This window comes from Lissotriton helveticus, chromosome 11 (assembly GCF_964261635.1).
Source record: "Lissotriton helveticus chromosome 11, aLisHel1.1, whole genome shotgun sequence".
Lineage (NCBI taxonomy): Eukaryota > Metazoa > Chordata > Amphibia > Caudata > Salamandridae > Lissotriton > Lissotriton helveticus.
The window spans coordinates 1,165,130,150-1,165,202,238 of NC_136072.1; positions in this window are offsets into that span (position 1 = coordinate 1,165,130,150).

The window sequence follows — 72,089 nt, forward strand, 5'->3', positions numbered from 1 at the left end:
ATATTGGCTTGGTGGCCCCTGGCGTTTTGTGGCCCTGTGCAGGTGCACATCTTGCACATGCCTCAGGCCGCCCCTGAATAAATCATTCTTCCACAGGGAATGTGGTCTCCGGGGCATCCTAAAGGATCGGGGAGCGGGCTGCACACCCCCTCTCAATTAAAGTTAGATTGGCAACCCCCCCAAGCCCTGGACTTATTTTCTGTACAATTTATCTGCATGGATCAGATGTACCGAAATATAAATATGTTTTTGACCCCTTAGGGGTCCCTCTAGGATCCCCCCCCCAATGTCTAAGCGATCATGGTACCCTTTCCCCTTTTTATGTGTTTTTCAACTTTTATCATGACTGGAAACGGAGCCCCGAGTCCTAAAATGGCTCTGGCAATCAGATATTATCTTGTGATCTGTCCTCGGAGCCTCCGCTTTGTGAGATATACATACACTTTGAATCTTAAGCTCTCAAAAACTACTGGACGGATTTACACTAAATCACAAAAGCGCACTTTTTGGGCCAAGTTCTAAGCAATCTGCCAAATTTGGTGAAATTCCATCAAGCTGTTTTGGCCGTTGCTATGTCTAATTTTCCCACAGAAAATTTCATAGTGGAATACATGTTTTGAACCCCCCTCCCCCTTTTCCTCGAATCCACTTAATGGATCACCCCAAATCTGTCCATGAATGAACAGAGGTGGATGAGACTTTTTGGGGGGAAAGTTTCGTGAAGATTCATCAAACGGGGCAAAAGTTATTAGCACGCAAAAAAATGCAATTTTTCACTGGTTTATGTATGTATGTATGTATCTATCTATTTATCTATCTATCTATCTATCTATCTGTCTGTCTGTCTGTCTGTCTGTCTGTCTGTCTGTCTGTCTATCTGTCTGTCTGTCTGTCTGTCTGTCTCTCTCTCTCTCTCTCTATATATATATATATATATATATATATATTGTGCTCCATTTGACAGAGCACTGTAATCAAAGTGCACTTTCTGTGCTACCTTGAGTCTGGCAGCCACTATTTCAGGGCCTGGTTCACAAAGGTAAGGTTACACTTTTGTGTAAGTTTACGATTATTTAGTGTTCACAAAGGGATTTACTAGATTTTTACGAGCGTGGAGTCTCTGCCCATAAAAAATAGGACTTTTCTATCTTTTTATGTGCTGAGAGTCCACACTCATAAAGATACTACTAGTAAATCCCTTTGTGAATACTAAACAATCATAAACTTACACAAAAGTGTAAGTTTACATTTGTGAATCAGGCTCTGTGTTTCCTGTTTCAATATTATTATTTTTTTAAACGTGCTCTCTGTTTGCCACTCAGGAAGTAAGCGACCCAAACTTGTTCTCTTTGTTGGTGACTGTGGTCTGGACGCCGTCCTACTTCATCGACAACAACATATTTTATGCCTGAGGCCCACCACCCTCTCTCTAATTTCATGACTGTACCTTCCCTATATATTCTGCTGCTCTTTTTCTCTTTCATTTTTTTAGTGTGCAGTGATAAGTGGCCTTTGCAATGGCAAGGCATTAGTTTTACTTTTTTCATTTCCCTGATTGTCAATTTTTTGTCACATATTTTGTATTTATGTTCTTCCTTTTTCAACTATTCCATGTTCATTATAATTTATTAAAAACACACTAAAGAATAAAAAAACACCTCCACTTACAAAATGGCCAGACCATTTGGGTTTGCCACTGCTTTTCTTTTTAGATCTGATCGTCCACACTATGGAACTTCCACACCTATAGAAACTTCTATTTCCATTAAGAAATTAAGGAACAGCCTAGTTAAACAGTATTCGGCTTGGCGAAGTACATTGTTTTTGTATAAAAGTTTCTGTAAGAGAGAAGTAGAACAGTGTGAATTTTAACTTATGTTTAATGCTCCATAGAGTTATGTATAAATCACTGCTGTTTTAGTTTATTATGAGTCATCACAAAAAATTCAAGTGGAATGAAGGAGTTCTCAAACCCCACAACTTCCATTAACAGCATCAACCCCTCCCAAGAACTGTTGACACCCTGGCTGACTTCTTCCACAAAAAGATCTCTGCATCTACGAAAACTTCAAACCACAACCCACTGCCGCATCGGCCTGCTCACACCCACAAACACAATCCCCGGCCACCTGATCACCTACTGTGACCCTCTCACAACTCAAGTCACAATCTTCATCAATAACTTCATGCACTCGGGTTCACCCACGGACCCTTGTCACCACGTCTTTAACCTAAGGAGCAAGTTGATTGGCCACCATTCAGGAATGTCTAGAACATCACCATTGCTTTGACCTTCTGTACTAAGGATTGTAAACAAGCTTAAGTAAGACTACTCCTGAAAAAACTTTCCAATAACCCACCAGAAGCAGAAAACTACTGGCTCATCTCCCTGCTCCCCTTCCCAGAGAAGATTCTCTAGAAGGCAATCAACCTGCAACTTGCTGGACACATAGAATGCAGCAACCTCCTGGACCACTCTCAGTCCAGATTCTGAACCAACCACAGCACCAAGACAGCCCTGATTGCAGCCACCAACGACATCAGGGCCCTCCTGGATTGCAGCCCTCATCCTCTTGGACCTGTCAGCTGCCTTCGACACCGTCTCCCGTCACATCTTGATCAACAGACTTCAACTCATCAGAATCCAGGGAGACACCCTCAAATGGATTGTCTCATACCTCACCAGAAGAATCGGAAGAAGCCAGAGAATAATGTCCCCCACATACACTTTGGAACCCAAGAAGGTAATCTGCGGTATCCCGCAAGGATATTCCCTAAGCCCCACCCTCTCCACACATAGATGAGCCCCTTGCCCAGCACCGTCAGATCACATGGACTCAACATAATTTCCTTTGCTGACAACAAACACCTAGCTCATCATCTTGCTGTCCAAAGACCCCTCCACCACCACAGTAAACTTACAGAGATGTATAGCAAACATCGGTGACTGCATGAAGGACAACTGTTTAATGCTCAGTACAGACAAGATGGTAGTCCTCTTTCTTTAGGAACAACACCTGTCCATGAATGACGGATGGTGGCCTGCAGAACTTTGCCCATCCCCTGCCCTGACAGACATGTCCTCAATCTCTGCATCATCCTGGTCAGCAAGCTTTCTGTGAAGAAACAGGTAAATGCAGTCTCATCTGCCTGGTTCCACAGCCTACGCATGCTCCGCAAGATCTACGAGTGGCTCCCAGCAACACCAGAAGGACCATCACGCAGGCCCTCGTCACCAGCAGGCTAGACTATGGGAATGCGCTCTACGTAGGAATCACTGCACGCCTCCTGAAGAGATTACTGACAATACAAAAATCAGCAGCCAGACTCATCTTTGATGTCCCCTGGTGACCCCACACCACACCCAATCTCAAGAAGCTAAACTGGCTCCCGATCCAGAAGAGATGCTAGTTCAAGAAGTTGACCCACGCATACAAAACCATGCACAATGAAGGAGCAGCTTACATCAATAAATGCTTTTCCTCCCATCAACCAACCAGAGACTTATGATCCACCTCCCTCTTCCACGCAGACACCCCCTGATCCACCAAAGCAACAGCAGAGGATGCTTCTTCTCACACCTGGCAGCCAAAGGGTGGAGTGACCTCCATCCACACAAATGCAGATTAACACAACCACAAACATCAACACAGGACCACCAGATCGCTGCAGCAAATCAGGAAAGGACTCGACCTGGCTGTTCGAATAAACAGATCACCACAAAGCAAGCAGTAACTCCATCACCTTTGGTACCCTCACGGGTGATTTGCCACACTCTACAGATCATTGATTGATTGAGCAACTATGGTTAACACAAAAAGGAATAATTAGTTCTACTCTGTTTGAATTACATTTAAATACTTTGATATTCATTTCAAGCTGCATACAACTGGGCAGATCTACAAGAAGGTGCCGCAACGTGGCACCGCAAGCCCTTTGGCTGCGCTACGCTGCGGCACTTCCGTAGCACAGGAATGCCACATATTTACAATGATATGTCGCATTCCTGTGCTCTGCCCTGCGCTGGCGCACAAACAGCTGCCATCGTCTGCGTAGGCACCCTTGCTCTATGGTGCAAGGATGCCTGCGTCTTGGGGAGATTGTTTTTGTGCAGGAAGGGGCGGGCACCTTCCTGCACAAAAACAATCACTACAGGCATTTTCCTCTTTCAATGCGTGCTGTAGAATGCAGCACGCATTGAAAGAGGAAAAAATGAGGAGTAATGAAAACATTTCTCCTTGTTGCTCTTGTTACGCCACCCCGAGAGCGGTGTAGCATTCTTATGCTTATCCAGATTTACGATTCTTCATAAATCTGAAAGTGTGTCAGGTTCCATGGGTGTTGGGTTGGAACACCCACAGCAACACCCATGGAACACCCCTTTCATGCAGAGTGTTGCGTGTAAAGGGGCCGTATTTACAAGGACAGGAAAAGTCACAAAAGGTGGCTTTTCGTGTTCTTGTAAATATGGGGCAGTGAAATGCACCGCCGGTGTGTCACGAAAAGTGGCGCACTGGTGGCGCAAGGGGGTGGTAAATCTGCCCCAACATTTCTCATCCAGTTCATCAGTTGTGAACATTAATACTGTCAACAACTGAAAAATGGCCAGTTAGACTTTGCGAGGTACATGCCAATTTGGTGATTTATTTTCACTTTCACGTCCCTAGGTAAGGGTGGGCCTTAGCGCGTCCATACCGCCAGGGTATAGAACACTTATAGTCCTGAAGAATTGCCGGGTAAAATTACACCGTTTCTATGGCAAGAAACATGTCGACTGCTACATAGGAATCTACCACTCAACTTAATGTGGACTGCTTCCTTACACATAACATTTTAAATACTGTCTTTAGTGATCATAGAATAAAAATTACTTGTTGATACACTACTGACTATTTTAATACCCTCACCACTCATTAGTTTATCTTTGCACAACACGTCCTGAACTCATTATCCCGCTCCGCAGTAGATCTGGCGTTGAAGCACACCAAAGAGACACATGTCAGAATGTCATCATTAGGTGGTGAGTGAGGGCTTTCTTTAACGTCCCAGTGAGGTCCTTCCTGTACCTTAAGTTTGTTGCTCCCTACTGTGGTCAAGCCTACTCCTTAAGACACTCTTGTTTTGTTTATTGATGAATAACCGGGGAATAAGAGTGTCATACGACTCTCCCTACCTCTCTTCTTGTTGAAGTGTACCCGAAAAGATGTCATGGCAAGTGTTAGCTCACTGAGCCATCCCTTTCAGGGCCTTCTTTTCGCTGTTAAACGACTGTCCACGGTGTAAAGAGCCTGCCACCAAAGATGTCATGACAAGTGTTAGCTCACTGAGCCATCCCCTTGGGGACCTTCTTTTCACCCTTAAAGGATTTCCCACAATGCCCTTAGATCACCTGTTGAGTATGACGCTGTAAACCTTTCATAGACGCCCAGAGACCCACCGTGGTGTTTGCTGGACTCATCTTTTAAACATAACAGCAATTTGTGCGCACGTGAGGGTCTCACAGGGGGCACGCAGCTTGTGCAGCGCCTCGAAGCCCCAGCTGCTATGCGCTTAACAAAATGACACACAACTAAGAATTGAAAGCTGCTTTCTGCTGGCTTCAGATCTTTCGTTTTCATGCCTTTGTCTTACTCAGACCCAGGGCCCAGAAGGGGGCGCTGCAGGTGCGCTGATCCACCGCTGTTTTGTGGATGTTTCTGCCTCTAGATGTCGAAGCTGCTGGGGGAGGGGCGTTGCTGCTTTAGCTTCTTGGCGCCTGCTGCAGTGCAGCTGTTTGCTCTGCTGGCTCCTGACTACCACTGCCTGCATTTCCTGCACTGTACCCATCAATCATTGGTATAGCGCAGCACTGTCATCCCTAGGGGTTTCTGGGCGCTGTACCAAACCAATGACTGTCAGCTCTTCCCAGTGCCAGGGAAAGTGGCCAGGAGCTGCAGAGAAAGACGTGTGCCCTCTGCCAGCCTCCATGACAGCAGCGGCACTGCCAGCATCCATTTTTAAAAGGCTTCATGAACAAGCACTGCCAAAGCCAACAGGGCTGGGGATTCACAGCGGCTGGACAGACACACAGAGCATCCAGGCACACGTTAACATGGATGACAGACACTCTGAGGTTCCGTAATCATTTTTGCTCGTGTTTGTAACATTGTCGTAAATACATAATTTTGGTATCAGTGAACCGCAAATGGCCCATTTAGTATATCCTGGTATTTTCGCTATGCTACGAGCAAGAGCACTCCTGTTACCAACACATTTGTGATTTACCCATGGCATCCATCTTAGATCACGGAAGCCATTTTGTATTCCTTGCCCTCACATAGTCAATGGACACACACTGACCTCTTTTTCATTAAGGACACGTAGGCTTTAACCGGCAATTCACCTTGCTAGTGACACGTGCACCTTAGGCCAGCAACGCTGTGGCAGCATGGCTCGGCAAGAACTGCCTCCCCAGCCTGAGGCCAGTCCTGCTATACTGGTTCTTGTGTTCGTTGGCCTGATCATGATTAAGCGGCCGAAGCTGGTAACCGTGCCCATTTACGACCCACAAACATTTCTTATCCTGTCTTTCTATCTCCCACACCTGGCTCTACTCCTTTCCTTCTGGGCCTTTATTAGGGGGAGGTAACGAAATTTACGATGAGGCGGTCCGGGTCTTGAATGAAGAATTGACATGGGATTATGATGGACTAGTGGGAACCCCTCATTCGTAATGTTTTGACATCAGATACTGTTGACGATTCCTGTGCAACGCCAAATATTTATTGTTTAAGACACGAATGTTTAGAACTGTGGTAACATGTAAAGAATTTGCCTGAAGCCCAATATTTAGTATATAAGGAGCAATCCTCTTTGTACAAATCGAACAGGCTCCTAGATACTGCCCATGTGTAGTTTCTGTGACTTCTGTGTCCCTGCAGTAATAAACCTTTGGTCTTTGACGCCACCATCGAGAAGCCCGTGTTTCTGTTTGCTTGTGTACCAAGACAGGTTGAACTCCGGGGTCTTCGGGTGTTGTCCCTGACACCTCTGGACAAAGAAAAAAAGTCCAGAACTCCATTTGGCGCCCAACGTGGGGCCACGTCATTCGGTACCGGTCCAAAAGCCTGAAGAATTCGAGGAGCTTCGTGTGAAGATTTCAGAGGGAGGCGCCCCACTTCATCGATCCCGGCATATCGCAAAAGTGGCCCCGACGTCCTCTTCCACGAGGGTTCCCGTTCAGACGGCTGCAGTGCTCCGTTGCCTTGACCGTCGCCCTGTCTTGGACCCGAGGTACAGTCCTCAGTACGGCGAAACGTGACGGGTTTCTCCTTGGTGACGTCTTCAGTGCCTCAGTTAAGTATTCAGTGGTTGCTAGTTAAATATTTTGTGAGGATTGCTCCCGTTTGGATAATCCTTTTAGTTCTCAGTTCAGTTCAGTTCTGTAAGATTATCACTGGTTATTCTGGTTACGATAATCATTCTGTTCAGTCCAGGTATCGATACATTTGTCAGTTCTGGTAGGCCTAAGTTCTCGGTTCAAGTGCGCATTTTTTTTTTTGTGTTTTGTTTGTCTTGTGTTCCGGATTATAAAATGGTAAGTCGGAAAAATTGTATGTTGTCTTGTTTTAGTTGCAACAGTGATTCCCGGTTGGAGGACTCGTGTTTGGTTCCTCCGATTGGAACTCCCCTTTATGATCTATATTGCAAATTTGGTGTGGGCCCTATCTCTTATAATGAGGTATGGATCCGCTACACAGAGAAAGACGGTGTCCTTAGTTGGCCACTACATGGTAGTTTCGAACCTGAAGTTCTCGATAATCTAGAAAGAAGGTTGTTTAAGAAGAAAGTCCGGCCGGCAATGTTTGATTCTTTCCGTTATTGGCGAAAAGAATCTAAACAGAGAGAAATTAAAAAGCTGAAGAAAGAACAGAAAGAGCAAGAGTTGACTTTAGAACAGTCTGCTAGGCAGCTGCGACTCAACGAGTCTGAGAAAGCGATGGAGGTGGCCGATAGAGAGCGTAATTTAGCGATAGACAAGTGCTATCCTGCTTTGCCATCGAGTACGGCTAAGATAGTAGAGGACCCTGAAAAGGATCCCCTGTTGTCTTACTTGTTACGATCACCCCCACCGTATGCACAAGGTGCTACGGCTCCACCTATACCGAATGTTCAATTACCGGTTGCTGGACAACCTGGTGTCCCTGTTCTCGCTCCCCTGAATCAAGTTCCTGTACCTCCTGTGGTCAATATTAATGTTCCTTCGACAACCCCTCTTCTAGGGTTGCCGACTTCTTTACCTATGCCTGTGTCGCTCACACCTGCTACTTCACAAACTAATTTTCAAGCTACTCCTACTGTTCCTGACCTATCTGTTCCAACTGCTACTCTATTCACTGCCTCTGCTAATATTATGACTCCGCTTTCTGTTCGTCGAAGAATCACTGATTCTGTCTCTAATATTCTATCTCCCTTCTATAAAACTCTGATTAAGACTCCTACCTCTGACTCTGTGCAGAGACGTAGTCAGCTTCCCAGTACTGAGGAAAGAGGAATACTAGATTCCACTGCGCTTAGATGGGTTTCGAAAGTTGGAAGATATAATGTACAAGATGTATTAGATACATTTATGCAATGGAACGAACCGACACAACGATATGTGTTCGATGAAATGTGTTTCCTTCTACGAGAGGAATTGGAAGAAGATGACCCTGAATCAAATCTAGGAGAATTAATTAATGTTCAGAAAGAGTTTGCTACAGGTATGATAGTTGGACAAAATATAAAAGAAGCGATGGAACTGGTTCTAAGTTATAGATCCGACTCATCCCTTCTTTCACCGAGAGAGTTAGAGAAACGTAGCACGAAACGAAATCGTCAATATCCAATGAGAGAGGTTCCACCAATTTGGCGTGAAGCTGTGCAAGCTAATGCACCGCTTGGTATTGCAGCCGCTCCGGCCCAGTTCCAGAGAGTCTGGATACATATTCCATGGAAGCGAGCTGAAGTATTAGCAGTAAAACAGGCTTTGCCAGATCCGCGTAAAAATCCTGCAGGGTACTACAAAGAGTTGGCTCAAACAGTTGACGCTTGTGTATTGAATCTTGCTGACATAGATCTGCTATTTGGTAATGTGGTACCGCAACCAATTTGGGCTAAAATTCGTAAAGAGAATCATCCAGTTGCCCTAGGTGGTGACTGGGCAGCTATAATTGCAGCGGATGGTCAACAAGTAGGTGGTTCCAAACCTGAACCTTTAATTGCTAATTTGCCTGGTAGAATAATCGATTTAATGAAAACCTTAATGCCTGCATTACGCGTTAACTGGGATAAATTGTCCGCGTGCAAACAAAAGAAAGACGAAAGTGTCTCCGACTTTTTCACAAGATTCGAAGAGACTTTCGTGGATCATAGTGGTCAGGATATGAGCACAGAAGGAGGCCAGAGATTATTTGTCGATAAATTTGTGCACAATCTGTTGCCAGAACTTAGTAGTAAATTAAAGAATTCTGAAAGTGCGTGGGCTGTCTCTACGACTGCGCAAATACTTGCGACTGCTCAGTACTACGAAAATAGGGATAAAGAAGAGAAGGAAAAATTAGATAAAAAGACGAAAGATTTAAAAACTAAAGTACTTTTACAGCAAGCTTATCCGCCTCGCACGAATCAAACTAATATGCAGCAAGGGTCATATCAAAGAACAGATTATAATTTTCAAAGGCCACAATACCAATGGAATCAATGTGCTTATTGCAAAAAAGAAGGTCATTACAAGAGTGATTGTCCAGTTCGGGCGCAAAATAATGATGCGGCAGCTCAGAGAGGTCGTGGTAGTTCTATGCAAAACTCTAGAGGTCGAGGACGAGGTGCTATGCCTCCACAGACAAGTGATCGCCCCTCTAATTATTTCGATCAGCGAAATGGACAATCTGCCCAACAGAATAGGTCTCCACAGTATCATGTCGAAGACTATTATGAAACTAGTGAGGAAATTCAGCAAAGTGAATACTAGGACAGCCATGGACAAAGAGAGGGAGTAGTATCAGTACCAGTAGATCAGAGTGGACCTTATGTCGCAGTAGCAACATCAGGTATAGTCGAACCGTTTCTGTTGGATACTGGTGCAGCAAAAAGTTCTATCATACATGCTAAACTCCCTGGCGCACCTTTGTCTGGCTCAACAAACGTTTCAGTAGGTTTTTCGGGCGCCCCTGTTCACAACCCTGTTTCTGGTCCTTTGTCTATTTCTGTTGGACCCCGTCAATTGAAAGCACCCCTGATTTTGACGACAGGTTGTAACGAAAATCTGCTTGGTTTAGACTTGTTAAAACGCCTGTACGCGACATTGTACTGTTCTCCAGCAGGAGTACAGCTTACGTTGGGTAAAAGAATAATCTCTCCGATGTACTTATCGATGGATGCGCTCCCACCAGAGCTGCGTTCACTCCCTGATACTCTTTGGGCGACTGGTCCTAATGATGTAGGTCTATTGGAAATTCCACCCTATGTAGTAACTTTGAAAGCAAATGTCAAACTTCCACGAATTCCACAATACATAATCTCTAGTGAAGGTGAGCGTGCGCTCCTACTAATAGTACAAGACCTGATCAAGAAAGATGTTGTAGAAGAAACCAGAGGTAATGTCTGTAATAGTCCGGTACTGCCTATTTTGAAACGAACTGACCCTACAAAGCCTCCAGTATATAGGTTCGTAATTGATCTTAGAGAGGTTAATAAAATTGTGATCCCACAGTTTCCAGTAGTACCAGACATTACTGCATTGCTAACATTGATTCCTGCTACAGCAGCATGGTTTTCGGTTGTCGACTTGAAAAATGCCTTTTTCAGCATTCCGATAGCCGAGGAAAGCAGAGATATTTTCGGTTTTTCTCTGGGAGGACGAAGTTTTAGATTTAAACGCGCTCCACAAGGTTATTGTGAAAGCCCATCCATTTACAGTCAAGCATTAAAAAGTCAGTTAGATTCCTTCGTACTTCCTCGTGGTTCTGCTCTAGTACAGTATGTCGATGATCTTCTAGTGGCTGCCGATGACAAGGAAACTTGCAAAACAGCTACGATTTCTTTATTGCATCACTTGTCGGATTTGAATCACAAGGTGTCACCTTCAAAAATGCAATACTGCTGCCAAGAAGTGACCTACCTAGGTCATCTCTTGTCAAAGGAGGGAAGGAAGCTGACCCCAGAGAGAATAAAAGCAATTACACAGATGAACGTTCCTAGCACACAGAGAGAAGTACGTGCCTTTTTAGGTATTACCTCATATTGTAGGCAATGGATCCCAAATTTTTCTCTTTTAGCAAAACCATTGGTAGCCTTGACTGGGAAAGGTGTTCCAAGTCCGGTACCATGGTCTGCTGAATGTCAGCAGAGTTTTTCTGAGTTACGAAATGCACTGTGTTCAGCACCTGTATTGGGTACACCCGACTACAGTAAGCCATTTACGCTCTATGTCCACGAGAGAGAAGGTTGTGCATTGAGTGTTTTGACGCAGAAATTTGGTGATAAACAACGCCCTTGTGCGTATTTTTCATCAACATTAGATCCAGTAGCTAGAGCATTGCCTAGTTGCTTGAGAGCTACAGCCGCAGCTGCAGCTTCCATTCGACAATCTGCTGGTTTAGTAATGAACAACATGCTAGTAGTCATGGTTCCTCATGCCGTGGATACACTCATGAACCGAACCAAGACACAACACCTTACCAGTGCTAGATTATCAGGCTATGAACTGACACTATTAGCTAGTCATATTCAGATCAAAAGATGCAATGTATTGAATCCAGCAACATTGTTGCCGACTAGTCAAGAGTCGAGTGATTCCGAACCACACGACTGTTGTTTCAGAACTGAGGAAGAAACAAAAGGACGAATCGACCTAAAAGACACTCCATTGTCAGAACCAGATGGCACGTTGTATGTTGACGGGTCTTGCTTCAAATTGGAGAATGGTGATGTGACTGCTGCTTATGCAGTAACGACTTTGAGTACGATTGTGGAGACTGCAAGAGTGAGTCAGAATTCTGCCCAGGCTGCAGAATTGATCGCGCTAACAAGAGCGTGCGTTTTAGCTAAGGGAAAGAGAGTGAATGTGTTCACAGATAGTCAGTACGCGTTCGGCGTGGCCCATAGTTTTGGCCGTTTGTGGAAAGAGAGAGGTTTCATTACGTCCCATGGGACTAAGATTCAACATGGTCAGCTAGTTAATGACTTGTTGGAATCTCTAACCTTACCGACTGAAGTTGCGATTGTGAAATGCAGTGCTCATAAAGCAATCACGGATGATGTTGGTCGTGGGAATGCTTTTGCTGATGAGATTGCAAAACAGACAGCTAGAAATATGATGAGTAGAATGTATGTTGCAACGTCTGCAAGATGGATTTCTGAGTCTGGAATGTGTGAAGACACAGTGGAAAGCGTGAAAGAAATTCAGAAAGAGGCGACTGAGGAGGAAAAACGTGCATGGAGAGAGAGCACGGGTAAATTGGACTCGAGTGGGTGTTGGATTGACTTGTCGGAACAACAGCGTTGGATGTTGCCTGATGCGTATGTGCTTGCAGTAGTAACGATGGCGCATGGATCAGCGCACATCAGTTCAAAAGGGATTTGTAAGATGTTGGCTCCGGTCTGGAAGAATGACGGGATTAGTAAGTGTGCAGAGAGAGTGGTGAGAAATTGTATGGTATGCTTGATGCATAATCCTGGCAAGGGAATCCCCACACCTGCAGGTCACTTCGCTCCTCCTTCCTGCCCTTTTGAAGTGATCCAGCTAGACTTCATTCACATGGACCGTTGTAATAACCTGAAATACGTCCTAGTGGTAGTTTGTGCTTTTTCCAGATGGATCGAAGCATACCCACTCAAGGACAATACTGCCTTATCCACTGCCAAAATTCTTCTTAAAGAATACTTCCCCAGATACGGAATGCCACGGATTGTATGGTCAGATAACGGAAGTGAGTTCGTAGGGAAAGTTATGCAGAGTGTGTGTGCCGGCCTAGGGATTAGGCAAAAATTCCATAGTGCAAATCATCCCCAGTCCGCGGGTTTAGTCGAGGGTTACAATGGCACCCTTAAACTGAAACTCGCTAAGATACAAGCATCCACGGGTTTGTCCTGGCCAGACGCATTGCCTTTGGCTTTGCTATCAACAAGAGCAACTGTACATTCTAGAGTAGGGCTTAGTCCCTACGAAATAGTTTTCGGTCGTCCTGCAAATGTTTGGGGGGTACCTAGACCGAAAGAATTTAAGCAGCTGGAATACCCAATGTTAATTGATTACCTTTTCGACTTGACTGCTAAATTAAGTCTTATTCACCAACAGGTTTTCGATGCATTGCCAAAGCCATCAGAGAGTCCAGGCCATCAGCTGAAACCGGGTGATCAGGTGGTCATCCGAAATTTTGCAAGAACGAAAAATCTTCAGCCCAGATTTATTGGCCCGTTCCAAGTCCTGCTAGCAACGAGAACTGCTATTCGTGTGGCCGGAAGAAGAAATTGGATCCATACAACACACGCTAAACGTGTGCCTCTGCCACTTCCTTACGACAACTGGGTAAAGAAAGGAATCGGTGCCTCTGAAACGGAACAAGTCCCCAGGTTCATACCTTTCAGCGATGCAGAACTGATCACGGATTCACCAAAGTCTGACTCTCCTCCTGAAACTGCTCTTTTGAACCCTAAACATTTGTCATCCACACCCAATGAACATTTGCCATCTGTACCAAAAGAACATTTGCCATCTGCGAACGTGAACATTGCAACGTCAGCTGAAAATACATTGTTTCCAGATCAGACAGCTCCTGCAAAACTGAGATACAACTTACGTTCTCGCAATATGGACAAATAAAGCAGGAAACTGCCTATTTTCATATTTGAATTTGCTATACATTGCCTCCAGCCAGGAAGTTTGCTAATACTTTGTATTGTTTCTTTTTGTTTTAAAAAATTGCCTTGCCGTCTGGGTAGCCGTAGGGTCGTGGCTGTGTGCCTAGTTGAATCTGCGGGGGTCCGACACAAGGTCGACCTTTCTGTTAGTTCTGGGAACTCCCAGGGCTGATAGAGGCATTTTCATCTACGTACACATCATCAGTGGTCGCGAACGGTCGTAGAAGATGGAGCTTCCTGAGCTACAACGAGAAAATGTAATTTATGTTCGCAGAAATAGACTGTACAGAATACTTCACAGCAAATGCTTTCTAATACAATGTGCAGTTACATTTTTAATTGTTTTAATAACGTTGGTGGGTGGAATCATCTTTTGCATACATTTGATTTTTATGCCAGTAACTACAGTGCCTCCCCTTAATCCTGTTACTTCTACAGTTTCTTCTATGCATTCTTTTCACTCATTTCCTGAACACGAACAAGCTCGACGCTCAGAATTTATGAACAATACATTTGTACAGCTCTTGCATCAACACCAACTGATAGTTAATACTACAGACTGCTGGGTGTGTGGGTTGATACCTCACACTATGGATAAAGGCATTCCCTATCTAGTCTTGCCTTTTAGCTATAATGGATCATTTCAGGCCTTTCAGACCATTTTTTCATACGCCCTTGAGACCTATCCTCCGCGTCCACCACGGTCCACTAAATACAACTCAGCCAACAAAGCTTTAGTCCAGGGAATTATTGATATGATTAAAGACGTCAATAATACTCCATCTTATCCTAAAGATGAATTGCTGGTGTATTTGACTTGGAACTCTACAGAGTACCGCCTTAGTTTGGGAGAAAGCAAGCGTAAAAGCTCCACTTCAGTTTGGGTCGTGCCTCACCGAGGTCAGGTCTGTTTGCAAGGAAATGGGAGAAATCCGAGAGCTCAGCTAGGGAGCAGCGAGTGCGTTGAGACTTACGTATTTCCGTCTGACTCCTCCCCTGCCTTTCTGACTGCTAGGGGTACCTACTTCATTTGTCAGGACAGAGCATATACATGGCTGCCTGCTGACTTTTCAGGTTCATGTTATATTGCTCGATTGTTACCTCCGACATACACTGCTCCTTCAGATTATCACAAATCCAGAGTAGCAAGAGGTGTCTTCAGCAAGGAAGATACCGCTGGTCAAGAAGCTGGAGACTTTTTCAAAGGTTTCCTTCCGTTTTGGGGGCCTATGGCCAATAGTAGAAATCTACGCCAACTAACACGGGTAGTTGAATCTACTATTACAGAAACTGCTGGTGCCCTTAGTAACTTAACAGCTGAGCTTCAGGCGGATCGTCTCATGACGTTGCAGAACCGTATGGTTCTAGATGTAATACTTGCAGATCGAGGTGGGGTATGCAGAGTGATCCAATCGAGCTGCTGTGTCTTTATTCCTAATAACGCTCCAACAGTCTATGAAGCAATCTCTAAGTTACATAAGATTTCCGACTCTATACACATAGATAAGGGAAACTGGTCCTTCATGGAGTGGTTTTGGACTCTGGTATCAGCGTGGGGATGGAAGGTTCTAATGGTTATTGGTGTCATCCTAGTATTTCTGTTCTCGTGCTGTCTTATTATCCAGTGTGGTCCCGCTCTGTGTAGTCTCTGTGCTGCAACCTGTTTCAGAAAACCACCTGCATTTGGAGAAAGGGCACGAGGCAGGATGATGACACAACGACATGTCGCTGACCTAATGAGCATAGAAATGGACTCTGACTCTGATATAGACTGAGTAATTGCCTAAGTAAGGGCAAAAGGAGGGTCTGAGGTTCCGTAATCATTTTTGCTCGTGTTTGTAACATTGTCGTAAATACATAATTTTGGTATCAGTGAACCGCAAATGGCCCATTTAGTATATCCTGGTATTTTCGCTATGCTACGAGCAAGAGCACTCCTGTTACCAACACATTTGTGATTTACCCATGGCATCCATCTTAGATCACGGAAGCCATTTTGTATTCCTTGCCCTCACATAGTCAATGGACACACACTGACCTCTTTTTCATTAAGGACACGTAGGCTTTAACCGGCAATTCACCTTGCTAGTGACACGTGCACCTTAGGCCAGCAACGCTGTGGCAGCATGGCTCGGCAAGAACTGCCTCCCCAGCCTGAGGCCAGTCCTGCTATACTGGTTCTTGTGTTCGTTGGCCTGATCATGATTAAGCGGCCGAAGCTGGTAACCGTGCCCATTTACGACCCACAAACATTTCTTATCCTGTCTTTCTATCTCCCACACCTGGCTCTACTCCTTTCCTTCTGGGCCTTTATTAGGGGGAGGTAACGAAATTTACGATGAGGCGGTCCGGGTCTTGAATGAAGAATTGACATGGGATTATGATGGACTAGTGGGAACCCCTCATTCGTAATGTTTTGACATCAGATACTGTTGACGATTCCTGTGCAACGCCAAATATTTATTGTTTAAGACACGAATGTTTAGAACTGTGGTAACATGTAAAGAATTTGCCTGAAGCCCAATATTTAGTATATAAGGAGCAATCCTCTTTGTACAAATCGAACAGGCTCCTAGATACTGCCCATGTGTAGTTTCTGTGACTTCTGTGTCCCTGCAGTAATAAACCTTTGGTCTTTGACGCCACCATCGAGAAGCCCGTGTTTCTGTTTGCTTGTGTACCAAGACAGGTTGAACTCCGGGGTCTTCGGGTGTTGTCCCTGACACCTCTGGACAAAGAAAAAAAGTCCAGAACTCCAACATGAAAGATGCAACCGCGCCATCCATACACATGCAGAGCAACACTTCCACAGACATCCACATACCATGCACCCATTAGAGGTGGAGGAGCCAAGCAACTAAAAGGGAGAAGAACTGAGCCAGAGCCGAGCCAGAGCAGAGCTAGAACCGAGGCAGAACTGAGCCGGAGCCAAGCTAGAACTGAGCCAGAGCCGAGCCAGAGCCGAGCCAGACCCAAGCCAGAGCCGAGCCAGAGCCGAGCCAGAGCCGAGCTAGAACCGAGGCAGAGTCGAGCCAGACCCAAGCCAGAGCCGAGCCAGAGCCGAGCTAGAACCGAGGCAGAGTCGAGCCAGACCCAAGCCAGAGCTGAGCCAGAGCCGAGCTAGAACCGAGGCAGAGCCGAGCCAGAGCCGAGCTAAAACCGAGGCAGAGCCGAGCCAGAGCCGAGCTAGAACCGAGGCAGAGCCGAGCCAGAGCCCAGCTTAAACTGAGCCAGAGCCGTGCCACACCCAAGCCAGAGCCGAGCTTGAGCCGAGCCTGAGCCGAGCCAGACCCGAGCCAGAGCCGAGCTAGAACCGAGGCAGAGCTGAGCCAGAGCCGAGCTAGAACAGAGGCAGAGCCGAGCCAGAGCCAAGCTAGAACCGAGGCAGAGCCGAGCCAGAGCCAAGCTAGAACTGAGCCAGAGCCGAGCCAGACCCAAGCCAGAGCCGAGCCAGAGCCGAGCTAGAACCAAGGCAGAGTCGAGCCAGACCCAAGCCAGAGCCGTGCCAGAGCCGAGCTAGAACCGAGGCAGAGTCGAGCCAGACCCAAGCCAGAGCCAAGCCAGAGCCGAGCTAGAACCGAGGCAGAGTCGAGCCAGACCCAAGCCAGAGCCGAGCCAGAGCCGAGCTAGAACCGAGGCAGAGTCGAGCCAGACCCAAGCCAGAGCCGAGCCAGAGCCGAGCTAGAACCGAGGCAGAGTCGAGCCAGACCCAAGCCAGAGCCGAGCCAGAGCCGAGCTAGAACCGAGGCAGAGCCGAGCCAGAGCCGAGCTAAAACCAAGGCAGAGCCGAGCCAGAGCCGAGCTAGAACCGAGGCAGAGCCGAGCCAGAGCCCAGCTTAAACTGAGCCAGAGCCGTGCCACACCCAAGCCAGAGCCGAGCCTGAGCCGAGCCTGAGCCGAGCCAGACCCGAGCCAGAGCCGAGCTAGTACCGAGGCAGAGCCGAGCCAGAGCCGAGCTAGAACCGAGGCAGAGCCGAGCCAGAGCCGAGCTAGAACCGAGGCAGAGCCGAGCCAGAGCCAAGCTAGAACTGAGCCAGAGCCGAGCCAGACCCAAGCCAGAGCTGAGCCAGAGCCGAACTAGAACCGAGCCAGATCCGAGCCAGAGCCGAGCTAGAACCGAGGCAGAGTCGAGCCAGACCCGAGCTAGAACCGAGGCAGAGCCGAGCCAGACCCAAGCCAGAGCCGAGGCAGAGCCGAGCCAGACCCGAGCTAGAACCGAGGCAGAGCTGAGCCAGAGCCGAGCCAGAGCCGGGCTAGAACCAAGGCAGAGCTGAGCTAGAACCGAGGCAGAGCCGAGCCAGACCCATGCCAGTGCCGAGCTAGAGCTGAGCTAGAACCGAGGCAGAGCCGAGCCAGACCCGAGACAGAGCCGAGCCAGACCCAAGCCAGACCCAAGCCAGAGCCGAGCTAGAACCGAGGCAGAGCTGAGCCAGACCCAAGCCAGAGCCGAGCCAGAGCCGAGCTAGAACCGAGCCAGAGCCAAGCCAGAGCCGAGCCAGAGCAGAGCTAGAACCGAGGCAGAGCCGAGCCAGACCCGAGCTAGAACCGAGGCAGAGCCAAGCCGGAGCCAAGCTAGAACCGAGGCAGAGCCGAGCCACACCCGAGCAAGAACCGAGGCAGAACCAAGCCAGACCCAAGCCAGAGCCGAGCTAGAACCGAGGCAGAGCCGAGCCAGACCTGAGCTAGAACCGAGGCAGAGCCGAGCCAGACCCGAGCTAGAACCGAGGCAGAGCCGAGCCAGACATAAGCCAGAGCCGAGCTAGAGCCGAGCTAGAACCGAGGCAGAGCCGAGCCAGACCCGAGCCAGAGCCGAGCTAGAACCGAGGCAGAGACGAGCCAGACCCAAGCCAGAGCCGAGCCTGAGCCGAGCTAGGACCAAGGCAGAGCCGAGCCAGACCCAAGCCAGAGCCGAGCCAGAGCTGAGCTAGAACCGAGGCAGAGCCGAGCCATACTCGAGCTAGAACAGAGGCAGTGGCGAGCCAGACCTGAGCTAGAACCGAGGCAGAGCTGGGCTAGAACCAAGGCAGAGCTGAGCCGAGCTAGAACCGAGGCAGAGCTGAGCCAGACCCAAGCCAGAGCCGAACTAGAGCCGGGCTAGAACCGAGGAAGAGCTGAGCTAGAACCGAGGAAGAGCTGAGCCGAGCTAGAACTGAGGCAGAGCCGAGCCAGACCGAAGCCAGACGAGCCAGAGCCGAGCTAGAACCGAGGCAGAGCCGAGCCAGACCCAAGCCAGAGCCGAGCAAGTGCTGAGCTAGAACCGAGGCAGAGCCGATCCAGACTCGAGCTAGAACCGAGGCAGAGGCGAGCCAGACCTGAGCTAGAACCGAGGCAGAGCCGAGCCAGACCCAAGCCAGAGCCGAGCGGGAGCCGAGCTAGAACCGAGGCAGAGCCTAGCCAGATCCAAGCCAGAGCCGAGCTAGAGCCGAGCTAGAACCGAGGCAGAGCTGAGCTAGAACCGAGGCAGAGCTGAGCCGAGCTAGAACCGAGGCAGAGCCGAGCCAGACCCAAGCCAGAGCCGAGCTAGAACCGAGGCAGAGGCGAGCCAGACCCGAGCTAGAACCGAGGCAGAGCAGAGCCAGACCCAAGCCAGAGCCGAGCCAGAGCCGAGCTAGAACCGAGGCAGAGCCGAGCCAGACCCAAGCTAGAGCCGAGCCAGACCCGAGCTAGAACAGAGGCAGAGCCGAGCCAGAGCCGAGCTAGAACCGAGGCTGAGCCCAGCCAGACCCAAGCCAGAGCCGAGCTAGAACCGAGGCAGAGCCGAGCCAGACCCAAGCCAGAGCCGAGCCAGAACCGAGTTAGAACCGAGGCAGAGCCGAGCCAGACCCAAGCCAGAGCCGAGCCAGAACCGATCTAGAACCGAGGCAGAGCCGAGCCAGACCCAAGCCAGAGCCGAGCCAGAGCCGAGCTAGAACCGAGGCAGAGCCGAGCCAGAGCCGAGCTAGAACCGAGGCAGAGCCTAGCCAGACCCAAGCCAGAGCCGAGCTAGAACCGAGGCAGAGGCGAGCCAGACCTGAGCTAGAACCAAGGCAGAGCCGAGCCAGACCCAAGCCAGAGCCGAGCCAGAGCCGAGCTAGAACCAAGGCAGAGCCAAGCCAGACCCAAGCTAGAGCCGAGCCAGACCCGAGTTAGAACCGAGGCAGAACCGAGCCAGAGCCGAGCCAGAGCCGAGCCAGAGCCGAGCTAGAACCGAGGCTGAGCCCAGCCAGACCCAAGCCAGAGCCAAGCTAGAACCGAGGCAGAGCCGAGCCAGACCCAAGCCAGAGCCGAGCTAGAACCGAGGCAGAGCCGAGCCAGACCCAAGCCAGAGCCGAGCCAGAACCGAGTTAGAACCGAGGCAGAGCCGAGCCAGACCCAAGCCAGAGCCGAGCCAGAACCGAGTTAGAACCGAGGCAGAGCCGAGCCAGAGCCAAGCCAGAGCCGAGCCAGAGCAGAGCTAGAACCGAGGGAGAGCCGAGCCAGACCCAAGCCAGAGCCGAGCTAGAACCGAGCCAGACCCGTGCTAGAACCGAGGCAGAACCAAGCCAGATCCAAGCCAGAGCCGAGCCAGACCCGAGCTAGAACCGAGGCAGAGCCGAGCCAGACCCAAGCCAGAGCCGAGCCAGACCCGAGCTAGAACCGAGGCAGAGCCGAGCCAGACCCAAGCCAGAGCCGAGCCAGATCGGAGCTAGAACCAAGGCAGACCCGAGCTAGAACCGAGGCAGAGCCGAGCCAGACCCAAGCCAGAGCCGAGCCAGAGCCGAGCTAGAACCGAGGCAGAGCTGAGCTAGAACCAAGGCAGAGCTGAGCAATTCTGGGCAATAGCTTGCTTAATCTCCACAACAGCCCCAACAACGCTAGGATGCCTGGCTTCACCTTGGGGGTGCCCAGGAGTTGGCACTTCACAGGGAAAGGCCAGGAAGGGTTCCACAGCGGTATGTGTACAGCGCCTTGATACCCCTTCGGGGGTGATATGTGCGCTTATATAAGCACTACATTTACTTTTTTACATTTTACCCCATCAGCTGAACAGTGGAGGACTCGCCTTCTCCTATCCTGCTGGGAAGCCCTGGAAAAGCCTCCCCCTCCATCCCCGGACTTCACCCTCTCTTCAGGAGTTCCGACGGGGACCCAAGACCAGGCTATTCAACTGATTCCATCCCAGCAGCTTGGATCTCAGTGCCTTGAAACTCTTATGGGCAAATTTTTTTGGGGGGGTGGGGAGTTTTATATAGTGTAAACACAACCCGAAGACATCAGAGCCCTTTACATTAACACCAGTTGCGTTATAGATGGACGCATTCATTTAAGGGGAGATTCAGTGATTTGCCCAGAATCACAAGTGTTGAGCGTCCCTGCCGAGACTCCAACCCGGTCCCCAGCTTCGAAGTTGACTGCTCTATCCGTTTGCTGCGCTTTAGAAATCCATTTGATTGCTTGATCGATAGATCAGATTATATTATTGCATTAATATTTTTTGAAACCATTGATTTCAAACATGAATTTAGGAACATTCCTGCCCCCCTCCAACCATGACAGGAATAGTATTAGTGAACTAAAAGGCAAGACGTTTGTGTTGTGTTTCCTATACGTATGTGCACTAGATTTTTATCACAGATGGCACAAAGTTATAGTCTATTAAATTTAATTCAAGAGACATTTAATAAGGACCACGACCTGAAGTCACATGGTGTCCTCATGTGTGATATGTAAGAAAAAGGAGATTTAGCAAAATACAGTATTTGCCTAGTGTCACACAATTTGGTCAAGCAGGGAAGGGAAGCCGGGATTGATCTCAGGTTTCCTGGTTTACCCGTTCACACTCTGAAATTCAGCTACCACATGGATAACTTTTTGATGGATGGAGCGTTTGAGCAAATCAAGCACTCCCCCCCAGTTAACTGATCTGGGTTTAATCCATCACAATTCTTTAGCCCACTCAGCCACCCCAGTTCAGACATGGCCATATGCAAATCAGTCTGACCCTGTGCCTCATGGGAACAGTCCAGCCCGAACTGCCAAGCCATGTCTTCCCTGGACTGGAAACAAGCATCCTGGGACCGGTTTTGGATTCATAATCCTCATCAGCCAGGCTAGCTTGAATCCAGTGGTAGAGTGAGCAAGAGACCCACGTCTGGGCATACCCTGCCAACTTAGGGTGAACAAAGCGATACCAAAGGGGATGATGGACGGAGCGTTTGAGCAAATCAAACACTTTCCCCCAGTCAACTGATCTGGGTTTAATCCATCACCATTCTTTAGCTCACTCCACCATCCCAGTTCCGACATGGCCATATGCAAATCAGTCTGACCCTGTTCCTCATGGGAACAGTCCAGCCGAACTGCCAAGCCATGTCTTCCCTGGACCGGAAACAAGCATCGTGGGACCGGTTTCTGGCTAATCAGCAGTCATCAGCCAGGCTAGCTTGAATCCAGTGGCAAAGTGAGCAAGGGACCCACGTCTGGGAATACCCTGCCAACTTAGGGTGAACAAACCGAAAACAAAGGGGATGATGGACGGAGCGTTTGAGCAAATTAAACACTCACCCCCAGTCAACTGATCTGGTTTTAATCCATCCTCATTCTTTAGCTCACTCCACTACCCCAGTTCAGACATGGCCATATGCAAATCAGTCCGACCCTGTGCCTCATGGGAACAGTCCAGCCCGAACTGCCAAGCCATGTCTTCCCTAGACCGGAAACAAGCATCCTGGGACCAGTTTCGGATTCATAATCCTCATCAGCCAGGCTATCTTGAATCCAGTGGCAAAGTGAGCAAGGGACTCACGTCTGAGCATACCCTGCCAACTTAGGACAAACAAAGCGATACCAAAGGGGATGATGGACGGAGGAAGAGCAGCTCCCAGCAGACACGCAATATCTTACACATTTTTTTATCATAGGGAGATTAATTGCTTCGCGATAGATTTTAGTTTAGGTCGGGTTTTGAACTTGATTATCCGACATGCACTCACCCATGCCACAGACATCAAAATACCCACGCTAACAAGCCTACACATAAAATGCACGCTGTCCACTAGACATGTACACACTCAAGAACAGCATGCAGAGCAATGGACATACGAGCATACATACAGATTTACAAGCACACACACACACACACACACACACACACACACACACACGCATGCATGCACTCACACACACAAACACACACACACACACACGCATGCACTCACACACACACACGCACACAATTGACATTTGCAGCCAGACGATATATAGAGAGGGATCATATGAACACACAGACGCTGGGCTTTACTTGAGAAAAGGAATCTCTAAAGAGGGGTGGCCTGAAAAGCATATTTAGAAGTCCTTTCCTAGGGGCGTGGCCTTTGTAATGAAAGATGCGGCTCAAAATATGTAAAAAGAACTTGTGCTTCCTCTAGCCTGTCACAAAACAGGACTTAGGTGCCTCTCTGTGAGCCTCCCAATATTGCAACTAAACATACCACATTAAGAAACCTCATCCCTTTTTTATTTGCTTTAGCAATCTGCACTGCTATCCATATTTAAAATAGAATACAGATAACATAGATTTATTTCTGTATTTATTTGTAAAAATTAGTAAAAACTGATTTAGGGGGGCCTTGTTTAGGTGAGCCTCATTAGCAGAACATCCAAGGCACGGCTCTCCAGTGTGAATCCTGGTCAGCTGGGGAGTTATAGTCACATGATCATTGTGTTGGTGCTTTGTGTTTGCTGTGGATGTGTATTAAAAGTAGAACTGGATTCATTACGTTTCACCATCTCAACAGTGTCTACACCACATGTACGCCCTTGTTTTGAAACATCCCCACCTTTTTGAGAATCATTCGCTTGCATGGATGCAGGTGGAAATGCTGCACGCCTGCTTCCAAAGCTGTTCGGAATGACTTTGTGTCATGATCGTTGACATGTTCCTTGAACCTGAACTGCAACCTTACAACCTTTCTCTGAGGTCATCCTTAATTCTTCTTCCTCAGGACAGTGGTCATCGGGTTCCTCCTCTCCAAGCCTGGCTTCCATATGTTCTGTATCTGGGATGAAGAGGTCTGATCCACACCTCCTCCAAAAAGTCATGGTTCTCCTCTCAGTTTTTCACTCAACGGTGCCCACTAACTTTACCACCATTCCTGTCCTGATGCATGTCCTCCTGTTGACCCTCAGATGTCCTAAAGAGATGCCCACCTTTTCGATTCTGGTTGGGGAGATCCTTGCTAATCGACCAGTGAACAATGCACGTATTGTGATCTTAGGTGATTTTAATTACTGGCCTGGGGATCCCTTGGAGGACTCTTACTCCAAGGAATTCTCTGATTTACTTACTCATCTGAATTTGACACCATAGGTTGAGTCACCCACACATAAGTCTGGCCATATTTTGGATCAAATTTGGTCTGCTAACTTAGACATTTCTCTAATTTTGGTTCTCCTCTGCCTGTGGTCTGACCATTTTCTGGTCTCTTTTGCTTTATTATTAAAACCTACGATGAGCATCCCTCTACCCACACATGCTAATGTGAGGAACTTGGGGCGTGTTAATATTACTTCCCTTTGTGCCTCGCTCCGTTCTTCTAGTTTGCTTAGAGGAGTCAGTGCAGAATCCTCTCTTCACGATCAGGCTCTGGCCATTAACACCTGGCTTACCTCATCCTGTGACGAATTGGTCCCTTGGAGATCAATTTGATGTAAGCGTTCACACGATGCACAAAGATGGTTTTCTCCCTCCCTACAAGTGAAGAAACTTCAGCTTAGATGGGCAGAGCGTAAGTGGCGTCGATGCTATGATCCATCCGATAAAACTATCTATTCCGCCACCCTTAGGGAATATAAAAATGAAATCATTGCAGCTAAAACACAATATTTTTCTGCATTGATTCTATCCTCCTCCAACAAATCTAAGGAGAATTTTTCTATTCTTAATAGTCTATCTAAACTTGACCGAGTGAATGCTAAACCGTTCCCGTCTCAGGACTTGTGTGATTCGCTCCAAGATTTTTTCTTCACTAAAATTTCTACAATTAAACTTCACATATCTTCTCCTCCCCCTCTTTTTGATCCTCCTTTAACCCCCTCCCCCCAAGTACTCACTCTTTCACGCATTTCCCTCCTATCTTGACGGAGAACTTTCTCAGTTTGGTGAGCGCCAGAAAATCTGGCTCCCCAACTGACAGCTGCCCGTCACATATTCTTCGGGAGATTTTCTCAGCTTGCACTGATCCACCTCTTGCCCTCATCAATGAATCTCTGGCCTTGGGTGTTGTCCCTAATCTCTTCAAATCGGCTAAGATCGTTCCTGTCTTGAAGAAGGCAGGGGCTGACCCTACTATTCTCTCTAACTTCCGTCCCATCTCCCTGCTTCCATTTCTGGGCAAGGTGTTAGAGAGACATGTTACCCATTGTCTGAGCTCTTTCATTGAGAACTCCAATTATCTGGATCCTTATCAGGCCGGTTTTCGCCCTTCCCATTCTACAGAATCAGTCATCCTCTCGGTCTTGGATGACCTGAGAGTGAGTGCTGATCAGGGATCTGCACAGGCCCTGATACTGTTGGATCTATCTGCCGCTTTTGACACGGTCGACCATCTTCTTTTGGTCGACCGTGTCAGATGTGCTGGTATTTCGAATGTGGCCTTGAGTTGGGTCTCCTCTTGTTTGGAGAACCGCCAACAGGCGGTCCAGCTCTCCTCCTTTTCCTCTAATCCCCGTGCGGTAACCTGTGGTGTCCCCCAAGGCTCGGCCCTTTCTCCTCTCCTATTTAATCTTTATATCTTTCCTTTACTTTTTGCTTTGCATCACCGGGAGGTCACAGTGTATAATTATGCTGATGACCTTCAACTTATATTTTCTCTTTCTTCTTCTTCTGATTCTATTTCCTTTTTTCAGAACACCATGATCTTTATCCATGATTGGATGAGCATGAATCATCTGAAGTTAAATCCCGAAAAGACGGAGTTAGTCCTGATCGGAGGCTCCCCCAATCCTTGGTGTTCTACTTTCTGGCCTCCCTCTCTTGGACCACCCCCTTTGGCGGCTAAATCTGTGAAAAGTTTGGGCATTAAAATCAGCGACGATCTTTCGATGCACACCCAAATGAGCATGATTGTCTCCTCTTGCTTCTTATATCTCCGTACCATCCGGAGAGTTTCCCGGTTTTTTACCATCGATGCTCTTAAATCCATTCTTCTTGCCCTTGTTATCTCTAGGGTTGATTATGCCAATTCTTTATATATTGGCATTCCTGCTTATGAATTACGCCGACTACAGCTCATTCAAAACCAGGCTGCCAGGCTGATTTATAGTAGGTCCAGATTCCATCATGCCCTCCCACTTCTGAGGCAACTGCACTGGTTGCCGGTTGCTCATAGATGCCAAATTAAACTCGGGAGTCCTATTTTCAAATCATTGGCGGGCTTGGCTCCCCAATATGTGGCTCTTAACCTACATTCCCCCCAGGGATTTACGGTCTTCCTCTAAAAAATTTTTGGTTGTCCCACGTTTTGTTAGGAAAAAACAAGGGGGATCGAGCTTTTCTTTCCTGGCCCCTAAGTTCTGGAATGCCCTCCTGGTCACACTTCGATTCTTGCAATCATATTCTGAGTTCCGCAAAGGCTTGAAGACTTGGCTATTTGCTAGAGTGTTTGAGGTTTAACTGTTATCTGCTCTGTGCCGAACCCGCTTAGTGCCATGAAAACTTTTTGGTAAACGCGCGCTTTATAAATTCCCCCAACTTCAACTTCATGTTGACTGTTTAGGATTAAGATGCGTTTTGTTTTCCTTCCAATGTGGGATTGCACCCTCTTTTGCAGCAGTGTCTTTGTCCCTGCCACTGCACCCTCTGACATGGGTGAATGCACCAGTGTTGGGAAATCCCGCAGCGGGAAAGGTAGAGGACCTCTGTTTAGGTGCTGTGTTCCTCCTTCAGAGGGTTGAGAACGTCTTGTCTTCAGTTTTGCTAGCTCTATCTCAGATCAGGACAAACAAAGTGAGAGAGAAAAGAGTGAACCATTGGGCTAAAAGCAGGTGACATGCCACAGAGAGTGAAAACAATGGCAGAGGTGTGGCGCCGCGGCCAGGGCGACTGACGCTGGAATCTGGGGATCACGGTTCAATTACTGGTGCCGGCGGAAAATTAGCCCAGCACCATGTGACTCTGGGCAATAGCTTGCTTAATCTTCCCTACGGCCCCCAGCGCCTGGAGACCCTTAAGGGTGATTGTCCGCGCTTTACAAATGTGGATTATTATTATTATTATTATTATTACTGACACAACATAAAAGGGACCTAGCAGAGGGAAGGGCACTCAACACGGGGATACTGGGGCCGTACGATTCTGGCAGCGTTTGAAGGAGGCAGATATGCCTGGAGGAGGGAGGGTCTAAAACAGGCACTGGGGTAGCAGAAAGTGAAGAGGAAGCGGGAAAGGGAACCAGAGCAGACCGGAGGCGCCTTTGGAAGGACATCACTAGAAACCCATGCATCAGTATTTGCAGGAGCAGAAGTCAGTGGAGAGTTGGGAATACTGTATGTGAGCAATGAATGCATGGACGTGGTTGCAAAGGTAAATGAGAGGCTGAACCAGGCTAGAAATAACCCTAAAAACATTTCAAGTAGAATACAGAACCACCCCCCGGCGCTCTGTACCGATGACCTGCCTTGACGTTCCAAGGTTGGGTATGCGCACTGTGGCTAATTGCACATATGCTTGTTTATCGCGATTAGAGTCATTATCCAATATTTACTCGCATGGACGAAGTGACACTGCTGTTCTTTGTTTATAATGTTTATTTTCATGTTATTCAGCCCTATGTATCCTCATTCTTTCGACAAATGTATCATAAAAAGTTGACATCTTTACCACTGCCATGTCATGTATATGATGTATTGGCATGGATCCTCCTGTCAACAATAAAATCTGCTGTGAAAGATAAAGAATACAGAAAAAGCCATCAGGGACGAGACATAAAGTGGGTGAAAATGTCAGCATTTAAGACATTCATCTTGAGTGATGGATCCAAAGAGAAGCAGACAAATGAACCGTCAACAAGTCTCTGACAGCTGCAAGATCAGGCCCATGCCACTGTGATTGAATTGTAAAAGCCTACATGTTTCTCTATGTAAAAGGGTAGCCATTGATAACTTTGGAACAATAGCAACTATTTACTCTGGGATCCCATTCATAGAGTGGAATCATGAGGGGTAGAATTGTAGAGAACGGAGACAATGACAGACCGCTTGAGCATTCAGTCAGTCTGTCCTTATCCCCATGGTTCTACTAGTCTGATAACGATGGAGTAAACCCAGATCTGTGACTGGGGGTGAATGTTTTGCCATTGTGCAACATTCCGTCCATCATCTTGTGTGTTTTGCTGTTCACCCTATGTGGGAAGGGTATGCCCAGACGTAGGTCCCTTGCTCACCAGGCCACTGGAGTCAAGCTATCCTGCTGAAGTCGGCTGATAGCCAGAAACCGGTCCTAGGATGCTTGATTCCAGTCCAGGAAAGAAATGGCTTGGCAGTTCGGGCTGGACTGTTCCCATGAGGCACAGGGCCAAGACTGATTTGCATATGACCACGTCTGAACTGGGGTGGCTTGGTGAGCAAAATAACGATGGATTAAACCCAGATCTGTGACTGGGGGTGAATATTTTGCCATTGTGCAACATTCCGTCCATCATCTTGTTTGTTCTACTAGTCTGATTCTCCAGGTCTTGGTTTTTCTGGTTCAGGCCTTCTTAGCCCTGATCTTTTTGATGCTTGGCCTGGTCTTGGACCTCCTTCAGGTATAGGTTCCAAGTTTGGTCCTTCTGGCCCTGCTCCTTGCCCTACTCTCCTGGACATCCTAGTCTGGATGTCCTGGTCCTTCTTGTTCTACTAGTCTGATTCTCCAGGTCTTGTTTTCCCTGGTTCTGGCCTTCTTGGGACTGATGTTCTTGGCCCTGACCTTCTTGGTCCTTGACCTGGTCTTGAACCTCCTTCAGGTTTCAGTCCTGAGTTTGGTCCTTCTGGCCCTGCTTCCTGCCCAACTCTCCTGGACTTCCAGAGTCTGGAAGTCCTGGTCCTCCCTCTCCTGGTCCCCACCCCTCCCAGTATTGCTCCTTCAGGTTTTGTTTCTCCTCAGAGTCTTGGCCCTTGTCTCAGTCCTCCCACGCCTGGTCCTAATCATGGCTCTGTGCTATTTCTGCTGCTCTTTCTCCACCTGGTCCTCTTATTCAAAGTGCCCCTCTTCTGGGGTCTCTTGGTACTCTTGAGTCCTTGTTCTCCTGGCTTTGGTCCATCCTGACAGAATCCCCTGACCCAGGTCCTCCAGGGCCTGCATTACATAGTCTTCCTCAATGTTGTCCACCTTGCCTTTGCCCTCTTGATCCGATTGCTCCACCTGGTCTTAGTCCTTGGCTCTATCAGTCTTCCTGCTCCTGGTCTTGATTCTTTAGGCTCCAGTCTTCTTGCCTCCTGGTTTTCCTGGCCCTGCTGGTGATCCCAGCCCTCCTGCAGGCCCTCCTCTTCATCCTGGTTCTTTTGTCCCAATCCCAGGTCAGCCAGCTATCACCTTCAAAACAGCCTGTCAGGTTATTGTTACACTCTGGGTTTCAATGCTGAAGGAGGGGAGCCTTTGGGGCCAGAAAAGAGGGCTCAGCAGAGTCCCATATCAACACACTTTTTCTTTCCTTTTCAAGTGCTGAGTAGCTGCACTACCCACACACTGAATAATGTGGTTAAGGCACTTACTGCAGAAATCAATGTGTTTCCAGCACATTATAAAATAGAATTTAAAGGTATAAAAGTGCCAGGTTAACTCTGGTGGGTTGTACAATTGCTGGAGAGAAGTGGGTGCCATCTCTTTTTACAGGTTTCATAAACCCACAGATTTAATAAAATAGCACAGGTGGTTAATGTGCCTGCTTCAGAGCATAGTGTAGAACTTGCAACAAGTTTGGGTTTCATGTAATATATTTAAGTGGCTTACTGATCCTGTGGTAGAGGTCCTTGTGTTAACTAAAGGTCACTAGTTACACTCCCGGTGGCATAGCTGAATGTGCAATGTGACATTAAGCCTGTAACACACTTGGATCCTCGCAAATTGTAATTTTTTTACTCTAAGGTTGCTAAAAAGGGCAGTACTAAAAAGCGCTAAAATTCAGTTTATGCCGCTATATAAAAAGTTATAATGTGTGAAATTAGACATGTAGAGCTACCTGACATTCTTATAGACAATGTCCAAGCCTATTACACACTGTGATTGAAAAGGTGTGCACAAACCTTCACATCTCACTGTATCTATAGGCGCCTTCTGAAGTGTCATACTGATTTCATTTCAAGACTGGAGGCTGCCATTATGAATAAGGGGCCATATTATCAAGAAAGGGCGATACATTATCGCCGCTTTTATCGGTAGGAAACTGCCGCTAAAGCGGCGATAATTTGCTTGATAATATGCCCTTGTGAATTCCAATAGCAGCCCAGGTTAACACCAGAACCGCGACGAAAAGGTTTCGCCCTTTCTTGATATTATGGCCCAAGGTCCTAGCTTATTTTCTCCTGATGGGGCAAGCATTCAGCTCAAGGCATGCTCGCTCTGAGCTTAAACTGTTCCCAGTCACTACCCCACACTCAAGCTGATTGTCCGGCGAGACAGGATTCTGTTCTGCGCATGAACGGACGCAGTGAATTTGCGCTGGCACCTCCTCTCTGTCCTAGTATCAGCATGATTCGCTGGGAGACAGACACGGTGACTACTGAAAACAGCCTGTACTCTGGATCGGGTTCAACAATAGCAGCGGGATCTGATATCCAGTTAAATTCCTCTCTATTCCGAACACTTATGGCGGTATCAGTAGAATCTCAGGGGGCGTGGCCTGACAAGATGGCCTCGTAGACGTGTTTCTCAGAGCTCCCCTCGGCGGTCCAAATGTTAGCAATATCCTACATAATCCTGACCTTTGCAATCATGTTATTAATTTTTGTATTATGCACCTACACTTTTTGGATATAGATGACTGATATCGTACTGTACTTTTATGATCTATGTTTTATTTAGAGAGGATAAAGTGATTGATTGATTGATTGATTGATTGATCACAAACTGCTGTATTTGAGGTCCTGTGACCCTTGGCTATGTCTATCTGGACTTCTCCGAACATCCCGGAAAAACTTACAAAAACATTTTGACTTCAAGACCTCTGAAGGACAGGGCCAAATCTGCCTAGACAATTCACCCAAGGTGCGACCTCACTAGGACTGAATACACAGGTTTCCCTTGTGTGGAGTTTTTCTGCAGCAGCAAATCCACCTCAGCTGGACTTTGATGAGGAGGGATCCATCCGGCCTTATGAAGCTCTCATCAGAAACAGCACCGTACCCCACTGGAGGAGTTTCAACTCTGAAAAAGAGACTGTGACCCGAATTACCAAGAAGTCATGCAACACAGCGCAGCAAGTAAAGTTATTGCACTGCATTGCATGAAAGGAAGAGAGCGAGGCAGTACCATATATGGTAGGATGTGGCGCTGTTCTGCACATATTCCACTGTACTTTAGGCAGACATGCGGCATTGCTGACACCATTGCACCATAGTGCAAGTATGTCTGTATTGTCTGAAGCAAAGGTTTTGTAGTAGAAGGAGTACCGAAGCTATGCTTTAATGCTTTTCCACTTACAAACTGGGAAAAACCAAATAGAAATGAAAAGATTTTGCCTTGCTGCAAATGCCTCGAAGAGGAGTAGTATCCTGGTGTAAATGCCTGTCTACAAATCTGTGTAACTTGAGATTTGCATCATGGGACTGCCCATGCACCACCCATAGAACACCCCCTTGATGCCTAATAATGCAAGGCAGCACATTGCACAACGTTGTGCTACTTTGTTTTACTATCCAATGCAAGTCATGATTTCCTTTGTATAGTAAATCCCAACTGAACTCTTTGAGTCATATTTGCATCAGAAAAGTAACGCAAACCTGACTCAAAGCCTTTGTAAATCCAGGCATAAGTCCAAAGATGTAATGCAAAGTAGGGAACTTCAAGTGGACTATATTTAACGGGGTCCAGTGTATATGTCCAGTCAACCATATACTACAAGAATACAAAGTTCCCCGGGAAAGAAAATGGCAGTAGGTGTGTGGATGGGAGAAGAGCAAAGACAGGGAATGGGTGTTCCCTTATTGGAACTAGGAAACCTCACACATCCAGTTGGTTTAGATGTGCTGGGGGTCGCGTAACTAGTTAGCATGGAGGAGTCTTGTTCGTTATCGGAATTAACCAGACAAATCGCTCCACCAACTAAGAACGGCCATGCACCACCACCCACAGAAGTCCAAAGATAAAAATCTTGACCAGGCAAAGGCACCAGAAATACCTTTCATGGACATGAAATTAAAATTTTCCCGCAAAAATCCTTTCTAGTCCAAACCTGGGGCTTCACTGGGATCTCTCCCAATGCCTCTCTGATGTTAGGGAGCGCTCCTCTGATACAGGGTGCCATCTCAGTCCACCTGAAACAGCGCTGAGATCCCGGTTAACTGTGACCATTAACTTCCATTGTTGCTTTGTGCTTTTAGGTGTTATTTTAATTCTGAAATTCATATATCCGGTTCCTCTTATTGGATTTTTTACATTTTGGGGGTATTTTGTTTATTAAATTAATCGCTAATGTTTAACTACTTTAGCATTTCTAAATGCTTTACACATTTTCTCTAGGTTAAGCCTGTCTTCTCTGTACCACAACTGCCAAGGAGTTGAGCTCAGGTTTAAATTACTGAAACCTTTAACTGGGCCTAACAAGATAGGGACCTTATTCCTTGTGGTGGACTTCCATCCACCCAAATTAATAATTCCCTTTTTCACACAGTAACATTTAAGAGGACACAATGCATACACAAACATGACCTGAACCGTTTTCATTCAGTCAGGTGCAATCTTCACAAGGGCCATACTTGGCTACAAACCACTAAACCTTACTGCTGCAGTTTATTGGGGATTTCACCCCTATCCAAGCCTTAAATAGAAACTGAGGGCACACCAGCACAAACAATATTGAAGTGCCTTTTGTCCCATAAATATATTTCCAAATCAATGCATGAGCAGTGAGCACATTTATAAGTAAGGTTGCGCTTGTCCCGCCTCCATTCCCTGCCCAAGGGCAGAGAATATTTTTTTATCCTTTCATCAGAACACAAATTATTACCTTGGAGGCCTGCCTCTCTCACAGAGCTTTGATTCATATCTGTCTTTTATTATTGCTTGCCCTTTTACTTGACTCTCATATGTCCCAATCTCCCCCATCCTTTATCCCTGGAAGGGGCGCGCGCCTTGGCGGTAAGCGTGGGTGGCAGATGGAGGTAGCCATGCAATTAATTCTCCTGGGCAACCAATTGTATTGTTTTATTTGTAATGCAGATTGGGTGGTGTGAAAGGGCAGACGAAGCATTAAAGATGAGGCAGCAGAACAGTGTACATGGTGTTTCTTCCATCTGTGCAACTAGATAAACAACAAACAATAAGCTAGAGAGGCCTGTAACAAGTAAAGGCCAGATGACACTTCCTACCAGCACCACTAACATGGAGTAATAGTGTCACATACAATAGGTCCCAGGCGTGCTGTTGCTTCAAACACTTTTTGGCTGCCATTCATTGTAGGTTTCTATAGGTAAATCAGCAACTTTCTCAAGTACTGCATTACTCTACAGTCACAACTAACAATCTTCACAAAATGTTTAAAATATACCTATTTTAAGTCTGGGACAAAGATGCCTGGTTGAAGGAAGAACAGACACAGACTCTAAAAGTCTGAGGAAATGTCCCTGCTTGTACTCTAACCCCACCAGGTGGTTTAACCCTCACGTCTTATTCTAATGAATTGTATGTTACCTTGTTATCCAAAGAGTTGTTCCACATGAGATGGGGAGAGTAAAACGTAGCGGTTTACTACATCTATATGTCATTTACAATTCCAATATACTTCAAAGCTAAAACCATTTTGAGTTGGGTTTCTGGGGGAGCATCTTAGTTTTTTATTAGCACAGACACTGGGTGGAGAAAAACAGCGCCACTCACTGGCTCTGAAGATCCACCATTTTGGAAGATGTCCTCAAAAACAGGGGTTTATGGGATTGCTTGCAGGAAAAGTGTAATGAAATGCTATAAAGAAGTCTAACACAAAAGGGGCATATTATCAAGAACGGGTGTTAAAATTATCGCCGGTTTAGCAGCAGAAAACTGCTGCTAAAGCGGCGATAATGGGCTTGATAATATGCCGTAGAGAATTCCAATAGAAGCCCAAGTTCACACCAGAACATGGACTCTAAAGAATGAAGGACACAACCAGCCTTGGAAACAAACAGAAGAGCAAGAACTTGTTCCTGGCTTTATCTGGAAGAGGAGAGAGGTCGGGCCTGCTCTAGCTTGTACCCAAGAACAAGAAGAGACATTAGAAATGAAAGGCATCTTACTAGAAAAGACATCAGATAAGTGGGCATTGAGAACTGAGCTTTAATGTCTGGCTGAACAAAGTGATTGAGCATGCCACCCAAAACTATCTTTATCCTGGTGGCCTAGAAGTTGCCCTTGTATTTTGGAGGTTGGAAAGTGATATAGAGAAACTACTACAGCTACGAAGAAAAGTTGAGACAAAGAGAAACTTTGACTTCTGGAGTAAAGGAATGAGGTGCTGAAGCTATTTTAAAATAATGGTGCATCAGCAGGGAAGAGTTCCTGGTTTGTCCGCTGTAAGGAAATACCTCTTTTTGTATGGCCACCCCCCAAGTTTTACAACTGATACTGCTGAATTTTAAACTCTGAGAGAGCACTGAGGCCTGCTAAACAGACCTCAAAGTCAGTGCCCTGTCCTAAAGAGTAATTTGAATTGGCTGTATCCAATTCGAAATGACTTAACTTACCTGTAAGTTCTTAGTAGATGGTACCCTGGTACCCAGGGCATGTAAGTTAGAGGGATACACCAGGGCTTGTAAACCAGTCCCCCAGTCTGCCACTGGGAGAGCAGTGCCTGCCATGCCGACTTTGCTTTTAAAGTATCAGCAAAGCCATTACTTCCCTGGCACATATCAATCAATCAATCAGGGAATTGTAAGCGCGCTACTCACCCGGGAGGCTCTCAAGACGCATGGTAAGCAGCTCTGTTCAGTTGAAAAGCCAGGTCTTGAGCATCTTCCTGAAGATGTTCAGGGAGGGGGCACATCTGATGTTGAGCAGGACCTCGTTCCAGGTCTTGGTTGTGATGTAGGAGAAGGTTCTTCCACCTGTTCTGGCTCTGCAGATGCGCCGGATTTCGGCAACGGCGAGGTCAGTGCGGATCAGAGGTTTCTCTTGGGTACGTGGAGGGAGATTCTCTTGTTGAGGTATTGGGGTCCAGTATTGTGGATGCATTTGTAGGAAGTGGTGAGTATCTGGAAAGTGAGTCTCTTCCCAACAGGGAGCCAGTGGACGGTCCGTAAGTGTTGGGTGGTGTGTTCTGTATGGTCTGGAGCTTGCAGATCAGAGACTTGTTGATCCTGGCCTAGAGGGCGTTTCCATAGTCCAATCTGCTGGTGATGAGCACATGGGTGATGACCTTCCTTGAATTGTGGGGGATTCACTTGAAGGTCTTTATAAGGATTTGGAGGGTGTTGAAGCAGCTGGAGGCGATAGCGTTGACCTGTCGGGTCATGGAGAGGGAGGAGTCGAGTACGATGCTGAGGTTTTGGGTGGGGTTCGTTGTTGTGGGGGGCCTGCAGAGGGAGGTAGGCCACCAGGTGTTGTCCCATGCTGAGGGGGAGGGTCAGAGGACGAGGACTTCTTTCTTTTCCGAGTTGAGCTTCAGACAGTTTCTGTTCATCCAGGATGTGACATCCTTCATTACTTCCTGGAAGTTGAGTCTGGTGGTGATTGGGTCCTTGGTGAGGGAGAGGATGAGCTGGGTGTCGTCGGCACAGGCAACTATGCTGAGCCCGTCCTGTTTGACAATGGTGGCGAGGGGGGCCATGTAGATGTTGAAGAGCATGGGGCTGAGCGAGTGCTGCAGAGAGGTCAAGTAGGTTCAGGGCTGCGTGTGTCCTTGGTTGAGGAGGGTGCAGATCTCATCTGTGGCAGCGAGTAGGGCGGTTTCGGTGCTGTGGTTGCTGCGGAATATGGATTGGGAGGGGTCGAGGATGGAGTTTTCTTCAAAGAATTTGGTTAGTTGTGCATTGACGGTCTTCTCTGTGACTTTGGCCGCAAAGGGGAGGAGGGAGATGGGTCGGTAGTTCTTGAGATAGGTGGGGTCTGCTGAGGGCTTCTTGTGCAGGGGTCTGACTTCTGCACATTTCCAGTTGTCAGGAAAGGTGGTGGTCTTGAAGGTGGTGTTGATGGGGTGTCGTAGTTTGGAAGCGATGGCGGCTCTGTGGAAAATGTGTGAGGGGCAGGGGTCCATATGGCCCCTAAATGGATGCCTTTCATAGTAGATGTGGTGTCTTTGGAGGTGACTTGGGTCCAGGAGGAGATGGTGGGCTGGATGGCTTTGCTGGAGCAGGAAGTGGATTCGGAGCTGGGTGTCTGGTCATTGAAGTTGTCTTCGAATGCCTTGATTTTCAGATGGAAGTATGTTCCAAGCTTGTCGCAGAGGTCCTGGAAAGGGGTGTTGCTGTGGGGCTTGGTGAATTCCTTGATGACACTGAAGAGATGCTTGGAGTTGCCGGCATTGGCGAGTATCATTTTATGGATGAAGGTCCACATATGTGTAACTTACCCCTCTGGCAGGCGTACTGAATCCTAAAGGCAAGGTACGACATATGACACATGCAGTAAATGTACTGTACATGTCCTGACAGAAAAACCTGCAAAACCGTTTTTACTGTGGAAAGACTTGGTTGCCTAATTGGCAAGTACAGGGTTACATGCTGACCCTTCAGCTTTGCTAACTCCTAACGATGCAGTCAAAGGTGGCACTCCAAGATATCAAACAATGTGTTACAATAAACCTGACTTGTATGTCAAGTCAAAATGAATGTAGCCTGTGGCAGTGTGCAGCTTCAGCAAAGCTGCTACTCCTGTGCCTCCTGTGCACACATGGAGCCATTTTCACGAGACAGCCTTCTGCCCTCCTGGAGAGATGTGCTAACGTCTCTCTAGCATGAAAACAAGGTGGGATTGCAGACTAGGGAGGTGTCACCTCCCTCCTGTAGGAAACCATTGGGTGTAATCCCCAGAAGGTAGGCCACAAAGGTGAACCTGCCTTTGAAGGACAGATGTGTCAAACTAGGAGGGAGGGCTGCCCCGTTGATGGCTAGCATGGAAAGCAGAGATGGGAAACCAACTGCATCCTGCTCTGAAGGCACTTTTTGAGATTAAAGAGGGCAACCCTGGCACCCAGACCTCAGATCTCAACCGACTTGGAAGAAGGACTGCCCTGATGCACCGAGGGACCAACAAAGAGAGGCTGCACCGACAGAGCCTGCACCTGCTGCAACCGGTGGCTGGCGATGACAGGAACTGAGCCTGTTCTGTCCTGCTGCTCAAAGGGAAACCATCTACAGAGCACGAGAAGACAAGAGAAATCCAAGGGCCAGCAGACTGGACTCCTGTTTGCAGCACAGGGGCACAACAGCTGAAGAAGCCTACTGGGTCAAGTAGGTAGCTCAAAGACTTCAACCTGCTACCACTGCTTCCATGCTGCAACGAGGACCAAGACCCAATGTACAGAGTTGTACCTGAGCTTGCTGAACCCATGAGTGCTGTCAGAGAGTTGCTTGGACCCTCAGAAGGGAAGCTATTGACCCAGAAATAATTGTTCTATATCCGCTACAATGGTGACTGGTATTCCAGTGGCGACTGGACTTCGGCCAGACCAAAGAGGACTTTGTGGGACATTGAACTTGCAACCAGGAATCGTCACTGTCTTCACTGAAGAGCCCTGGCAGGAAGGCCCCCCATTGACCACATTGCATCCACAACATCATCAGAGCGTCTTCAGCATCCTTTATCCCATGCATCAGGATCACTGCATAGTGGCCTGGTACTGCTTCTCCTGTGATGGTAACTGTTCTCGAGGACCTTGCTGGTCCCCCTGACTTGCTCCCTGCCAGAGTTAGTCACCCCAAGTACTTCTAACTGACCGCATGGATATTTACTCAAGATTTCCAGACACAAGTTTCTTTGTCCAAATCCTTGATGTTCGTAGGGGTTTTCACGGCTGAGTGAAATTGCTCTGGTTTATTATTGCTTGTAAAATCAATATCTCAAGAATCCTGGATCTTTTTTGTTCTAGCGTCTAAATTCTTATAAAAATACAGCCTATGTTTTTTAACTGGTGATTGATTTCTTGAGGGCCATGTTGATTTCTTATTTAATTGATTTGTTGCTGTTTAAATGCATTACACATGTTCCTCTGTGTAAGCCTTGATGCTCAGTGCCACAGTTACCCAGGGATGAGCTGAGGGTTTTACAGACAAAACCTCCTGGATCTAATGGGGTTGGTAAGTGTAGTACCACAACCACACCATATAATACACCTTGTTTCCTCACATTTTTGCTGAGATTTTTAGCACAAAGTTTGTGTGAAGACCACATTTATGGTATGTTATGCAGATTTGCAGAGCGTATATCACCAGGGAGGGTACCTTGGCGCTGAGCACATGTGTCTAGCCACCCTTAGGGCCTGATGGAACCACTTGAAAGGACAGGTCTTCAGTATCTTGCAGAATTCAAGAAGTGAGATAGAGACTATTATGTGTAGGGGCAAGTCGTTCCACACTTTAGGAGCAATGTATAAGAAGGCCCAATGTGGGAGAAGGTCCAACCGCTGGATCCGGCTTTCTGAAAGCATGTGATGTGTGCAAGTAGGAGTCCAGACAAGTGGAGGTGTCTGGAAGATTTGTGAAAGCAGGTGCAATTGTTGAGTTATGTAAGGTCAGTGTTATGTAGTGTTCTGAAAATGTGGGTGAGGATTTTCAATTGTGTTAGTTTGTGAATGGGGAGCCAGTGGAGCTCCCTCAGGTGTGTTGTGTTGTGAGTGCAGCCTGGAAGGTTGACTGTGAATCAGGCTGCCAAGTTCTAAATGGTTTGTAGCCTTCTGGTGAGTTCTGGTGAGTTTTGTCTTGATCCCGGCAGAGAGGGTGTTACCGTAGTCCACCGTAATTGTGACCAGCATGTACAGGATAATTTTCCAGGTGAGACATTTGGAAATCTTGAACAGCATCTTCGGGGTACGAAAGCATGCACTTAAGTGGTCATATTGAGTTTGCTGTCAATGATGATCCCTAGGTTCTTGGCGTGGGTGGTGTGAGGAGTGTTTTGACTGAAGGGAATTCATCTCCATAAAGTCTGAAGTTAAAACTCAAAATCAGTAAAAAAGGCAAAGTGATCAGCGAGACAAAGCAATCTCAGTGGCCAGGTTTTTCGGGGTTTGCCGAATATGGTTCTTCTATTGCCAAATCCCAAGGCTATAGAAGAACCCTAAATTCATTGGGCCTTATTTATGAGACCATGCGTCAGTTTTGCGCTGCTGTTGCGTCACTTTTTGTGACGCAACGGTAGCATAAAACATGCTCCCTGTTGCGTTCTATTGTGTCACTTTGAAAACCCCTGCGCTACATTATACCTGCGTTAGGTACAATGCATGCATGGGGGGCGTTCGCACGCAAGTAAGCCTCGTAGAAGTGACGCAGTGAAATCTACGAGATTTCACTGCGTCACTTCCAGGACGCCATTGCGTCAATATCTTACGCCTGCCTCATAGCAGGCGTAAGACTGACGCAGGGGCTTTCCCCATGTGAAAGGACACATTGCTGGGTGTTGCGTCACTTTTGTGACACACTCCAGCAATGCGTCATTTTTGCACCTACAGATACGTCAGAAATACTGACGTATCTGTAACTCCTTGCGACATGATGAGTGTCGCAAGGAGGGCGCAATGAAAAGTGACGCATCGCTGTTTTCACGCAGCGATGTGTCACTTTTCATTAATGAGGCCCATTGTATCTGCCTCAGCACCCTGTATTAGATTTCTGTTGATTAGTGAGCCGCTGGGCTGTATTAAACATGTCATTCACCGCCGTTGAAATAAAGTCTAGGGGTCAGTCACAGTTGCCCAAAGACTTACAAGTGTGCTTTGTTTTTTGGCATTTATTTGATGCTTACATTTCATATTTAATCCCCAGTCCACCTTAATTTTTTTTTTCATTTTGGTTTTATTTTGTTCTTAACATTTTTCTTCATTTCTTTAAATTAGTTTGGCAATCATACGAATGGGCTTCATGGCCAGGTGCGGCTCCTCCGCTAAGGTGGAGGAGAGTCGGCCCACTGCTTTAAAGCAGTGCAAAGTAAAAATACAATGATAATAACGAAACATCCCTTATTATCATTTTATTTTCACTATCGTATATGGACTGCAGTGCAGCCCTGTTGATAGGACGGGGCGGGCCGGCCTCCCCTGACATCAAGGCCGGAGGAGTGGTGGCTGCAACTAAAGTGCGCTTGACTCTTTGGCAAGGGAAATCGTCATGCACACTGTGCATGTTCTGTGCAGGCTGTATTGTGCAGCTTCAGTGAAGAACATACCCAGCGTCCAAGCCGCTGTCTGAGCACCGAACCAAAGCGCTCAGACCAATCACAATGCCGCTTAAGGCAACGTTGTGATTGGTCAGGGGATTCTGGAGGGCTGGATGCTTTCTGCTGGAGGAGAAGCAGCGGATGTGACAGCGACCTCCAGGTAAGATTGCTTTTCTTTCTTTCTTTTTTCATAATATGGTGTTGCATGTGCTACCCTAGAGGCCAAGATTAATCATACATGTTAGCAACTTTTATGAAGCATTTGCCTGTCAGTTCTCCCTGATCGCTAAAAACTGAAAATATTATGGTTGGAAAGGTCAGAATTAATCATAACAATCGGCCAGTATGGGAATACTTGTCTTCTCTTTCAGAGAAAGGGGGTCTTTTAGTTGGGATGAATTGCCCTTTAAGGAGGATTGTTGTGCAAGAGGGGGCACTTTCCTCCACAAAAATAATCCTGAGAGGCAAAATGCAGCAGACATAGAAAAAGGGAATAAAGGATAAATAAAGATATTTAAGTTCATACAGCAGGATACAGCTCCCACACCTTACTGTACCCGTGTCACTTATGAGGGCCTTGCATCATGCAAATGCATTGCCGCCCTAATATCTGATGCATTTATTGGTGGCCCAAGCTGGATATGAGTGTCTTCATCTTTTGCGGGAAAGTAAAATTACCTAAGTGTGATTGCATAAACTTGGTTTCTAATTCCTGGAAAGTGTATAGGGTCTTGTAGGGCTCGTGGAATGTTTCACTTTAATCTATCATAGTTTTTCAGACAAGACTTCTTTTGTCTGGCGCACATCGGTTGGCCGACGCGGCCCCACCCACCTAATAGAAAGCCCACACTGTGGCGGAATTGGCGCCGGCGTAAAGGGGTTAAAGGGCAGTTCATCCGAAACTAAAAGACCCCCTTTCTCTTAAAGAGAAGACAGGCAACCTCAGACTCGCCGATGGTTATGATTAATTCTGACCTTTCAAACCATAATATTTTCAGTTTTTAGTGATCTTGGAGCACTGACAGGCAAATGCTTCATAAAAGTTGCTAACATGTATGATTATTATGGGCCTCTAGGGTAGCAGATGCTGCAAAATGCAGCACAGATATAAAGAGGGAAAAAAGGAGATATAAAGATATTTCTCCTTGTTGCGCCTCACCTGGTTGAGCAGGTTTGGCAAATCTGGGAATGCATAAAAAACCATGGTATTTGCATGGGAACACCCACCGCAACGCCCATGGAAGGCTCCTTTGCGTATGGTAATGCAACACAGCGATTTGCTCTACATAGCATTACTCCATATTGTTGAAGCCATTCAAAGGCACGCAAAGTGGCTCTCCGCAGCTTCATAAATATGAGTTAGAGCTTTGCGTCGTGCATGTACCACGATGTGTGGTGCAAGCATGATGCAAGGTCCTCATCAGTGACACAAGTACAGTCAGGTGTGGGAGCTGTAGCCTACTGTATGAACTTAAGCAATACCACACTGATAAGGCCAAAATCACGTGGGGGCTTCTTGGGGTGTAGGTGGCCTTTTTGGGGTTGGGCTTCAACTGACTTTCAGAGAGTTGGTATTTTTCTCTAAGGTTGTGGTGAGCGGGGGGTATAGCAGTAGCAAAGGCCCCACAATACGTGTCTCCAATGAGGTCCGTGACACAGGCGGTTGCCGAGTTGAAAACATCTTTAAAAATTGAGGCCCAGCAAAAATTATCACAGGTATGAATATGGAAACAAGGAGGACATAATACTGTGCTTTATGTGTGATGGATGGTGTCTTTGGACTACAGATTAATCATCAATTGTGACTAAAGACCACGCTGACGCGTCAACAGAAACAACTAAGAAAACATTGATAACTCCTGTTTGGCAGCTGACCCTGATGAGATCAAAAGAGTGGCCCTGGGCCCTGTGACTACAGAGCAACAAACAAGTCCCCAAATCATTGGTGATTGGGCCTGAAAGGTGGTACAGACTGCACACCACAGAAATAGACAAAGGGAGTGCTGATGGAATTTATGTTGACTCATCACCTCCAATAGATAAATAAAAAAAGAAAGCAATCAGGCAACAAAATCTCTCAAAGAGCAAACCCTGTGGAGAATATAATTGAATATGTAAAGTGACTGTTGAAAGAACGCAGAACCGCTTTTATCGTTTACCCTGCGATAGACCTTTATAGCTAACTAAGAGGTATTAGGGAGTTGACCACATATAAAGGCATCCACATTTGTGAAACCCACTTGGCTACACAAAGAACACTATGAATCAGATGGTAAGATTAAGGTTTATTACAAATTGATAGTCAAGCTAATATAGACAAGTCTCAAAAACATATTATAAAGGTACAGGTTCACCAACGGGTGACCAAATCTTCTTACAAGGTTCAGTCTCAGAAGGAATTCTGTATCAGTAGTGCAAAAGAAGAGAAACAGGATGTGACGCTCAATATAATATTTCCGGTTCTCCCAATTAGTCATGAATAAACTCTAAGTATCTAGTAGAATACTACATCAAAGTAAGACTGTTAGAAATGAGGGTCTCTAGTGGGCAGAGGTACCTTTGTCCAAATAGGAACCCTTGCTTCTAGTCAGGGTAATGTGGATAAACACTTTAGATAACCACTGCTCACCTCTATTGTTAGCTGCCACAAGCAGACAGGCTTATCCCAAAAGCAATGTGTAAAGTATGTGTACCAAAACACACAGTAACACAGTAAAAACACCACAAAATGACACCACACCAGTTTAGAAAAATAAAATATCTTTATCTAAACCCAACAAGACCAAAATGACAAAAATCTAACATCTACAGTTAAAAATATGAATTTCAAAAGGTTTCAAGAACTTGTACAGTAGAAAACTATGAATGCATGACTTTTAAATGAAGTGTAGTTATGTCAAAATTCACAAGGCCAAACAGCCGAACAGTCAGAAACAAAGAGATGTGTCAACTCCTGAGACCTTGAAGAGGCAATGTGACAGTCCCCTTGTGTGCAGAGGAAGGGTTGCGCCGAATTCGGTCTGAATGGGGAGTGATGCATCGATTCTTAGTGATGATTCTGGTCCGCAGGTGATGCATCGGGAATACTTGCCGCACAGGTGCGATGTGTGGAAATCCGTGATGCGTCGGTGATCGATGTGGCGGCTATGAGCACCGCTGCATTGCTTTTCTTCAGCCATGATCCCTTGCTGCGTCAATTCTTGCAGCAGCAACAGGCGCTGCATCGGTTTTCGCAATAACACACCGATGCGTGAAAATTGTTGTCACGCCATGGAGATGAGTCGGCGCAAGAAGAGCGATGCGTCGATGTTTGCAGTTCTTCAAGTTTCTTTTTTCTTCCACTTCCCAAACAGCAGCAACAACCTCTAGAGGCCTTAAACTGGCACAGGCACCTCATGGCAGGTTAGAACTCACAGCAGCAGAGTTGAGGGGAGCTGGGGGTGAAGTATTTGCTTCCCTGGAACTTCAGAACAGGAGGCCAGCACACACAGGCCCTTGGAGATCTCCTTCAAGCAGGGGACACAGCACACAGCAAAGTCTTTCTCCTTTACTTGGCAAAAACAGCAATTGCAGGCCAACACCACACAGCACACAGCAAAGGGGCAGTGCTTCTCCTCAGTCTCTCCAGCTCTTCTCCTTGGCAAAGGTCTCCTCTTGAATTCCAGAGATGAACTAAAGTTTTCGGGTCTGGACCCCAATATTTATACTACATAATACTTTGTTCTCTTGTGGCAGAGAATCTCCGTGCTCAGTGGAAGCCAGTTCTGTCCTCTCTGGTGTAGCTTCCTGGCAGGAGGTGGAGATAGCATTGTGGAAGGCAGACCAGGCCCATTCAGGTGAAAGGAAATATCCTTCCCCATCTCTAAATGCTGCCCAGGTCTATTCAGCCCAGCCCTGACTCATCCATTCTCTGGAACCACTGCCCGTCCCCAGCCCCTGTCACTCCAAAGCCTGACAGTCAATACACATCCTAACAGAGGCACACTGGATGGCTAAGCAAGAAAATACCTACTTTCTAAAAGTGGTATTTTCAAACACAGAGTGTAAAAATCACACTTACTAAAAGATGTATTTTAACATTCTGAGTTCAGGCATACTAAACTTTATTTTCCACCTTGTTCCCAGGAGTAGTTATGCTTATAAGATGTTATAAGCAAACTCCCCATTCTATCCTACGGGAACAGATAGCCTTGCAATAGTAAAAAACAAAATTGGCAGTATTTCACTATCAGGACATGCCACACACAGCAGGGCATGTCCTACCTTTCACATACACAGCACTCTGCCCACAGGGGTACCTTGGTCCTCCCTTAGGGGTTTCTAACATTTAAGGAAAAGGAGGGTTAGGATCTGGCAAGTGGGTGCACTTGCCATGTCAATATGGCAGTTACAAACTCTGCGCAGACTCGGCAATGGCAGGTCTGAGTTACCTTTTCAGGGTTACTCATGTGAGTGGCACAATCAGTACTTGCAGGCCCACATGTAGCATTTGACTTAGAGGCCCTGCCACACTTAGTGAACATTACTAGGGGCTTACCAGTAAATCAAACATGCCAATCAGGGAGAACCAATCATAATACAAGTTTCCAAAGGGAGCACTTGCACTTTGACACTGATCAGCAGTGGCAAAGTACCCAAATCACATAAGCCAGCAAAAAATAAATCCAGCACAGCCTAAAGAAACACATGAGGAAGAGTTGAAAAGCCAGGGGAAACAACGCTAAGGATGCCAGGTCTAACAAAGACCATCTAGGGAATTGATTTTAAAGTAAAGTAAGCAGTGATGATTTCAGAATAGGTACATATTTCTGTAGAAATTTTATCCAGAGTCAAATGTGTGGCATTTAGCCTTACACTCTTAAAGATGTAGGGAAGAAAGGTCTGTACCTCTCTAAGGGGCATATTATCAAGAACGGCGTTAAAAATTATTGCTGGTTTAGCGGCAGAAAACTGCAGCTAAAGCGGCGATAATGGGCTTGATATTATGCCTTGGTGAATTCCAATAGAAGCCCTTGTTGTGAACATGGACTTCTATTGGAATTCTCCAGGGCATATTATCAAGCCCATTATCACCGCTTTAGCGGCGGTTTTCTGCCCCTAAACCGGCGATAATTTTAACTCCGTCCTTAATAATATGCCCCTTAGTCAGCAAAGATTCTGGAGTGTTCCAATAAAGACCCTCTGTTTAAAACTGAAGGATTCAGAGATGGTCACATCTATCCCCTGACCAATACCAGTGACTTTCCACTCTCCCAAGGTTGACCTTTTCTTATTCTCTTTATGCACTCATTCCACAACTTAGGCTATCTGAGCGACCTTGGCTGTCTCCTCTTCTTAGATATCATATGAATGACCCCCCCCCCCTACTCCTTCTGTTAGTGCTACATTCTTTTGCCAACCCTTCTTGTTTGTACCTCAATATCACCAGTATGAAGATGCTTTTTTTCTGTTATGAAATCACGAAGAGCCACCTGCACAGGAGAGAACTTTCTAAGACAAGCCACTTGTACAAGTTAAACGCTTAATGTGAACTGTAAGCTTAAGGCTCACAGCTGTGCTAACTCAGAAAATCACTTCATGATACGCGTTAAGCACATGGATAAAGGTGCACACACTATTTAATAAATTCAAACGTTATAAAATAAATCAGATTATAAGGCAAGCTGTACTTTCAGTTCATGCAGCACAACTGGAAACTGATTCATGCAAAAATAAACGAAAACTGCAAGTGGTCACATTATAATCAGAACATTAAAGTACACACATTTTAGAATCTCTTGTCCCTAGTGTATGCACTGCATTAAAATGCATTTTAGCACACCACTTTACTTTCTAAATCTATAAGGGTTACAATGATTACACTGCAATGATGAAAAACGATATTTAAATTACTCTCTAGGATTATAATTCTTGTTAATGAAGGGAAACATATGATATATATTATGTCTATCACGTGTAAATATTGTATTTTAGTGGCATGTAAGGTCGGAGCTAAAATTACGCTGCTCCACTGTGATTAGACACGCTTGTGGTAACTAGGCTATTTGACACACAATACGGCAACGAATATACAGAGGACCACTCAGACACCATAAATGAAGAAATTATGTTTAATAGAAAGGAAATATTGGACTCAGGGATGGCTACAGAGCTTAACCATAACAAATTTGCAACGCTGATAGACGTATTGTCGTGTAGTTCCCATATAACCTATACAGGATCTGCGTGTTTGAATAACATAACCCGTGGGACTCGTGGCGGACAGATTCCGTGCACCGCCACCGGATCCGTTAGCCTGTCTGTATCAGCTAGCTCACAGTGCCACTAGAGTATCCTCTTATCGGGGCGAGAATAGTTCTTGGCAACCTCAGAACATGACAACCCTGATCCCTCAGAATCGTGGAAACAATATAATACTTTTCGCTCCGTCACTTTTGGTCACTTAATTTCTCAGAGTTATGCACAGAATAAACAGGCTGGGCGTTTTCAATAAGAATTTATTGAACAGTTGTTATTCTAGTGTAGAATAGATGAGCTGCAACAAGCGTTAGATAGTAGCAGAGATATATGATTAGAAGTACTACGAAAGTAAATGGATGGTGTCACTCTACCATCTTGCAATGATCATGAATACATACAAGTATAAAAAAACACATGAGAAAAAGTGTGTACTCCTACGATGACTCCTTAACTAGGTGTACCTTAATGTACCTAGCATCTGTGCAGGTGTTAAGCCAAGAATCCCCCTAGGATCTAGTCAACCCCATTACCTGAGAATGAGACAATATGGGACCCCGTCCTGGTCAAGAGTTGGACATCCCACGAGGGATGTTTGACCACTACGAGCTGGATCATCTGCATGCAGGAACCTCTGGTCAGTGTGTCAGCTGGGGAGTCGCGGTCTCTGTATTTCTAAGGAAGATGTTGTGTCTATAAACCCATAGGTCTCCCCAGGGGTCCTACCTTGCTGTGTTACTGTGTTGGCCTACAGGATGACGTTGGGCCTGAACTTTATACAAAAATATTATACAGGAGATGGTAGTCCTGCTGTGCTTCCAAGAAACCTCATGCATAATGTATGAGATTCGAACTAGAAAATACCCGCGTTCTGAATGCAGTGTTGAATCTAGGTAAAAGGTCAGTCCCTAAGAACCATTATGTATGTAATGTAGGGAAGAATATAGGTGCAAGCTTGCAATGTTACCTGCGCCTAAATACGGTACTCAAATGGAATATAACAGTATAAGCACCATCGACAAAGGGGACATTCAATAATTGGAAGAATTAAAAAAAGATATAATAGTCCTAAAACAAGACTTTACTCTGTTAATTTGTGACCTTGATCACTGCTTACAGAAAGTTGAGACGTGCCACGATCATGTTGGGATAGATCAAGGAGGCCACTCACCAGTTCGTGATGACCTGGCAGACAGCATGACCAGTTTGGAAATGAAGGGCCTCTTTTAGAACCCCCCTGTGCTGCTGCTGCATCACTTTTTTTTGAGGTAGGTGCGGCGCAATCAGTGCGCCACACTGCGCCATATCTACAAACTGACACACTGGGTCCAATGCCCCAGTTTGTAGAGTCCTGTGTCACATTATACCTGCACCAGGTATAATCGATGCAGGGTAGTTGTTCCCACGCAAAAAGCCAGGTAGAAGTGGCGCAGTGATATTTACATTTCACTGCCTCACTCTAAAACTTTACTGCATTAAAATTCCTATGCCTGCTCAGACCAGGCGTAAGGATTGATGCAGAGCTTATACAATGGGACTGGTCTCTGTGTTCTGACTCATTGGTGGAGTTGTGTCAGTTTTACGACCAACTCCAGGACTGCATCATTTTTGCGCCTACAAATGCATCAGAAGTTCTGAGGCATCTGATAATCCTTGCACATGAAGTCCTGTTTATAAAAACAATCGATACATGGTGGTGCAAGGACATTTGCAGCAGATGCAAGGAAACTGACGCAACAATGCTGATGCGTCAGTTTCTTGTAAATGAGGCCCTAAGCACATATTAATACTAGACAGGCCTGAGGAGGGAGAGAATCACAGTCAGCGTAACAATATACTCATCAGGGGAATCTTTGAAGAAACTCCATCCATGACCTAGAGTCCAATGTTCAGGGCTAATTCTAGCATATCCTGAAAACGCCAGATGGCAGGAACAAAATCCTAGATGAAACACATGGAGTGTTGCCAACATTGCAGAACAGGAGCCCGTCTGCTCTTGGTTAGCCAACCCGGGTTTATTAGTTTAAAGTCAAAGAAAGAATTCTCTCAGCGGAGAGGTGACTAGATAAGAAGGCTGCACAATTCTTCTCTTCTCATACTTCTCAATGATCACCTTAGCCAAACAATGAAAATGAATATAAACTGGGGGTTATTTTTTTGGAAGGAGAAGGTTCTGAATAGACAAGAATTTCCAGTTCTTGTTATGTCCACCTACAATGAGACTCCTCGAGTAATGCAGACTCTTGGGGAAGCTTGAGGTGTGCTTAAAGAATGGAGACTAACAAGGTAATGGAAATCAAAACAAGAAGGAGGAGCAGTTACCAATCTGAGACAAACCAAGAAAGAGTCAGCTAGACATACCCAGGACACTATAATGATGAAAGGCTATACTTTTGCGTTTTCCCTTTATCCCGCAGAAGAGTCCACACCATGTAGAACCTGATTGCACTTGATGACCCTCGACATTTTATATATGGGCTTGCATAGAGTGTGAATGTTTTCTTGGTGGGTCTCTGATAGCTTCAGGTGACTGTCCTAAAAAGGGCAATACCAAAAGACGTCCAACATGGCATACATGATAGACAGTGACACAGACTGTTGCCCCACAATGACCTAGACTAAAATTACCACCTTAAACGTACAGCTCCATTAGTCACTTACAAAAACAAGGGCGATAGTAAAATAGTTTGTGACCATAGACTATAGATGTAGTGATGTTAGAAGAAGCACACTAAAATAAATGAAACACACATTATTTTAGATCACATTTTTCCCATCTCAGTACCATAGCAATGCCTTAATTAAGATGAAGGGAGTGCCATCCTTTTCAGGTTTACACTAGGGGTCTTATTTATGAGAGCTTTGCGCCGCCAGAGCATCATTTTTTTTGATGCAACAGCGGGGCAAGCCTCTCAATCATATCTATGAGGTGACGCAAAGTCACTCTGCGTGGCTTTGCATGGCCTCATGAGATGGAATAAGGCAGAGCAGTGCAAACCACTGCCTTGTCTTACTCTGTGTCAAGGAGGACTTCCATGGGCGTTGCAGTGGGATTTCCTATGCAACTCCCATTGTTTTTGACATTACTGAAGATTTACTTAAAACCTGATGTAGTGCAAAAAACCTTACGCTTCCACAGAGCAAGCGTAACAAGGAGAAATAATTTTATTTCTCCTCATTTTTTCATTTTTTCCATTTGTGCTGAATTTTACTGCACACACAGAAAGAGAAAAACACCTCTAGGGATTGTTTTTGTGCAGGAAGGTGCAAAAACAATCATGCCTGCAACAGAGGCACCCTTGCCCATTGGTGGAAGCATGACTCTGTTGGCGCTAAGGAGCAAATTGTGATGCACCATATTTCATAAATGCGGAGCAATCCAGCCCTTTCACATTAGCTTTGTGCAGCTCATCAAGAAGACTTGTGGTGCTGCCCTACGCCAATTCCTCATAAATGAGGCCCTAGGATTCAATTTGGAGATGATTCTCCGGGATCATGCCTAGGCTTGAGAGAAATTTAATTTACACTGGCATAATCTTGCTTGTTTCGCATTTAGACTCGGATTCACAGTGCCTGAGATTAAATGCCATTTTGTCACATTGCATATTTGAGATGTTGTTCACGTACAAATCCCACTGCGGAACCATAACAGCAATGTGAATATACTGAACTTGAGCCTGTGTTCATGTCATGGGCAAATTTGCTCTATTTTTTCATGCAAAATGACTCCTCTTGCCAAAAATGGACGCAAGGAAGCCTTTTGTACGGAATACTGTAATATGCGGAGGCCGAGTGCAGCAAAATAACACGCAGTTTTGCAAATGTTTTCTTCTTTTTGCTTACCATCGGCAAGAACATTATGCAAATTTGATCCAGGACTAATCATGAAAAGAATTCTGAGGCTTTCAGGAACAATGGCAGGGTGGCAAATAACTTTATTTTCCACTTACATCCTTCAAAATAGCAAAGAACTGCCTTATAGTGGCCTCTGTTCTGTAATATTAGATATTAAAAAGGATTTCTATTAATTAGAGGAGATTCAATGTTGTCCTAAGTACGGATATTGATTGATTATTAGTAGAGCCAATTGGACAGGCTGGAATAGCATCTTTGATGGAAGAATATAAAGATTTAAATTCATCGCACTCTATGGAGAGCCCAACACAAGGGGAAGAGGGACTTTAGATTTTATTCAATTGCAAATAGAATACACATGAGAATCGACAATGTCTAGTTAATGGAACAATATCCCTGCATATATTTGATTCTTTAATCAATACTAGAATACTGTCAGATCATTCACCAATTACGATTACGATCAATATGCTTTCTCAGAATCCCTAAGGACAAACATACTGGCAATTAAATTAAATACTTTTTAGAGACCCTGCCGTAAAAAAAATAATGAAAGATGGTCTAACTAATTATTTTGCAGTCAATGCAGCAAATGATGTCGGTTGGGAAACTATGGGAGGTGGCAAAAGTGGTAATGAGAGGAGGATTTTCTGCAAGTACACACAATACACTGATAAGACCAAAGAAGCGTGATCTAGAAGCTAGGACCCCTAGCAACTTAATAAAAACTGTCCTCTAAAATGCCCTGAGTTCAAGTTATACGAATATTATCAGGAATCCGAAAACATCAACCCATTCATTTGTTACCTTTATTTGGCTTCAAAACAAACCATAAAAGATCAAGCAAAACATAAAAGGGTAGTTAAAAAAAAATGAATTTCCCATTTTAGATCTGTTTTTGATTGTTTCGTTTAAAATTAAAGTAGCAAAATAAAAACATAAAAGACTGTAGTTACCAATTGTAAGTAAATCAGGGGTAGCCTGACTTGGGTAAATTTAAAAACTATTAAAAAGGGAAAATATATTTATGGAGCTGCTCATCATGAAATTCCAAAACATAATATAAAGAAAAGTGTCTTGTTCCGAAAAAGATTCACACCCACAAGGGTACCTGATGCCAGCCTTGTGCAACAGCCAGTAGATAATGCACCATATTCACTCTAAACCTAGTAAGTAGAACACCCTGATTGATGTTGAAAACAAAACTCAAGCATGGCTCAATCAGTAACATAGATTTCTTTAAGGTATGGGCTTAGACCTATGGTTTATTTATTTGAATAATCTCTCTGTTAAACCTTTGAGTGCAAGAAAATTATTTTTAACCCAGATCAAGTCAAATTTCTTTATACTCTCAGAATTATTAAACAACTCCGGGTAACCCAGCACTCCAAAGTCAGAATTGACGTAGATTAGCTCTGGAATCCTAGCTGCCCCATTCAAATTCACGAAACTGCTTAATCAGATTTTATTTAGCTCAGTTTCAGGATTCAACCATGCCAAAAGCCATCTCAATCAATCAATCAAATACACTTTACTCGATTTCACATTAAAAATCATAAAAGTCACATATTAAAAAATTTACCGACTAAGATTTAAAAGAATAATACACAAAATAGTTACAACTTTAATACAACTTAAATCTTAAAATCTCATCTTCAGTTAATTCTTTGATTATTATCACAAGTGTTCCATACATTCGTCAGCCTCATGATTGGTTTCCCATGTTATACTTTTCCTTTTTTTCAATATGGACTTCAAGAGTCCAGTCATAGCACCCACGCAATAAACATTGTCCCATCTTTGTAAATAAAGGAAGGCAGGACGACATTGCCTCCAGCCCCCTCTCTTCAGCAATGGCAAAATCCATCTAGTTCTTTCCAAACTATAGAATTTGTAAAATAGAATTACATGTATTGTCGTCTGAAGATACATTTCATCACAAGGGCACCTACAAAGATCACTGGTCCAGCCATTTGATGTAGGGAAGCTGACTAGTCGATGAAAACTATCAAATCTGTGTCTTGTAAGAACATACCTGTCGTATCCTCCTATACACTATTCCAAATATGGTTGAATAGTAGGGGATACGAGAGTTAGTTGATGTGGGATAACAGTACTTTTCTTCATTTCTGAAGCTGCTCTTAGGGATTCTAATTGTGCCTGACAAATAACTTTAAAATCCTTCCTAGAAATTGTACTCAATGTTCCGGGGTTACTATAAAAGTCAGGTTTACCCACGTCTATTAGAAATCTTCTGTTGTACTTCAACCAAGTAATCTTGTTTGCGTGGGTTAAGCTCATTGCATCTCCAATAATTTCTCTGTTTAGCTCTGTATTATTAGACGTCCAAACCTTATGCCATAATAACAGGGGCTGCATCTTAATCAAATCCGAGATATAAGGATTCCCCAATTCATTATGAACGTTATAAACGGAAGAACTCTGTGGTACTGCTAGTAGAAACCTTAAAAACATATTTTCCTCTTTTTGTAGTATGGCTACAGTGTAAGCCAGAGGTAACGACGGAGAGTGCGTGGCCTCCTTTAGCCTGAGCTGTCGCCAGGTGAGGTGAGGCTCCTGATCCCACAGAGTTGGGAGGGGACACACCACCCATGGAAATATTATTTTTCTCTTCTTACACGTTATGAAGTAAGTGTTGCAGTAGTGATACATAGGTCCTGACGAAAGCCTTGATAGGCTGAAACATGTTGACCAGACAACATCGTGGGTAAATAGCAAACCATCCTTCTTGCTATTGTCACTCTGTTTTTAACCATACCATCTTGACGGGCACACCCAATAAAGTTTTCTTGTTGACGTCAAGATAGGCATTTTTAGAATCACTTGGATTATCTTCCTTCTTTCTCACTTTTTCTTATTTCTTGGAGCACTGCAACTAAGCCCCTTTTCAGCCACTTGTGCTGCCATTTGCTCAGGTTGAGGGTTCAACCTTTGGGTCCTAAACTAGCCTCAGTAACAACTGGAGGTAGTGTTTTTTGGACACCAACTTTCTACATTTGAAAATCCCAAATGACGAGCCTCCACTATTGAGTGGGCTGATGGGTACTTTTCTCACTTTTTGTATCCCTGTGTCTATCCTGTTACTCCAGCTTCTGTTGTGGAATACCTTTGAGATTCCCTTTGCATGCCTGGATTGTACCAAAGACCTGTAGCATCTTCCTTGTATTGAATACTTCCTGGTATCCCCAGACTCCTGCCCCGTACATAGCTATACTCAAGCATTTTGCTTGGTAAATTTTAAGAAGTATCCCCGGGGGTCTTTTACCCAATTTGTTAGAAAAATTCATCAGTGCCCCCCAATTGACCTTTTAAAAAGAAGAGTTCTACTCTTAACCACTGGGATCCATGACCCAGAATGATCAAGCAGGACACCGAGATAGGAGAATGTATTGATTGCATCAATCCTATCATTCCCTAGGGGCAAACTTTTACAGTTATTTCTCTCCATCCCACATGTCATCACATATGTCTTCTTGACATTGAGTTTTAGGCACCGACTGTCCATAAATTCAATATATGTTTAAGGGCACTCTGAAGGCCTAGCCAAGTTCTGGCCATAAGCATAGAGAAGTGATACTATAGGCTTATTTTTGTAATATGGAGGGTCTTTAGTCCTGGTCGTTAATTCCTCTTCTAAAGCGTTGGTATATAGAGAGAAGAGAAACGGAGCCTGGACGCACCCCTGCCTCATATCCTTCTCCACTGCGAACGACGCAGTACATTCGCCCCCGATTCCATATCTCACTTTGCTGAAGCCCCGGTGTACAATTGCCTCAAAAACTGGGCAAAAATTGGATCTACTTTTAGGTCCCGCAAAATTTCCCAAAGTCTATTATGGCTAACGCAGTCGAAAGCGGCCGTAAGTTCCACAAATGCTACGTACATTTTCCCTTCTTTAGCTTGGGAATATTTCCCTGACAACATTATAAAATTCAACACCTGCTCAATAGTCCCTAGCCCCTGTCTAAAACCATACTGTACTTTACATAAAATATTATTATCCTCGGCCCATGTTTGTAGTCTGTTCAGAACTATTCTACCTACTACCTTAACCTAGGAGTCCAAGAGAGAAATCGGTCGGTAACACACGGGGTTGTCCCGTTCTCCCTTTTTAAACATTGGAATAATCACGGATTCAGACCACGTCTTGATGAATCCCTTCTCACAGCAGGCCTCCAATACCTGTGTCAGGAAAGGGGACCAGAGTGCAGGAATGTTCTTAAATAAATCCATAGGCACGCCATCTGGCCCAGGAGCTTTACCGCCTTTGCTTGCATTAATTGCTGCCGTAACTTCATCTAGGGTGGCATTTAGCCCTACAGACACAAAGCTTTCCGCCCTACCATGTACCCGAGAATCAGTATCAGTTATGGGTTCTTCGCCCCCCCCCCCTAGTGCTTTAAATGCTTGAGAAAAACTTAGTCCAAGACTCTACATTTATAGCAACTTCAATCCTGGGTTCATCATTGTTTGAGCAAAAAGGGGCATTTACTGCCCGCCAGAATATAGTACAATCCTTTTTTTGTGAGTCCTCATAAAGTAAATCCCAAGGCCTGTTCCTTTAGTTATTTTTTCCTGTTTTTTCTCACCAGGTTGTAATTCTTTCTGCATGTACTAATTTCCTCCTGTTTTCTCTCGGTTTTATGGAGGGCAACCTTCAGCAGGTTATATGCTTTCGTACATTTAGTATCAAACCATCCATTAATCCTCATTGGGGGTACCATCTTATGTGCTCTTAATGAGTTTTGAATCTCAGTTGTTATGGATGAATAGGCCCTCAAAATACCATTCCAGTCTACACTATCTTGGAGAGATACCGCTATTTGTTTGTGTGCATTAACTATAATCCGTTTGGTCACTTCTTCTGCAATATTAAACAACTCCGGGTAACCCAGCACTCCAAAGTCAGATTTGACGTAGATTAGCTCTGGAATCCTAGCTGCCCCATTCAAACTCAGGAAACTGCTTAATCTGATTTTATTTAGCTCAGTTTCAGGATTCAACCATATTAAAAGCCATCTCAAAAATCCATTTATACTCAGGCCTATGTAGGGCACTCAGAGAGACTAGAATGTAGCTTGCACACCACCTTCTCATTAGGGAGGCGGTGTGTACAATGTTTTTCACAAAACAATGTACTAGGAGATAAGGACAATCGTCCAGTAGCTACAAACTAAAAAATGCAAGAACAAAGGTACAATAAAGGTATCAATGACAAAAGAGGTCTTATCTGAAAAACTATGATAGATATAAGTGAAACATTCCACGAGCCCTACAAGACCCGATACACTTCCCAGGAATTAGACACCAACTTTATATGTTCCCACTTAAGTAATTTTACTTTCCCGCAATGAGATGAAGACACTCATATCCAGTTTGAGACACCAATAAATGAATCAGAAATTAGGGCAGCAATGAGACACCTAAGACATAACAGGATCATAGGCACATTCCATAAAACCTACTAAGACCTCCTAGTCTGCTACTTGATGGAATTGTTAAACCTCTTCCTACATAGTAAACAAGTGAAAGCAGCAATGATGGAGTCAATTTTAAATTTTATTAAAAAATATAAATATAGAACAGACCGAAACTCCTATTGACCTATATCATTATTGAATAAATATTTTAAAATACACAACAAAATTCTGGTATCACCCCTTCACCCCATTTAGCTGACTCTACTATCACTATACCAATCAGGATTCATCAGACAGATAAACCTGGGATAATAGCTCCCTGCCATTTCATTTAATAGTTATAATAGAACGAGGAATACAACACTTGATACTATTAACCTTAGATGCGAAAAGGCATTAGATGGTGTTGAATGGTCATTTCTGACCCAATTGTTGAAGAAATCAGGCCTTAGTCAAAGCACTAAAACAATAAAAGGTCAAAGTTGAAAAGTAGGACATGTACTTTTATGTTTTGCATGTCCTGTAGCGACAAACAGCTAAAATAATTGTTCACTGCTGTGAGGCATACTCCTATCATATATTAACACTGTAAATTCTTAACTACACTTTTTAAGCTATAATTCCTGATCAGAAAGGAGTAATTGTGATGTGTTTCATATGTTACGAATGAGAATGATAAATCCTCTTTACTGGTAAAGGTGGATTTAACATTACTATTTCAGAAATGCTACTTTTAGAAAGTGCAAAGTGGGACTGTGGGGAACCCACAGCCTAGGTAGTGCACAGCTAATGGACAATAATGTCTCTACGAGATTTTTGGATAAAGTTTAAACACAGTTAGACGAGAATGTTCAAGGCAGAGTTTTTTTTTTTTATATGTATATACACGTTTTCAATTTTAAAATCATCATTCGGCAAAAAGAACATAGATACTTGAATATAAACATTGTATGCATGCAAATAAACATGTGTACCTTTACACAAATATTCAATTTTGTGAATGGTAAAATAACATAACAATACATTTGTGTATGTGACAAAATAACATTATTGACTTCAAAGAGTTCCAAAGTCCCAATGCATTTCGGGTTCGGGGAACTGAACCCTTCGTCAGGGGAATTCAATTCTGTCAATTGGGGTGTCTTCTCAATTTTGTTCAAACTCCACAGTAATCTATAACACAACAAAATGCAGTGAATATACTGCACTGAGAATATAGGATTTGCACTCAAAGCTAAAGTGGGTGCTCTTTAAGGAAAGGAAAGGTGGTAAAATATCAGTTGAAGTGGAAGCAATTTAACCTATTTAAAGTCACCCCAGCGTGTAAAATTATGAGGTAATGCATGGTGTGCATCCCATCACCCCTAGTAGCTAAAGAGCGGTATGAGGTTCGCTTGCCTTCTGGGAGACACTCAGGGTATGGGATCTTTAATGCATACTGGCCTCGCTACTGGTCGCCGAATATTCTGAATAATAAGAACGCAGCAATTTAGGTGAAATCAGTAACGTGATAAATATAAAACGAAAATCGTCAATAGAGACCGCTCTCACCTCAGTTATGGAGTTTCTTGCGTCCGTCAATACTCGGGACGTAAGATAGAATGTACGCTGCTCGGGACGTGAGGTTAGTTAACCACTGTAAGAATGTAAACACAAACGCGTTGTCAGTTAAGAGGCTCACGGTTGTAAATTTAGATTAAGCGCCTCATTGGTACTTTATTTTACATACCCAGAGAGTAAAGGTAACTGGACTCTTCTAAAGCCGTCCGCACGAGAGTGGTGAAACGCCGATCTGTCGGCGCGTAGGAAGTATCCCACAATGCATGGCAATTTTAAAGAGACTGTGTCTCATTTACCGGAAAGTGAGGTGTGCCATTGTTATAGGAAACAACCTGTATAAGCAAGACGATTATCAAAATTATGTTGCTAAACAAAGGAGTCGGAGGCTTGAACTCTCTTGTTGGTTATAATGTTGGAAAGTGGAAAATTGCAGGTTTATTTTTAACATTAGTTCTGAAGGGCGGTGGGAAATTGCCATATGAATTAAAATAAAAGAAATGGATCGCCTGTTATTGGGAGGAATGTGTAAAGAAACAATATCGAAAAACAGGCTTGTGAGTTAAAAGACACTGAGAAAAATGTACGAAAAAGAAGTGAGAAAAACAAACGGGGAAAGATGGTCGAGTGCAAATCCTTTACAAATTACAATCGGTAATACGTTAGTTCTCTTGTACTTCTGTTACAGGAAACATAACATTTCATAATGATCATTGAGCCCATGCGGGGCTACCGTACATAGTGTTTTGATCCAATAAGTTTCCCTACGTGCTAGGGATGTGTTTATGTCAAGCCCTGAACTGTAATTGATGTGTTCTAAAACAGTAAAACGCAATTGGGTTATGGTATGTCCTGCTATTCCCCAGTGTGAAGCTAAAGGGGAAGTCGTATTTTTGATTCTGATTCTACTCTTATGTTCTATTATGCGAGTTTTGATTTTTCTACTTGTTCTGCCTACATAAACAAAGCCGCAGGGACATTTAATAGCATATATCACTTTTTCTGTGTTGCAGTCAGAATTGTGTTTCAGTTTGATTATGTTGCCCGTCTGCGGGTGCATGAAATTATCGCCTGGGATCACATTACTGCATTGGCAGCAGTTGTAGCATTTTGTCATCCCCTTGAAAGCTTTGGTTGACTCTGTCTGTTGAGGTTTCAGAAGTTCCCGAAGATTTTTTGATCTATTGTGTGCGAATAGTGGAGGATTAGGAAAAAGATATTGGAAGTCAGGTTCATTGTCAATGATTTCCCACTGTCTCTTGATTATGGTTTTGATGCGTGCTGCTTGGGTAGAGAATTCTAACACAAAAACTTCTCGCTGTGATGTTGTTTTGGTGGGGGCACTGAGTAAATCCTTACTGGATTTTTTTGCTGTCTTTTCTTCAGCTTCATTAAGTATTTGCAGTGGGTAACCTCTTGCTTGATATTTAAGTTTTTGATCCTCAATCAGTTGTTTGCATAGTTGTTCATTCGACGTGATCCTTTTTATTCTTGTAAACTGTGACGTCGGTAGATGTTTTTTCAATGAAAAAGGATGAGCACTTTTAAAGTGTAATGCACTGTTTACATCCGTCAGTTTTCTATATACTGTTGTGGTTAAGCCTGATGTAGTTTTGTGAATCTCAATGTCCAAGAAATGTATTTTTTCTTCTTGAATGTCGTGTGTAAATGTAATTCTGGGATTATGTGTGTTCAATGTTCTGATTGCATCTTCCAGCAGAGTTTTGGATCCTTTCCATATGACTAGGATATCGTCAATGTAACGAAAAAAAGCAACAGAATAAGTTTTCCAAATCGGGTTGCTCAGAATATGTTGATGCTCAAAGTGGGCCATGAAGGTATTGGCGTACGAAGGAGCTCCGGGAAAGCCCATGGAAGTGCCCGTTTTCTGTAAATAAAACTTCTTCTGCCAAATGAAATAACTGTGGTACAAAGAAAAATGTAACAGTTCCAAAAGAAAAATTGCTTGTTCAGGTGGTATGGTGGAGGCCAGCAACCTCCATTCCACTGCCTCTATGCCTTCATCGTGTGCTATCGAAGTGTATAGGGCCACAACGTCTATTGTACATAAAAGAATGTCATCGTTGAGTACTTCTCGAATCGCATCCAATTTTAAGAGACAGTCAGTGGTATCTTTTATATAGGTTTCCCAGGTCTGTACAAGTGGTTGAAGGTGATGGTCCACAAAATGTCCTACTGCTTCATGTATGGAATTACATCCGGCCACTATGGGTCTGAAGGGAGGTCTTACGTTGTCTTTGTGCATTAGAAGCATATATATATGCGGTACTTTAGGAGTTAGATTAACAAGAAATTTGCCAGTGTTGTTGTCAATGATGTTGTCTTCAACTGCTTTTGCTACAAGAGCAGTTAGCAGAGTGATTAGTGCCTCTGTGGGGTCTTCATCGAGTGGCATGTACGTGTCTTCGTCAAGTACATAAAAGTCTACACTGGAATTGTAAAATGCCGTATCGAGAACCACAAGGGCTCCGCCCCAGTCGGCCGGTTGGAATGTGATGGATTTGTCCTGTCTCAAGGAGTTCAGGGTCCGCCGTTCTTTAAGTGTTAGATTCGGTTTTTTTGGTTGACTGTATTTGATTGCCTGAAGATCCTTTTTTACAAGATGTTCAAACGTGTCCAAGGATTTGTGTGTTATTGGTGACATGAACTTACTTTTTGGTCGAAATTTCTTTATTTCTGGATTGGAGTCCTCTATGTTGGGCAGGGTGGAAAAGAACCACTTCAAACGTAATTTACGCATGAACTTAAACAAAGAAGTTTCCGTTTCAAGTTCATTAGAAGAATACGTTGGGACGAAAGATATACCTTTGTTAAGGACTTGAAATTCAGCGTTATTCAGTTTTCTTTGGGATATGTTCATCACTAAAGATCCTATTTTTTCAGATTCCTCTGCGGTCTGCCTGTTTCGGGAGCTTTTTTTGTTGTTTTGTCCCCTTCTGGTGCGGGTTCTTGTTGTGCTGGTACCTTGTCTGGTGGTGCTTTGGACGATAGACCCGCCGCTAAAAAAGGCGGTTGTAAATTTGAAGTTGAGGCAACCCCTTCCATTGTTAAATTTGTTTGAGGTACTGTTGGGGGAGGTTTTGGACATTGATCAGTCAAATCCTGGTCCGGCACTAGACTTTCTTCTGAGGAATTCGTGTTTGGTTTCTTAAAGAACCTTTTTTGTGCATAAGTTTCGGCCCAAGAATACACCTCGTCCAATTTATAATCAATTGTGTCCCTACGGAACTTCCTGATTTTGCGCTCATGGACTTCTTTGGCATGCTTATCCAGATTATTATTGATGTTTTCCAGTACTTTGTTCCAGTCCTCAGACTCCATTTTTTGTGAAATTTCATCTTTGAGTTTATTAATGTCGTTCGTTAAATCTGCTAATATAGTGGAGATCTCTTCGATGATGAGAAGTATTAGATCAAGCGAACATTTGTTTAATATCGCGTACCAGCGTGACATAAAATCCTTATTAAATTTAAACAACATTGGTTTCAAGGCAATCCGTAAACCTCTTGGGATCCTCTTAACCTTATGGTACTCTATGAGGGTGGTGGCGTGGAGGCGCTGGTTGATTTCTTTTTTAAGTAAGTATTCCAATTGTCGTAGTTGTTGTGAAATGTTTCCTGTGGATGTTCCAAAATCGCGAGCTTCTTTGATTAATGAGTATATGGATTCAGCTTCATCTGAAGTGTATGCTTTGGTAGTGGCTTGGTTAGTGGTAAGGTCTGCTATGTCTTTCCACAACATTTTTTAAGAGTGGGTGCAATCGTGCGTAAGGGTCTCACATATGAATACTAGAATGAGTATGTGATTGCACACCTACCTTAGACAGTCTATTTTTGTCAGTTATACCAATGTTAAGGTTTAGTGTTTTTTTGTGAGGAAATTGCGTGCTACTGCCTACATTGAGAAAGGACCCAATGATTTCTCAATTCAAAAAACTGCAAAGTGGGACTGTGGGGAACCCACAGCCTAGGTAGTGCACAGCTAATGGACAATAATGTCTCTACGAGATTTTTAGATAAAGTTTAAACACAGTTAGACGAGAATGCTCAAGGCAGAGTTTTTTTTTTATATGTATATACACGTTTTCAATTTTCAAATCATCATTCGGGAAAAAGAACATAGATACTTGATTATAAACATTGTATGCATGCAAATAAACATGTGTACCTTTACACAAATATTCAATCTTGCAAATGGTAAAATAACATAACAATACATTTGTGTATGTGACAAAATAACATTATTGACTTCAAAGAGTTCCAAAGTCCCAATGCATTTCGGGTTCGGGGAACTGAACCCTTCGTCAGGGGAATTCAACTCTGTCAATTGGGGTGTCTTCTCAATTTTGTTCAAACTCCACAGTAATCTATAACACAACAAAATGCAGTGAATATACTGCATTGAGAATATAGGATTTGCACTCAAAGCTAAAGTGGGTGCTCTTTAAGGAAAGGAAAGGTGGTAAAATATCAGTTGAAGTGGAAGCAATTTAAACTATTTAAAGTCACCCCAGCGTGTAAAATTATGAGGTAATGCATGGTGTGCATCCCATCACCCCTAGTAGAAAGAGCGGTATGAGGTTCGCTTGCCTTCTGGGAAACACTCAGGGTATCGGATCTTTAATGCATACTGGCCTCGCTACTGGTCGCCGAATATTCTGAATAATAAGAACGCAGCAATTTAGGTGAAATCAGTAACGTGATAAATATAAAACGAAAAGCGTCAATAGCGGAGAAGCGTGGCTCAGTGGTTAGAGGCGGCAGACCCGGAAGCTGAGATCGGCCGTGGACCAGGGTTCGATTCCCCGCCTTGGCGGGTCTCGGGCTCAAAAAAAATTCCACGGACTCGACAATTCTCGCTCTGGTGCCTACTCGACTCACGGGGTCACACTCTGCGACTCTGGGCAATAGCTTGCTTAATCTCCACTACGGCCCCTCGCGGTGGGATGCCTGGCTTTCACCTTGTGGATACCCTGCTGGGGTATCTCACAGGGGAATTCCAGGATGGGTTCCCTAAGCAAGCGCCTTGATGCCTTTGGGTGATACGTGCGCTATATAAGTCACAATACATTTACATTTACAATAGCAACCGCTCTCACCTCAGTTATGGAGTTTCTTGTGTCCGTCAATACTCAGGACGTAAGATAGAATGTACGCTGCTCGGGACGTGAGGTTAGTTAACCACTGTAAGAATGTAAACACAAACGCGTTGTCAGTTAAGAGGCTCGCGGTTGTAAATTTAGATTAAGCGCCTCATTGGTACTTTATTTTACATACCCAGTGAGAGTAAAGGTAACTGGGCTCTTCTAAAGCCGTCCGCACGAGAGTGGTGAAACGCCGAACTGTCGGCGCGTAGGAAGTATCCCACAATGCTTGGCAATTTTAAAGAGACGGTGTCTCATTTACCGGAAAGTGAGGTGTGAAATTGTTAAAGGAAACAACCTGTATAAGCAAGACGATTATCAAAATTATGTTGCTAAACAGTTTATCGAATTGAGAAATCATTGGGACTTTTCTCAATGTAGGCAGTAGCACGCAATTTCCTCACAAAAAAAACACTAAACCTTAACATTGGTTTAACTGACAAAAATAGACTGTCTAAGGTAGGTGTGCAATCACATACTCATTCTAGTACTTTTAGAAAGTGGGCATTTCTCTGCTCTTAATCGTCTGTGTGCCTTGCAGCCTCCAGTGCACTTCTGGGCTGGTTGACAGCTACACTTTGTGCATTCCATCTAGACTGCCAACAACAGATGAAGGCTACGTGTGTCTGAGTACTCACCTACATACATCTGTAAACCGATGGCTCTTCCTTGGAAGAAAGAGAAGGAAGGCTGGGCACTTACATTTTGATAGGCAGTGGCCTGACCCCACTCTTACGGCTGATCCCTCTACTGATAGTTTGAAGACTGGGCTGGGTTGAAAGGATACTTGTGCGCTTTAAGAACCACTTTTTGAAGTCCCCTCCCACACTTCAATGGCACATTTTGGAATAAGTACTGGGTTTCCAACCCCACTAAGACAGTACACTGCTGGACCCCTGAACGCGCTACCAGGAAGAAGACCAGTTGTACTGCTTAAAGGACTGCTATGCTGCGGGACCTCTGCTGTGCTGAACTCTGCCTTTCAGTGCTCTTGCTGTGCTGAGCCACCCTGCTGCATGCTGTGTGACCAACTGAGTGAGATGAACTGGACCTGCAGCATTTGAACGCAGAATGACTCAGAGGGCTTGCTGGCTTGCCTCCTGTTCCCTTGACTCAAGGATATCAAAGACTTGAATCACCATAGTCTGGACCTGGCTGCTATGCATTGGGAGTCTGATCTGCCAAGTGGTGCCACCCCAGTCCTTGACCCTTCGAAGTGAGGCCTTTGGGTGCTCGGAACTCCTGAATTTTCACATATGCATTGGATTCAGCATATCTCTGCAGTGCTCTTTTGACTTTTTGATTCCGTATAACTTTGTACTTTAATGTCTACTAAAAAGTTTCTTACTATTTTGGTCTTGTTCTATTTATAAAGTCATAATTTATTTTTCTGAACTGCTGCATAATTATTTTGTGGTGTTTTTACTATTTTATTGTTTAAGTGTAGCATCAGTACTTTACATATTGCCTTTAAGTTAGGCCTGCTGCTCTGTGCCAAACTACTAGAGGGTGCGAATAGGATAACTTAGGTTGTGTAGTGACTTACCCTGACTAGGATTGTGGTTCCTGATTGGACAGAGTGCATACTCTGCCAATCAAAAACCCCGTTCCCAACAATGTACATGTCATACTGTTGGAAATTTCCCTTTTTGCAGGGTTATCAACAAACGTTTTGCTTTTTCCTCCTTAGTTTTCCTAACCTGTGGTTGTTGGCTATAGGACTCATGGCACTTTACCACTGCTGATCAGTGCTAAAGTGCATATGCTCTACCTGTAAATTGGTATTGTGATTGGTTATCCATGATTGGCATATTTGTTTTACCAGTAGGTCCCTAGTAAAGTGCACTGAGTGTGCCAGGGCTGGTAATTCAAATGCTACTAGTGGGCCTGCAGAACTGATTGTGCCACCCACATGAGTAGCACTGAAAAGAGGTCTCAAGCCTGCCACCGCAGTGCTGTGCGCAGTTTGTTAACTGCCATGTTGTCCTGGCTAGTGTACACACTTGCCAGGCTTGACCCTTCCTTTTTCTAACACATAGGACACCCCTATGGAAGGCCCAAGGTTCCCCCTGGCCAGGGTGCAGTGAATGTGAAAGGTAGGACATGTGCTAGTGTGGGTAACATGTCCTGATAGTGAAATACTGCCTATTTCGTTTTTCACTATTGAAAGGCTATCTTGCCCATAGGACAGAATGGGGAATGCTGTGTAACATGGTTACCAGCATATATTCCCACAGAAGCAAGATAGAACATTGGAGACTGGTACCCCTGAACTCAGAATTTAATAACACATCTTTTAGGAAGGATGGTTTTTAAATTCAGTGTTTGAATATAGCACTTTTAGAAAGTAGCTATTTTCCTGTTCAACCTTTCTGTGTGCCTCTGACTGTATGTGGATTGACTGTCTGGTTTGAGACTGAGTGACAGGGGCTGGGGTGACTCCAGGAGTCTGGGTGAGTCAGTACTAGGCTGAATAGACGTATCTGCATTTGGAGTGGTGGGAGGAGTAGCACCTAGGACTGTATAGGGCTGTGCCTGCCTTCCACAATACTGGCTCCACCTCCTGTGGTGCGTCTGATGACCCTGGCCCACACTGACAAAGGAAGAAGTTGTGCACTGGCAGAGTGCACCCAGAACTGGTTTGGACTTGGTCCAGAACCCCTCACACATAGAGAACAAAGACATTTGGGGTAAAAATATGAGAGCTGAATCCCCTGAAAGTTAGACTACTTTTGGAATCATGGAGGAATGTTTGCTGAGGAGAAAAGCTGAAGAGCTGAAGGAGAAGTACTGCCCTTTGCTGTGTGTCTGGTGTTGGCCTGCAGTTGCTATTTCTGCCAAAGGAAGGAGAAGGAGTTTGCTGTGTCCCCTGCTTGAAGAAAGGACTGTGCTGTGTGCTTTGTCTTGAAAATAAAGTCTCCAAGGGCCTGAGAAGAGCAGGCCTCCCGTTTCTGAAGTCCCAGGCACAAAAGGACTTCAACCCCAGCTTCCCTGAACTTCCTTGCTGGGAGTTCCAGTCTGCCAGGAGGGCTTGTAACTGTGTGTGAGGCCTTTTTGATGAAGGGAGCTGGAAGCGCGATGCACCGAGAGAAGCGTGACGCCGCTCTAGCAGCCCCTGTTGCATCATCGAGGAAGCGTGTCGCAGGGCTGTCGCATCGCTGAGGAAGCGTGCTGCTGCTGATTGCCACCGCAACACCGGAGAAGTGTGTCGCAGTCACCAAGGCTGTCGTCGCATCACCGGGGAAACGTGTCGCAGGGCGTGTCGCAGCTCAGAAAACCACTGAGTTTGCTGCATGGCCGCCGGGCATGCACACATTGCCTCTACGTTGTCGCATCACAGTCAAGACGCCATTTTCTCGCATCGCACTGTGAGGGTTTGTAAAAAATACTTTACACTTTGCCTTTGGGATAAGCCTGTCTGCTCGTGCCAAGCTACCAAGGGGGTGAGCAGGAGTTATCTAAAGTGTGTATCCCCTTACCCTGACTAGAAGCAAGGGCCCCTATTTGGACAAAGGTATCTACCTCTGCCAACTAGAGACCCCCATTAATAACACATATCAAAAATAAAGATAAACAGTTTTAAATGTTGCTGTGAGCAAATACAAACTATTGTCATTGGGTTGTTCGCCAAGCAATGCCAGCATCACTGTCTGCTGCCTTCGTGATCTATGCAAAAACAACAGTTGATGGACAGAATGCAGAACAATGTCATACATTCACCCCAGTACAGAGATCTGGGCCTCAATCCATAATTCTTTTGCTCACCATGCCATTCCAGTTTGAACCCAACCATATGCAAATCAGTCTTGACCCTGTACCCATTGGGAACAGTCCAGCCCGAACTGCCAAGCCAGGTCCTCCCTGAACTGGAAACACGCATCCTCGGACCGGTTTTGCGCTTTCAGCCCTCATCAGCCAGAATAGCTAGTGGCATGGAGAGCACAGGACTCACGTCTGAGCATACCCGTCCCATTCAGGGTGACTAATGCAAAAACAACAGTTGATGGACAGAATGCAGAACAATGTCATACATTCACCCCAGTACAGAGATCTGGGCCTAAATCCATTGTATGCCCAGACGTGGGTCCCTTGCTCACTTTGCCACTGGCTGATGACGGCTGATTATCCAGAAACCGGTCCCAGGATGCTTGTTTCCGGTCCAGGGAAGACATAGCTTGGCAGTTCGGGCTGGACTGTTCCCATGAGGCACAGGGTCAGACTGATTTGCATATGGCCATGTCTGAACTTGGGTGGTGGAGTGAGCTAAAGAATGATGATGGATTAAACCCAGATCAGTTGACTGGGGGTGAGTGTTTAATTTGCTCCAACGCTCCGTCCATCATCCCCTTTGGTATCACTTTGTTCGCCCTAAGTTGGCAGGGTATGCCCAGACGTGGGTCGCTTGCTCACTTTGCCACTGGATTCAAGCTAGCCTGGCTGATGATGGCTGATTAACCAGAAACCGTCCCAAAATGCGTGTTTACGGTCCAGGGAAGACATGGCTTGGCAGTTCGGGCTGGACTGTTCCCATGAGACACAGGGTCAGACTGATTTGCATTTGGCCATGTCTGAACTGGGGTGGTGGAGTGAGCTAAAGAATGATGATGGATTAAACCCAGATCAGTTGACTGGGGGTGAGTGTTTGATTTGCTCCAACGCTCCGTCCATCATCACCTTTGGTATCGCCTCTGAAATCTAAACACCCTTTTCTTTCAGGGAAGGCATGAAACATCATATTCATTCCACCTCGCCAGTGTAGGGCCCAATAGGTCTGTCAACAAAGTATCTTCTTCCAGGAGAGCAGTGACACATCTGTGAATTGGAGCGCAAGCACACGCCAGCAGCCACGGTCCGTGCAGGTAACAGCATTTGGGTTGGGAGGCCGGGTGGGGGGGATTTCGAGGGACGATGCGGAGGGAACCTCCTCACCACTATTGCCTGCATGGACCGCGGCTGCATGCCAGGCTGCAGAGTGGTTGTGACAGTGTCCATGCAGGCTCCCAGCTGTGGGAAGGAAATTGAAAGTTTCAAAATGCTGTTCAACTGCAACACAAGACAGACAGTGTATATATACCCTGAGGGTGTGTGCTTGTGAAAAACAGAAGAGATTCTGACATGTTCTAGTCAACATTCATAGACATGCATTTCTTGAACTTGAATAAAAAATATTGAAATGTGAAACCTGCACTTACCGCACATAAGAAACAGTTGCAGCTATGTGACAAATGGTGTCCTGTACCCTTGTAGCACAATGTCACACCCTTCAATGTTTGTTAAGCAGAGAAAGAACGGTGGAAATGAAAAAAGATTTTTTTAGAATGTCTAAGCCCCAACCCTGTTGGTGTCTCCACTCACAATCATCAAAAAAGAGAAAGAACTGAGAGAAGTGTGCATATGTAAGTGACTCTACAATAAATACTGTTCTTGAGGATTGGGGTTTGATCAGCTCACCAGGCACTAATTAGGTCACTATCTGGTGAATCGGTCCCGTTGTCATGCCAACTGATAAAAAATGTAAATGCAGCCGAACATTTTTTAACATTTCAAATTTGAGATGTATCGTATTTATTTCCCTGGAACCTATGAGTTTTTAAAATATACTTTTTGCTACTTTGTTTGCTGCGAGGGCGATAATTAGAATTGTGACAATATAAATCCTGTTACCGCAATTATTGATGCACTTTATTATTGTTTTCATATAATGGAAATATTAATTATTGCACGTTGGCACTTTAAAATGCAATGTGTGCAATATCTTTTTATAGAAACTATTGATGTATTTTTATTGCATTGAAATTTTGTTATTATGTATTGTAATTAGTAATTATTGAACGTTGGCACTTTAAACTGTAATATGTGCAATATCTTGCTATAGTAATTATTCATGTATTTTATATATGCTACCAATGTAATTAGCTATGCATGATTAAGCATGATTGAGCCCATGCTTGATTGATCTTTATATGCTCAATGTATAGTGAATTGATCTGGTTTTGTGACACACATAAATTTTGTGGTACAGTTGCTAGAAACTGAGTAATGTTAAGAAGTTTTGATTGCAATCATTTTAATTAATCAGGCAATAAAGATGTATTATTATTTTTTTTATATGGGAGCAACACATAACAAAAATCTTCTATGGTTGTGTCAGAAGAGCGCCAATGCCCAGATATACTAAGATTTGATGCAGCACAACACCGCAAGATAACTTGCTGCACTTCACTGCGTCATGATATGGACGGTTCTCTGCACTGGCGCACACAGTGCAGCCTGGCTCAAACGCAGGCACTCTTGCATCGTTATTTACTGGTGCCTGCACTTTACAAAGGATTATTTTTGTGCAGGAAGGGACAGCTTACTGCATGAAAACAGTCCTCAGAGACATATTCCTTTTCTATGCAGGAAGGGACAGCTTACTGCATGAAAACAGTCCTCAGAGACATATTCCTTTTCTATGCAGGAAGGGACAGCTTACTGCATGAAAACAATCCTCAGAGGCATTTCTAGTGTACTCCAGAATGAAGCACACATAGAAAGAGGAAATAAGGAGGAAAAATAAACATATTACGTTACACCTCTGTTGGGATTGGCGTACCCTTTGGATGCACTCCCATGTTTACAGATCTTATTAGATATGGGAATGTGGCAAAATCCATGGGTGATGCTTGGGTGCACCCACGCTGCACCCATGGAACAAGTTCCCAATGCACAGTAATGCTAGCCAGCAACTTGCGCGGCCATGCTTTACTCCAAATGTACTGATCCACGCAGAAGCAGGCAAGGCGGATCTGCATGGCTTAGTAAATAGACTGAAGTTCCCACCTTGTGTGATGCACGGGCAATGCAAGGGCTTAGTAAATAGACTGAAGGTCTCACCTTGTGTGATGCAAGGGCAATGCAAGGGCTTAGTAAATAGACTGAAGTTCTCACCTTGTGTGATGCAAGGGCAATGCAAGAGCTCAGTGAATCTGGATCCAAGATTCGCCAAGCTTGAAATCAATCTTTAAGAGTTGAGCTCTGCCAGTAAGGAGGTTTAGTCTGTACCCCTCAGCTTAGGAGAAGCGTGGCTCAGTGGTTAGAGGCGGCAGACCCGGAAGCTGAGATCAGCCGTGGACCAGGGTTCGATTCCCCGTCTCGGCGGGTCTCGGGCTCAAAATTCCACGGACTCGACAATTCTCGCTCTGGTGCCTACTCGACTCACGGGGTCACACTCTGCGACTCTGGGCAATAGCTTGCTTAATCTCCACTACGGCCCCTCGCGGCGGGATGCCTGGCTTTCACCTTGTGGATACCCTGCCAGGGTATCTCACAGGGGAATACCAGGACGGGTTCCCTAAGCAAGCGCCTTGATACCTTCGGGTGATACGTGCGCTATATAAGTCGCAATACATTTACATTTACATTCAAAATGCTGTTCAGAAGAGAAGAACAGACGGGTCCAGGGTCACACATCTAAGGGGTGATATCTCATGTCTTAACCTACAATGACTGAAGAATGGATCATGTAGATTCTGAATAGTCCATTTAATATTGAATGCTGGACAATGGTGGACAGTTTGACTGACTGCCTATCTCCCCTACACCCATTAGGAGGCAGCAGAACTAGAAGAGATAACCAATCGTGGCTCTTAAACCAGTGTGACTTGGGCAGCAGCCCAGAAAGGGTGCGTGCAGACTATTCTTGCTGCTGCCAATGAATATTCATGGATAATCTACTCAAAGTGAATCAGCTGAGGGCTGGAAGGGGTTATAAGCACCGAAGACCACCAATGGGGAATAGAAGGTGTTTGGGGAGTGGATCCATGTCAACGCCATGATCATGCCACCTGGCAGAGGTAGAAAGAATTGTACGGCTGGCACATATGGTGGGCAACACAGGAATGGTAAAAATGAAAAAAAGAAAATGTGACAACATTTGCCTCATAGGTGTGTCCAATTGGTAAATGGTGACATTACTAGATGCTGTGTTTGATGTTTAGCCATCTAGATTACTGGGCAGAGTGACAAATTAGTTACCATAATTACAGAAGTAAAACTCCAGAGGCTTGATGTTACTGCTGACGTCTGCCAGACCCGTGAAGGCGAAAGGCTGCTGATCAGGGCATATATTTTCCTACCTGTGGGCTCCAGCCTTCTGAGCAAATCTTTTGGCCCCGGAAGGTATTCTTTTAGAAATTAAGCACTGGCTACACAGTGTCATCAACATTCAATTCATGTGCAATGCAAGGCTTGTGACCCATGTATGCATGGCCCTGGCAAACCTGAACCCTCCTACATAGCAAACGGCAAGTGGCCAGTCCATGCTCTTGATTAGGCACTGTGACTGGTCCAGCCCTGGTTGTGCGATGGTCCAGTCCTGGTTGTGTGCTGGTCCAGCCCTGGGTGTGTGTTGGTCCGGCCAAGGTTGTGCGCTGGTCCAGCCCTGGTTGTTCGCTGGTCCAGCCCTGGGTGTGCACTGGTCCAGCCCTGGTTGTGTGCTGGTCCAGCCCTGGGTGTGTGCTGGTCCAGTCCTGGTTGTGTGCTGGTCCAGCCCTGGGTGTGTGTTGGTCCAGCCAAGGTTGTGCGCTGGTCCAGCCTAGGGTGTGCGCTGGTCCAGCCCTGGTTGTGAGCTGGTCCAGCCCTGGTTGTGCGCTGGTCCAGCCCTGGGTATGCGCTGGTCCAGCCCTGGGTGTGCTCTGTCCAGCCCTGGTTGTGTGCTGGTCCAGTCCTGGTTGTGTGCTGGTCCAGCCCTGGTTCCATGCTGGTCCAGCCCTGGTTGTGCACTGTTCCAGCCCTGGTTCGGTGTTGGTCCAGCCCTGGTTGTGTGATGGTCCAGTCCTTGTTGTGCGCTGGTCCTACACTGGTTGTGCACTGGTCCAGTCGTGGTTGTGCACTGGTCCAGCCCTGGTTGTGCGCTGGTCCAGCCGTGGTTGTACGCTGGTCCAGCCCTCTGGTTGTGGCGTGGTCCAGCCTTGGTTGTGTGCTGGTCCAGCCCTGGTTGTGCGCTGGTCCAGCCCTGGTTGTGCGCTGGTCCAGCCCTAGTTCTGCGCTGGTCCAGCCCTGGTTGTGCGCCGATCCAGCCCTGGTTGTGCGTCGTCTGTGTGTACATCACAGCTCATTTACTGTTTTATGCAGGGCTCTGTTCCCTCTGCCAACCCACTGGAATATCGACAAAAGCTCGCTTTTGTCGAAGGGGAATGGCCTGCTTTTGATTTGCAAGAGCTGTGCCAAGGTAAGTAGCTTACTTATTCCAAGCACGGTGCCACCACTGGCTGGCTGCCTTCCTTTCACCGGATCGTTCGCCCAAACTATTCGTGCTTCCAATGCTTTTTCAAAATCCAATAAACGCAGATGGAAAGCGACAGGCGCGGAGGCCCTATAGCTATATCTGGTTAAAAAAGAAAGAATTGAATTAGGTTTCCTTAGCTTGTCCATCCCAAATAGGCAATGCTTACTGCCCAGAACAATTTACTTCTTAGAG